Source organism: Oncorhynchus mykiss, unplaced genomic scaffold, assembly GCF_013265735.2.
Source record: "Oncorhynchus mykiss isolate Arlee unplaced genomic scaffold, USDA_OmykA_1.1 un_scaffold_130, whole genome shotgun sequence".
In the NCBI taxonomy this organism is placed as follows: domain Eukaryota; kingdom Metazoa; phylum Chordata; class Actinopteri; order Salmoniformes; family Salmonidae; genus Oncorhynchus; species Oncorhynchus mykiss.
This window is the reverse complement of record NW_023493663.1, coordinates 416,914-489,002: the sequence shown is the minus strand read 5'-3', so window position 1 is coordinate 489,002 and position 72,089 is coordinate 416,914. Positions and strand designations below refer to the sequence as shown.

Here is a 72,089-nt window from a genome sequence, read left to right as displayed (position 1 = left end):
GGTGTCTGCTTGCTTCAGCACCGGGGACAGTGTGATAAACACTATTGCTGTATTGTGGTGTCTGCTTGCTTCAGCACCGGGGACAGTGTGATAAACACTATTGCTGTATTGTGGTGTCTGCTTGCTTCAGCACCGGGGACAGTGTGATAAACACTATAGCTGTATTGTGGTGTCTGCTTGCTTCAGCACCGGGGACAGTGTGATAAACACTATTGCTGTATTGTGGTGTCTGCTTGCTTCAGCACCGGGGACAGTGTGATAAACACTATTGCTGTATTGTGGTGTCTGCTTGCTTCAGCACCGGGGACAGTGTGATAAACACTATTGCTGTATTGTGGCGTCTGCTTGCTTCAGCACCGGGGACAGTGTGATAAACACTATTGCTGTATTGTGGCGTCTGCTTGCTTCAGCACCGGGGACAGTGTGATAAACACTATTGCTGTATTGTGGCGTCTGCTTGCTTCAGCACCGGGGACAGTGTGATAAACACTATTGCTGTATTGTGGTGTCTGCTTGCTTCAGCACCGGGGACAGTGTGATAAACACTATTGCTGTATTGTGGCGTCTGCTTGCTTCAGCACCGGGGACAGTGTGATAAACACTATTGCTGTATTGTGGCGTCTGCTTGCTTCAGCACCGGGGACAGTGTGATAAACACTATTGCTGTATTGTGGCGTCTGCTTGCTTCAGCACCGGGGACAGTGTGATAAACACTATTGCTGTATTGTGGCGTCTGCTTGCTTCAGCACCGGGGACAGTGTGATAAACACTATTGCTGTATTGTGGTGTCTGCTTGCTTCAGCACCGGGGACAGTGTGATAAACACTATTGCTGTATTGTGGCGTCTGCTTGCTTCAGCACCGGGGACAGTGTGATAAACACTATTGCTGTATTGTGGTGTCTGCTTGCTTCAGCACCGGGGACAGTGTGATAAACACTATTGCTGTATTGTGGCGTCTGCTTGCTTCAGCACCGGGGACAGTGTGATAAACACTATTGCTGTATTGTGGTGTCTGCTTGCTTCAGCACCGGGGACAGTGTGATAAACACTATTGCTGTATTGTGGCGTCTGCTTGCTTCAGCACCGGGGACAGTGTGATAAACACTATTGCTGTATTGTGGCGTCTGCTTGCTTCAGCACCGGGGACAGTGTGATAAACACTATTGCTGTATTGTGGTGTCTGCTTGCTTCAGCACCGGGGACAGTGTGATAAACACTATTGCTGTATTGTGGCGTCTGCTTGCTTCAGCACCGGGGACAGTGTGATAAACACTATTGCTGTATTGTGGCGTCTGCTTGCTTCAGCACCGGGGACAGTGTGATAAACACTATTGCTGTATTGTGGCGTCTGCTTGCTTCAGCACCGGGGACAGTGTGATAAACACTATTGCTGTATTGTGGCGTCTGCTTGCTTCAGCACCGGGGACAGTGTGATAAACACTATTGCTGTATTGTGGCGTCTGCTTGCTTCAGCACCGGGGACAGTGTGATAAACACTATTGCTGTATTGTGGCGTCTGCTTGCTTCAGCACCGGGGACAGTGTGATAAACACTATTGCTGTATTGTGGCGTCTGCTTGCTTCAGCACCGGGGACAGTGTGATAAACACTATTGCTGTATTGTGGCGTCTGCTTGCTTCAGCACCGGGGACAGTGTGATAAACACTATTGCTGTATTGTGGTGTCTGCTTGCTTCAGCACCGGGGACAGTGTGATAAACACTATTGCTGTATTGTGGTGTCTGCTTGCTTCAGCACCGGGGACAGTGTGATAAACACTATTGCTGTATTGTGGTGTCTGCTTGCTTCAGCACCGGGGACAGTGTGATAAACACTATTGCTGTATTGTGGTGTCTGCTTGCTTCAGCACCGGGGACAGTGTGATAAACACTATAGCTGTATTGTGGTGTCTGCTTGCTTCAGCACCGGGGACAGTGTGATAAACACTATTGCTGTATTGTGGCGTCTGCTTGCTTCAGCACCGGGGACAGTGTGATAAACACTATTGCTGTATTGTGGCGTCTGCTTGCTTCAGCACCGGGGACAGTGTGATAAACACTATTGCTGTATTGTGGCGTCTGCTTGCTTCAGCACCGGGGACAGTGTGATAAACACTATTGCTGTATTGTGGTGTCTGCTTGCTTCAGCACCGGGGACAGTGTGATAAACACTATAGCTGTATTGTGGCGTCTGCTTGCTTCAGCACCGGGGACAGTGTGATAAACACTATTGCTGTATTGTGGTGTCTGCTTGCTTCAGCACCAGGGACAGTGTGATAAACACTATTGCTGTATTGTGGCGTCTGCTTGCTTCAGCACCGGGGACAGTGTGATAAACACTATAGCTGTATTGTGGTGTCTGCTTGCTTCAGCACCGGGGACAGTGTGATAAACACTATTGCTGTATTGTGGCGTCTGCTTGCTTCAGCACCGGGGACAGTGTGATAAACACTATTGCTGTATTGTGGTGTCTGCTTGCTTCAGCACCGGGGACAGTGTGATAAACACTATTGCTGTATTGTGGTGTCTGCTTGCTTCAGCACCGGGGACAGTGTGATAAACACTATAGCTGTATTGTGGCGTCTGCTTGCTTCAGCACCGGGGACAGTGTGATAAACACTATAGCTGTATTGTGGCGTCTGCTTGCTTCAGCACCGGGGACAGTGTGATAAACACTATTGCTGTATTGTGGCGTCTGCTTGCTTCAGCACCGGGGACAGTGTGATAAACACTATAGCTGTATTGTGGCGTCTGCTTGCTTCAGCACCGGGGACAGTGTGATAAACACTATTGCTGTATTGTGGCGTCTGCTTGCTTCAGCACCGGGGACAGTGTGATAAACACTATTGCTGTATTGTGGTGTCTGCTTGCTTCAGCACCGGGGACAGTGTGATAAACACTATTGCTGTATTGTGGTGTCTGCTTGCTTCAGCACCGGGGACAGTGTGATAAACACTATAGCTGTATTGTGGTGTCTGCTTGCTTCAGCACCGGGGACAGTGTGATAAACACTATAGCTGTATTGTGGTGTCTGCTTGCTTCAGCACCGGGGACAGTGTGATAAACACTATAGCTGTATTGTGGTGTCTGCTTGCTTCAGCACCGGGGACAGTGTGATAAACACTATTGCTGTATTGTGGCGTCTGCTTGCTTCAGCACCGGGGACAGTGTGATAAACACTATTGCTGTATTGTGTTGTCTGCTTGCTTCAGCACCGGGGACAGTGTGATAAACACTATAGCTGTATTGTGGTGTCTGCTTGCTTCAGCACCGGGGACAGTGTGATAAACACTATAGCTGTATTGTGGTGTCTGCTTGCTTCAGCACCGGGGACAGTGTGATAAACACTATAGCTGTATTGTGGTGTCTGCTTGCTTCAGCACCGGGGACAGTGTGATAAACACTATTGCTGTATTGTGGTGTCTGCTTGCTTCAGCACCGGGGACAGTGTGATAAACACTATAGCTGTATTGTGGCGTCTGCTTGCTTCAGCACCGGGGACAGTGTGATAAACACTATTGCTGTATTGTGGTGTCTGCTTCCTTCAGCACCGGGGACAGTGTGATAAACACTATTGCTGTATTGTGGTGTCTGCTTGCTTCAGCACCGGGGACAGTGTGATAAACACTATAGCTGTATTGTGGTGTCTGCTTGCTTCAGCACCGGGGACAGTGTGATAAACACTATAGCTGTATTGTGGCGTCTGCTTGCTTCAGCACCGGGGACAGTGTGATAAACACTATAGCTGTATTGTGGTGTCTGCTTGCTTCAGCACCGGGGACAGTGTGATAAACACTATAGCTGTATTGTGGTGTCTGCTTGCTTCAGCACCGGGGACAGTGTGATAAACACTATAGCTGTATTGTGGTGTCTGCTTGCTTCAGCACCGGGGACAGTGTGATAAACACTATAGCTGTATTGTGGCGTCTGCTTGCTTCAGCACCGGGGACAGTGTGATAAACACTATTGCTGTATTGTGGTGTCTGCTTCCTTCAGCACCGGGGACAGTGTGATAAACACTATTGCTGTATTGTGGTGTCTGCTTGCTTCAGCACCGGGGACAGTGTGATAAACACTATAGCTGTATTGTGGTGTCTGCTTGCTTCAGCACCGGGGACAGTGTGATAAACACTATTGCTGTATTGTGGTGTCTGCTTGCTTCAGCACCGGGGACAGTGTGATAAACACTATTGCTGTATTGTGGCGTCTGCTTGCTTCAGCACCGGGGACAGTGTGATAAACACTATTGCTGTATTGTGGTGTCTGCTTGCTTCAGCACCGGGGACAGTGTGATAAACACTATTGCTGTATTGTGGTGTCTGCTTGCTTCAGCACCGGGGACAGTGTGATAAACACTATAGCTGTATTGTGGTGTCTGCTTGCTTCAGCACCGGGGACAGTGTGATAAACACTATAGCTGTATTGTGGCGTCTGCTTGCTTCAGCACCGGGGACAGTGTGATAAACACTATTGCTGTATTGTGGTGTCTGCTTGCTTCAGCACCGGGGACAGTGTGATAAACACTATTGCTGTATTGTGGTGTCTGCTTGCTTCAGCACCGGGGACAGTGTGATAAACACTATTGCTGTATTGTGGTGTCTGCTTGCTTCAGCACCGGGGACAGTGTGATAAACACTATAGCTGTATTGTGGTGTCTGCTTGCTTCAGCACCGGGGACAGTGTGATAAACACTATAGCTGTATTGTGGTGTCTGCTTGCTTCAGCACCGGGGACAGTGTGATAAACACTATAGCTGTATTGTGGTGTCTGCTTGCTTCAGCACCGGGGACAGTGTGATAAACACTATTGCTGTATTGTGGCGTCTGCTTGCTTCAGCACCGGGGACAGTGTGATAAACACTATTGCTGTATTGTGTTGTCTGCTTGCTTCAGCACCGGGGACAGTGTGATAAACACTATAGCTGTATTGTGGTGTCTGCTTGCTTCAGCACCGGGGACAGTGTGATAAACACTATAGCTGTATTGTGGTGTCTGCTTGCTTCAGCACCGGGGACAGTGTGATAAACACTATAGCTGTATTGTGGCGTCTGCTTGCTTCAGCACCGGGGACAGTGTGATAAACACTATTGCTGTATTGTGGCGTCTGCTTGCTTCAGCACCGGGGACAGTGTGATAAACACTATTGCTGTATTGTGGTGTCTGCTTGCTTCAGCACCGGGGACAGTGTGATAAACACTATTGCTGTATTGTGGTGTCTGCTTGCTTCAGCACCGGGGACAGTGTGATAAACACTATTGCTGTATTGTGGCGTCTGCTTGCTTCAGCACCGGGGACAGTGTGATAAACACTATTGCTGTATTGTGGCGTCTGCTTGCTTCAGCACCGGGGACAGTGTGATAAACACTATTGCTGTATTGTGGTGTCTGCTTGCTTCAGCACCGGGGACAGTGTGATAAACACTATTGCTGTATTGTGGTGTCTGCTTGCTTCAGCACCGGGGACAGTGTGATAAACACTATTGCTGTATTGTGGTGTCTGCTTGCTTCAGCACCGGGGACAGTGTGATAAACACTATTGCTGTATTGTGGCGTCTGCTTGCTTCAGCACCGGGGACAGTGTGATAAACACTATTGCTGTATTGTGGCGTCTGCTTGCTTCAGCACCGGGGACAGTGTGATAAACACTATTGCTGTATTGTGGCGTCTGCTTGCTTCAGCACCGGGGACAGTGTGATAAACACTATTGCTGTATTGTGGCGTCTGCTTGCTTCAGCACCGGGGACAGTGTGATAAACACTATTGCTGTATTGTGGCGTCTGCTTGCTTCAGCACCGGGGACAGTGTGATAAACACTATTGCTGTATTGTGGCGTCTGCTTGCTTCAGCACCGGGGACAGTGTGATAAACACTATTGCTGTATTGTGGTGTCTGCTTGCTTCAGCACCGGGGACAGTGTGATAAACACTATTGCTGTATTGTGGCGTCTGCTTGCTTCAGCACCGGGGACAGTGTGATAAACACTATTGCTGTATTGTGGTGTCTGCTTGCTTCAGCACCGGGGACAGTGTGATAAACACTATTGCTGTATTGTGGTGTCTGCTTGCTTCAGCACCGGGGACAGTGTGATAAACACTATTGCTGTATTGTGGTGTCTGCTTGCTTCAGCACCGGGGACAGTGTGATAAACACTATTGCTGTATTGTGGTGTCTGCTTGCTTCAGCACCGGGGACAGTGTGATAAACACTATTGCTGTATTGTGGCGTCTGCTTGCTTCAGCACCGGGGACAGTGTGATAAACACTATTGCTGTATTGTGGCGTCTGCTTGCTTCAGCACCGGGGACAGTGTGATAAACACTATTGCTGTATTGTGGCGTCTGCTTGCTTCAGCACCGGGGACAGTGTGATAAACACTATTGCTGTATTGTGGTGTCTGCTTGCTTCAGCACCGGGGACAGTGTGATAAACACTATTGCTGTATTGTGGTGTCTGCTTGCTTCAGCACCGGGGACAGTGTGATAAACACTATTGCTGTATTGTGGTGTCTGCTTGCTTCAGCACCGGGGACAGTGTGATAAACACTATTGCTGTATTGTGGTGTCTGCTTGCTTCAGCACCGGGGACAGTGTGATAAACACTATTGCTGTATTGTGGTGTCTGCTTCCTTCGGCACCGGGGACAGTGTGATAAACACTATTGCTGTATTGTGGTGTCTGCTTGCTTCAGCACCGGGGACAGTGTGATAAACACTATTGCTGTATTGTGGTGTCTGCTTCCTTCAGCACCGGGGACAGTGTGATAAACACTATTGCTGTATTGTGGTGTCTGCTTCCTTCAGCACCGGGGACAGTGTGATAAACACTATTGCTGTATTGTGGTGTCTGCTTCCTTCAGCACCGGGGACAGTGTGATAAACACTATTGCTGTATTGTGGCGTCTGCTTGCTTCAGCACCGGGGACAGTGTGATAAACACTATTGCTGTATTGTGGTGTCTGCTTGCTTCAGCACCGGGGACAGTGTGATAAACACTATTGCTGTATTGTGGTGTCTGCTTCCTTCAGCACCGGGGACAGTGTGATAAACACTATTGCTGTATTGTGGCGTCTGCTTCCTTCAGCACCGGGGACAGTGTGATAAACACTATTGCTGTATTGTGGCGTCTGCTTGCTTCAGCACCGGGGACAGTGTGATAAACACTATTGCTGTATTGTGGTGTCTGCTTGCTTCAGCACCGGGGACAGTGTGATAAACACTATTGCTGTATTGTGGTGTCTGCTTCCTTCAGCACCGGGGACAGTGTGATAAACACTATTGCTGTATTGTGGTGTCTGCTTGCTTCAGCACCGGGGACAGTGTGATAAACACTATTGCTGTATTGTGGTGTCTGCTTGCTTCAGAACCGGGGACAGTGTGATAAACACTATTGCTGTATTGTGGTGTCTGCTTCCTTCAGCACCGGGGACAGTGTGATAAACACTATTGCTGTATTGTGGTGTCTGCTTCCTTCAGCACCGGGGACAGTGTGATAAACACTATTGCTGTATTGTGGTGTCTGCTTGCTTCAGCACCAGGGACAGTGTGATAAACACTATTGCTGTATTGTGGTGTCTGCTTGCTTCAGCACCGGGGACAGTGTGATAAACACTATTGCTGTATTGTGGTGTCTGCTTGCTTCAGCACCGGGGACAGTGTGATAAACACTATTGCTGTATTGTGGTGTCTGCTTGCTTCAGCACCGGGGACAGTGTGATAAACACTATTGCTGTATTGTGGCGTCTGCTTGCTTCAGCACCGGGGACAGTGTGATAAACACTATTGCTGTATTGTGGTGTCTGCTTGCTTCAGCACCGGGGACAGTGTGATAAACACTATTGCTGTATTGTGGTGTCTGCTTGCTTCAGCACCGGGGACAGTGTGATAAACACTATTGCTGTATTGTGGTGTCTGCTTGCTTCAGCACCGGGGACAGTGTGATAAACACTATTGCTGTATTGTGGCGTCTGCTTGCTTCAGCACCGGGGACAGTGTGATAAACACTATTGCTGTATTGTGGTGTCTGCTTGCTTCAGCACCGGGGACAGTGTGATAAACACTATTGCTGTATTGTGGTGTCTGCTTGCTTCAGCACCGGGGACAGTGTGATAAACACTATTGCTGTATTGTGGTGTCTGCTTGCTTCAGCACCGGGGACAGTGTGATAAACACTATTGCTGTATTGTGGCGTCTGCTTGCTTCAGCACCGGGGACAGTGTGATAAACACTATTGCTGTATTGTGGTGTCTGCTTGCTTCAGCACCGGGGACAGTGTGATAAACACTATTGCTGTATTGTGGTGTCTGCTTGCTTCAGCACCGGGGACAGTGTGATAAACACTATTGCTGTATTGTGGTGTCTGCTTGCTTCAGCACCGGGGACAGTGTGATAAACACTATTGCTGTATTGTGGTGTCTGCTTGCTTCAGCACCGGGGACAGTGTGATAAACACTATAGCTGTATTGTGGCGTCTGCTTGCTTCAGCACCGGGGACAGTGTGATAAACACTATTGCTGTATTGTGGCGTCTGCTTGCTTCAGCACCGGGGACAGTGTGATAAACACTATTGCTGTATTGTGGCGTCTGCTTGCTTCAGCACCGGGGACAGTGTGATAAACACTATTGCTGTATTGTGGCGTCTGCTTGCTTCAGCACCGGGGACAGTGTGATAAACACTATTGCTGTATTGTGGCGTCTGCTTGCTTCAGCAGGGAGGAGAGAGACGTCTTTTCTTTTTTTTTTACACAGCATGGCAAATGTAAACCCGTCCCAAATTTAATTGCTGACAGGCTCCCCCTTGAGTCATTTGTGTGTCTTCATTTTTTTACATCAAACAGTGCGCTTAAATCGTCAGACAAGCTCAGTGCATACAATTGATTTTATTGTGTTTATCAGGGCCTAGAATAAACGTTTTGGACCACCAGTCAATGAGGCAGATAGATTTAAAAATCTACCACCCACTCAGATCCCCCCCCCCCCCCCCCTGCTAAAATTACACCAACAAAACACACAAAAACAGATGATTTGTAATGTTTCTAAAACAATACATGTATTACTAATAAGAAGTAATGCTGGTATATTATTTAATGTGACCGGTAAAATAAAAAGTCGCTTGCCCCTTTAAGAGCGCGAGGTTACCGTGGTAACGCTGTTGGTTCCTGTGAGAGTCTGACTAGTGTCCGCGTTGCTTCTCTTCCCGAGCTAGTGGTTGAAACGCAAACATTTCAATACAAAGTTAGCTTGTGAACAAAACAATGTAAATAGCCAAGAACTTCAGTAGACTTTCGTTACAAGTCAATTATTCCACATTTTATGCCTGTTCACAAGCGCTACTAAAAACGCATCCTTTAACTCAGCTCTTGTCGTGCACAAAGACCAATCGACTGGTGGAAAGCACAGACGACTCTCGGTGTGTTGTTGTTGTCGGGAGCAGACCTAAATACTGTACGCCATAGAGTTAACCCTAGCCCTCAATTTAAGGATGGTCCCAACTCAACTGATTTCATCTCCTGATCTAATAGTAGTGATGGGAAAAAAGACAATAAAATGAGCCATTAGTTCAGTTTACCTTCCAGACAGACAGACATAAAGACTAGCCAGTGTAGGTAGGTAGTGATGGATACATGGAGCTCTGACAGACAGACATAAAGACTAGCCAGTGTAGGTAGGTAGTGATGAATATATGGAGCTCTGACAGGCAGCAAAGCCTGACCAGTGAGGGACAACAGCCATGTTGGAAAACAGGCTCTTTTTTAAACAGAGAGAGACAGGGTCAGGTTCCCTGTAAAAGCCTTTAAAAGACCTAATCACAATACAGACAACAACCTACTGTTAACACCAAGCTCCACAAACACTAACAAGAAGATATACTATTGGAAAAAGCAACAATTCTAGAAAAAATATCAACTTCATTCTTATCAAAACATAATTCGACATTGTAAATATTGTTATCCAAAATAAAATAACCGTTTGTCGCTTAAATAAAATGTGCAACCTTTTTCCAAAGTACTAAAAAGATGATTTACCATCATCTGATTGTACTATCATTTAGTTTTTAAAAATGTATTCTGAAGTAACTACACGTTTTGTAATGTTATGTGGTAAAAACTACTGCATTTAAAGGGGCGGTACACCACAATTTGAAATATACTTCCTTTTATTGACAAAAAGTGATTCATCCATTGATCCTGAGAGACAACGATAAAACACATGGCTTATTTGTTTAACTTAACGCGCCAGCCAGCATTAGCATCGCTGCTAGTGAAACAATGGATAGGGCCTATGGCAGGATGCTTCTAAAACCATGCAAAGACCCTCAGTCCCTTCAAACTAAATGTTATAGCAAATACCATAAAGGCTTCCGCATGCTTCCCATCAGAAACAGTTCGGAACAGCTTGTGCATTTATTACGACGACGTTTTGGTCTTTGGCAAGGGTTTTTCCCTCGGCTGTTCGTCAACACAACATCCTTTCTTCAGGAAAGATTCACTTCGATAGCCGAAGTCTACGTTCCTTCATGGGTCAACAGTAGGGATTATTAGATTAATCCTGACTATTTTAAGGAAGTGTATACTGGCTACGGCGTCTCAAGATGGACACTCGTTGGGTTCACCTAGCCGAGTTCAGCTAGGCGCCAGACAAACCGAAGCATGGTCATTGGTCAACAGTAGGGATTATTAACAGTGACTACATAATGTTCCTATAACAGACAAACACTGACTGCATAATGTTACTATAACAGACACTGACTGCATAATGTTACTATAACAGACAAACACTGACTGCATAATGTTACTATAACAGACACTGACTGCATAATGTTACTATAACAGACACTGACTGCATAATGTTACTATAACAGACACTGACTGCATAATGTTACTATAACAGACAAACACTGACTGCATAATGTTCCCATAACAGACAAACACTGACTGCATAATGTTACTATAACAGACACTGACTGCATAATGTTACTATAACAGACACTGACTGCATAATGTTACTATAGCAGGCACTGACTGCATAATGTTACTATAACAGACAAACACTGACTGCATAATGTTCCTATAACAGACAAACAACACTCTTTTCACACTACGCGGTTGGACTAATCCTGTGAAATGACGATAATGCCCTTTTAGTGTTAGAGCTGTTTGAAAAGACAGCCTGAAATTTCAGCCTGTTTTGGTGGGGTGTAGTTTTGGCCTGCCTGGTGACATCATTAGTTAATAGACCAATAAGAGAGTTCCAACCCTCTCTGATAATAACAGCTACTTCTCATGTGTCGCCTCCCCACTCAGACAACTCTCAGACAGTCCAAGCAAAATTCTTGCCATAGAAATTGCTATTTGCTAAGAAGCTATTTAAAAAAAATGTATGACCATTTTGATTGAAAACAATCACAAGTCGGTAGTTAATTGTTACCCAGAAATGATTTGATATTGAGATGAAATAGCAACATTGGACCTTTAATCTCTGCTTCTGACCCATTACCTCTGACACCTCACCCCCAACAACAGACAGCGGGGGTTAGTGGTAAATGTCTCATGCTTCTCACCCATTACCTCTGACACCTCACCCCCAACAACAGACAGCGGGGGTTAGTGGTAAATGTCTCATGCTTCTCACCCATTACCTCTGACACCTCACAACAGACAGCGGGGATTAGTGGTAAATGTCTCTACCACTACATCACCATAGAAGGTAAATGTCTCTACCACTACATCACCATAGAAGGTAAATGTCTTTACCACTACATCACCTTAGAAGGTAAATGTCTCTGTAATGACCAGGTTAGTCCAGCAGGAGGAGGCAGAGTGTCTGTTTGGGAGGAGTGACCCGCATGTCAACACCAACTGACAGGAATTAAACGACACACAATTAGAGCCCACTGAGCTAAATCCAAGGCCTTAGTATGGGGGAGCTAAATCCAAGGCCTTAGTATGGGGGAGCTAAATCCAAGGCCTTAGTATGGGGGAGCGAAATCCAAGGTCTTAGTATGGGGAGCGAAATCCAAGGCCTTAGTATGGGGAGCTAAATCCAAGGCCTTAGTATGGGGGAGCGAAATCCAAGGCCTTAGTATGGGGAGCTAAATCCAAGGCCTTAGTATGGGGAGATAAATCCAAGGCCTTAGTATGGGGAGCGAAATCCAAGGCCTTAGTATGGGGGAGCTAAACCCAAGGCCTTAGTATGGGGAGCTAAATCCAAGGCCTTAGCTAAATCCAAGGCCTTAGTATGGGGGAGCTAAACCCAAGGCCTTAGTATGGGGAGCTACATCCAAGGCCTTAGTATGGGGAGCTAAATCCAAGGCCTTAGTATGGGGGAGCTATATCCAAGGCCTTAGTATGGGGGAGCTAAACCCAAGGCCTTAGTATGGGGAGCTACATCCAAGGCCTTAGTATGGGGAGCTACATCCAAGGCCTTAGTATGGGGAGCTAAATCCAAGGCCTTAGTATGGGGAGCTAAATCCAAGGCCTTAGCTAAATCCAAGGCCTTAGTATGGGGAGCTAAATCCAAGGCCTTAGCTAAATCCAAGGCCTTAGCTAAATCCAAGGCCTTAGTATGGGGAGCTAAATCCAAGGCCTTAGTATGGGGAGCTAAATCCAAGGCCTTAGTATGGGGAGCTAAATCCAAGGCCTTAGTATGGGGAGCTAAATCCAAGGCCTTAGTATGGGGACATAAATCCAAAGCCTTAGTATGGGGAGCGAAATCCAAGGCCTTAGTATGGGGAGCTAAATCCAAGGCCTTAGTATGGGGAGCTAAATCCAAGGCCTTAGTATGGGGGAGATAAATCCAAGGCCTTAGTATGGGGAGCGAAATCCAAGGCCTTAGTATGGGGAGCTAAATCCAAGGCCTTAGTATGGGGAGCTAAATCCAAGGCCTTAGTATGGGGGAGATAAATCCAAGGCCTTAGCTAAATCCAAGGCCTTAATATGGGGGAGCTAAATCCAAGGCCTTAGTATGGGGGAGATAAATCCAAGGCCTTAGTATGGGGGAGCTAAATCCAAGGCCTTAGTATGGGGGAGCTAAATCCAAGGCCTTAGTATGGGGGAGCTAAACCCAAGGCCTTAGTATGGGGAGCTACATCCAAGGCCTTAGTATGGGGAGCTAAATCCAAGGCCTTAGTATGGGGAGCTAAATCCAAGGCCTTAGTATGGGGAGCTAAATCCAAGGCCTTAGCTAAATCCAAGGCCTTAGTATGGGGAGCTAAATCCAAGGCCTTAGTATGGGGAGCTAAATCCAAGGCCTTAGTATGGGGGAGCTAAATCCAAGGCCTTAGCTAAATCCAAGGCCTTAGTATGGGGAGCTAAATCCAAGGCCTTAGTATGGGGGAGCTAAATCCAAGGCCTTAGTATGGGGGAGCTAAATCCAAGGCCTTAGTATGGGGGAGCTAAATCCAAGGCCTTAGTATGGGGGAGCTAAATCCAAGGCCTTAGCTAAATCCAAGGCCTTAGTATGGGGAGCTAAATCCAAGGCCTTAGTATGGGGGAGCTAAATCCAAGGCCTTAGCATGGGGGAGCTAAATCCAAGGCCTTAGCATGGGGGAGATAAATCCCAGGCCTTAGTATGGGGGAGCTAAATCCAAAGCCTTAGTATGGGGGAAAATATAGGATTATTTAAAAAGAGTCTCACTTCTCTTGTTATCAGACAAGCTGATGGCTGCCACTTTAAAACACTACTGTAGTTAGGCTCTAAATAACCCACACACACATGCTTCCATAGATTTAACAGTGACTCAAACTGGATTTATAAATACTGCAGTCTACTACTAAATTATACACAGTTAAGTAAATCAAATATATGCTGAGTCTGAGCCAGTCTCCAGATCTCAACCCCATAGAAAATCTTTGGAGGGAGTTGAAAGTCCGTGTTGCCCAGCAACAGCCCCAAAACATCACTGCTCTAGAGGAGATCTGCATGGAGGAATGGGCCAAAATACCAGCAACAGTGTGTGAAAACCTTGTGAAGACTTACAGAAAACGTTTGACCTCTGTCATTGCCAACAAAGGGTATGTAACAAAGTATTGAGATAAACTTTTGTTATTGACCAAATACTTATTTTCCACCATCATTTGCAAATAAATTCATTAAAAATCCTACAATGTGATTTTCTGGATTTGTTTTCTTCTCATTTTGTCTGTCATAGTTGAAGTGTACCTATGATGAAACTTACAGGCCTCTCTCATCTTTTTAAGTGGGAGAACTTGCACAATTGGTGGCTGACTAAATACTTTTTTGCCCCACTGTATATAGATAGACATGGTGGTGAATAGTAGTTAATTCAACAGGTAGATCAGGTATATAGACATGGTGGTGGTGAATAGTAGTTAATTCAACAGGTAGATCAGGTATATAGACATGGTGGTGAATAGTAGTTAAATCAACAGGTAGATCAGTATTATAAGTAAACACTTTTATAGGTCAACAACAAAGTTATGTATAACTTATATAATACATACGTGTTTGTTCTTGACCTACATGTAAACATGTTGGCTATAGTGGTAGACCAGTGTGTAGTAGGTCCTATGTGCATCCAAATTCAACAGGGGCTGAACGTAAATAGTTGTTTATAACACTGCAGTCAACTAAATGACACACGCAGTCAAACATTATTCTGATCAAGTTGTGTGGAGTTTTGAAATACAACATCTTAGCTGGCTGCTAGCTACAGTAAACAGTAAACACACACACAGTAGCCATATGATCCAGCGTCAAGTGTCATGCCTACCCCATAACGCTACAACACTGCGCGCCCTGGTGCTCTCCCTTGTTCCTCCCTCTCTCTCTCTCCTATGTCACAGTCCCTCCATCTTCTCTCCTCCTCATCTCTGGTTATTCCAAAACACAATCTCTCCATCCATGCCTCTCTCCCGACCAACATGGTGGCATCTTTAAACTCTGCGGACAAACTCTTTACGCCTGTTAATATAACCACTATGACTAGTAAACTCCCTCTCTCTCTCTTCCTCTCCTCCCTCTTCGCTGTGAATGGATGTGTTTGCATTTTTTATGTCTCTATTATGCTGTTGTTGTGTTGTCTGGTGAATGGAGCAGCCGGTAACCGGTCTACCTGAGAGGCAGAAATGGAGCAGCCGGTAACCGGTCTACCTGAGAGGCAGAAATGGAGCAGCCGGTAACCGGTCTACCTGAGAGGCAGAAATGGAGCAGCCGGTAACCGGTCTAGGCAGAAATGGATCAGCCGGTAACCGGTCTACCTGAGAGGCAGAAATGGAGCAGCCGGTAACCGGTCTACCTGAGAGGCAGAAATGGAGCAGCCGGTAACCGGTCTAGGCAGAAATGGATCAGCCGGTAACCGGTCTACCTGAGAGGCAGAAATGGAGCAGCCGGTAACCGGTCTAGGCAGAAATGGATCAGCCGGTAACCGGTCTACCTGAGAGGCAGAAAGCAGAGCGATTGTTGTTAAAGGCGCCAACAGCAGCTCCGGGTCCACGAGGAGGAGGTCAAAGGTGGACCTTAACCATACTGCTCACCTTACGCCTAACCCTGAACAAATGTTTCATTGCTTCTTTTTACGGTATTTTGACTTTGTACCTGTGGTAACTATTGGAAGACATTTATTTTCATTGTTAGAGCGGCCACTAGAGTTTATGGTCAATATAATGAAGCAATAAGGCACGAGGGGGTGTGATATATGGCCCAAATATCACGGCTAAGGGTTGTTCCTAAGCACGACTCAACGCTGAGTGCTTGGATACAGCCCTTAGACGTGGTATATTGGCCATATACCACAAACCCCAAAGGTGCCTTATTGGTATTATAAACTGCTTAACAACTCAATTAGAACAGTAAGAATACCCGTGGTATACGGTCTGATATACCACGGCTTTCAGCCAAATCAGCATTCATGGCTCAAACCACTCAGTTTATAAATAGATAATATGTGTTAGAAAAACCCAGTTTGTTATAGATAATATGTGTTAGATCCACCCAGTTTGTTATAATGTGTGTTAGAACCACCCAGTTTGTTATAGATAATATGCGTTAGAACCACCCAGTTTGTTATAGATAATGTGTTAGAACCACCCAGTTTGTTATAGATAATATGTGTTAGATCCACCCAGTTTGTTATAGATAATATGTGTTAGAACCACCCAGTTTGTTATAGATAATGTGTTAGAACCACCCAGTTTGTTATGTGTGTTAGAACCACCCAGTTTGTTATAGATAATATGTGTTAGATCCACCCAGTTTGTTATAGATAATATGCGTTAGATCCACCCAGTTTGTTATAGATAATATGCTTTAGATCCACCCAGTTTGTTATAGATAATATGCGTTAGGACCACCCAGTTTGTTATAGATAATATGTGTTAGATCCACCCAGTTTGTTATAGATAATGTGTTAGAACCACCCAGTTTGTTATAGATAATATGTGTTAGATCCACCCAGTTTGTTATAGATAATGTGTTAGAACCACCCAGTTTGTTATAGATAATATACGTTAGAACCACCCAGTTTGTTATAGATAATGTGTTAGAACCACCCAGTTTGTTATAGATAATATGTGTTAGAACAACCCAGTTTGTTATAGATAATATGCGTTAGAACCACCCAGTTTGTTATAATGTGTGTTAGATCCACCCAGTTTGTTATAGATAATATGTGTTAGATCCACCCAGTTTGGTATAGATAATATGTGTTAGATCCACCCAGTTTGGTATAGATAATATGCGTTAGAACCAGCGATGTATATAAACCCTGGATTGTAGATGCTATGAATTGGCCATTGAAAGGCTTTGAAGCCACTGGTCCTGTGTATATATACACACATCGTTGTTTATTAGAACCATACTGAAGGTCTGATACATTGGAGCCATTAAGTGCTCCGGTATTTAGACTCTGAAGTCTGGGATTCAGCCTTCTGTTACAGCATATTAAACATAATGCTGAACATTACTATCTAGCTCAGAAACTGGAGACGTTGTTTAAATAAACATCTTTAAGACATATTTTATCTCTCGTGTTTTTACTTCGGGTTTGGTTTAGTCATCCTGTCTATTTGATCCCTCTCTGTGTACGTTTAGTCATCCTGTCTATTTGATCCCTCTCTGTGTACGTTTAGTCATCCTGTCTATTTTATCCCTCTCTGTGTACGTTTAGTCATCCTGTCTATTTTATCCCTCTCTGTGTATGTTTAGTCATCCTGTCTATTTTATCCCTCTCTGTGTATGTTTAGTCATCCTGTCTATTTTATCCCTCTCTGTGTATGTTTAGTCATCCTGTCTATTTTATCCCTCTCTGTGTATGTTTAGTCATCCTGTCTATTTTATCCCTCTCTGTGTATGTTTAGTCATCCTGTCTATTTTATCCCACTCTGTGTATGTTTAGTCATCCTGTCTATTTTATCCCTCTCTGTGTATGTTTAGTCATCCTGTCTATTTGATCCCTCTCTGTTTACGTTTAGTCATCCTGTCTATTTGATCCCTCTCTGTGTACGTTTAGTCATCCTGTCTATTTGATCCCTCTCTGTGTATGTTTAGTCATCCTGTCTATTTGATCCCTCTCTGTGTATGTTTGGTCATCCTGTCTATTTGATCCCTCTCTGTGTATGTTTAGTCATCCTGTCTATTTTATCCCTCTCTGTGTACGTTTAGTCATCCTGTCTATTTGATCCCTCTCTGTGTATGTTTGGTCATCCTGTCTATTTGATCCCTCTCTGTGTACGTTTAGTCATCCTGTCTATTTTATCCCTCTCTGTGTATGTTTAGTCATCCTGTCTATTTGATCCCTCTCTGTGTATGTTTGGTCATCCTGTCTATTTTATCCCTCTCTGTGTATGTTTGGTCATCCTGTCTATTTGATCCCTCTCTGTGTATGTTTGTTCATCCTGTCTATTTGATCCCTCTCTGTGTATGTTTGGTCATCCTGTCTATTTGATCCCTCTCTGTGTATGTTTGGTCATCCTGTCTATTTTATCCCTCTCTGTGTATGTTTGGTCATCCTGTCTATTTGATCCCTCTCTGTGTATATGTTATTTTAATGCATTAGTCTCTCAGGTTTACCATTACTTCATTATTGTCATTAACATTTTAATGTCCAATTTAAGAAATGGCCTGTGTTTTAATCTTTCTCACTTTGTCATTTGTGAAGCACTTTGAAAATGCCTGCCCAGTAAGGTGCTCTGTGAATAGTCTGATTCTCCAAGAGAAAAACTGTTTCATTTCTTACCTCCGGACTGAGACAAACCTCTTCAAGCGTCCAACCCTCTCGACACAACTCCTTCTGCTGCACTGTGAACCCTCCTCACCTCAAAGACCGTTTTACATTACATTTCCCGACACACACACACACACTATCTGGGAGTCTAGCTGTTAATGTTCAACTAGTCAGAGGTGAAGATCACCAGAGATAATCTAAATCTATTCCTGACGCTTGTAAAGTGATTGTAAAAAAAACATTAAAACGCGATGACACCCAGAGCTTTCTATCACAGAAGGGCTCGTCACACCTTTCAGTAATCCACTCTAGCCGTCACTCCTCTGCCGCTGGTTTTAACAGGAGTAGGGTGAAGTTGGTTCAGGATAGGGGGCAGCTGATCCCAGATCTGTACCTAACAGGGGGGTTATGAATCTTATGTATAATGGTTCAGGATAGGGGGCAGCTGATCCCAGATCTGTACCTAACAGGGGGGTTATGAATCTGATGTATAATGGTTGATAGGGGGCAGCTGATCCCAGATCTGTACCTAACAGGGGGGTTATGAATCTGATGTATAATGGTTGATAGGGGGCAGCTGATCCCAGATCTGTACCTAACAGGGGGGTTATGAATCTGATGTATAATGGTTGATAGGGGGCAGCTGATCCCAGATCTGTACCTAACAGGGGTCAATTCGAATTGAAGGCAGTCAATTCAGGAAGTGATTTTTAATTAAACATTTAAAAAAAGGAAAAGCTTATATAAAATAAATAAATAGTTTCTACTGCTCCGTTTGAGAAAATGATTTTCAAATTTTGAATTGGTTCAGGAAGTTCACTTCCTGAATTGACTGCCTTCAACACCGGCCCTAGTACCTCGGGGAAACTTCACCTTGGGACCATTTTAATGGCTGTCATTTCAATTCAACACCTCCATCTCTGCTGTCAGTCTCCTTACTTCTGTAGACTACAGGACCATTTTAATGGCTGTCATTTCAATTCAACACCTCCATCTCTGCTGTCAGTCTCCTTACTTCTGCAGACTACAGGACCATTTTAATGGCTGTCATTTCAATTCAACACCTCCATCTCTGCTGTCAGTCTCCTTACTTCTGCAGACTACAGAACCATTTTAATGGCTGTCATTTCAATTCAACACCTCCATCTCTGCTGTCAGTCTCCTTACTTCTGCAGACTACAGGACCATTTTAATGGCTGTCATTTCAATTCAACACATCCATCTCTGCTGTCAGTCTCCTTACTTCTGCAGACTACAGGACCATTTTAATGGCTGTCATTTCAATTCAACACCTCCATCTCTGCTGTCAGTCTCCTTACTTCTGCAGACTACAGAACCATTTTAATGGCTGTCATTTCAATTCAACACCTCCATCTCTGCTGTCAGTCTCCTTACTTCTGTAGACTACAGAACCATTTTAATGGCTGTCATTTCAATTCAACACCTCCATCTCTGCTGTCAGTCTCCTTACTTCTGTAGACTACAGAACCATTTTAATGGCTGTCATTTCAATTCAACACCTCCATCTCTGCTGTCAGTCTCCTTACTTCTGCAGACTACAGGACCATTTTAATGGCTGTCATTTCAATTCAACACCTCCATCTCTGCTGTCAGTCTCCTTACTTCTGCAGACTACAGAACCATTTTAATGGCTGTCATTTCAATTCAACACCTCCATCTCTGCTGTCAGTCTCCTTACTTCTGCAGACTACAGAACCATTTTAATGGCTGTCATTTCAATTCAACACCTCCATCTCTGCTGTCAGTCTCCTTACTTCTGTAGACTACAGGACCATTTTAATGGCTGTCATTTCAATTCAACACCTCCATCTCTGCTGTCAGTCTCCTTACTTCTGTAGACTACAGGACCATTTTAATGGCTGTCATTTCAATTCAACACCTCCATCTCTGCTGTCAGTCTCCTTACTTCTGTAGACTACAGGACCATTTTAATGGCTGTCATTTCAATTCAACACCTCCATCTCTGCTGTCAGTCTCCTTACTTCTGCAGACTACAGGACCATTTTAATGGCTGTCATTTCAATTCAACACCTCCATCTCTGCTGTCAGTCTCCTTACTTCTGCAGACTACAGGACCATTTTAATGGCTGTCATTTCAATTCAACACCTCCATCTCTGCTGTCAGTCTCCTTACTTCTGCAGACTACAGGACCATTTTAATGGCTGTCATTTCAATTCAACACCTCCATCTCTGCTGTCAGTCTCCTTACTTCTGCAGACTACAGAACCATTTTAATGGCTGTCATTTCAATTCAACACCTCCATCTCTGCTGTCAGTCTCCTTACTTCTGCAGACTACAGAACCATTTTAATGGCTGTCATTTCAATTCAACACCTCCATCTCTGCTGTCAGTCTCCTTACTTCTGTAGACTACAGGACCATTTTAATGGCTGTCATTTCAATTCAACACCTCCATCTCTGCTGTCAGTCTCCTTACTTCTGCAGACTACAGGACCATTTTAATGGCTGTCATTTCAATTCAACACCTCCATCTCTGCTGTCAGTCTCCTTACTTCTGCAGACTACAGGACCATTTTAATGGCTGTCAACACCTCCATCTCTGCTGTCAGTCTCCTTACTTCTGCAGACTACAGAACCTGCTGGATTAGAATTCAAAAACAAGACAAATTGCAACCAATGGAAAAACAAAACCACAGAAACAAACTGTGTCCATTTCACGTTCGTGGAATTTATTTAGTTTCCCTTGTCATTCTGGATGCGTTTCAATGTCAACAAAGTTAAAATATGTTGCTTCCTGTCCTCTTGTAACTCAGATGGCATCTGGTTCTTGATTGGTTATTTTTGTTGTTGTTCCAAATGCAAAATAAGAATCAGGACTTTAGAATCTACTGTACACTGGTTCTGGATAAATCAACTTCCTGTTTTTGTTTTTAACTCCTCCCACCCATCTTGTATTCCGTCCAATCAGAAGGCCTGTTTTAATAACTCGTCCCACCCACCCCCAGCCTGTCATCGGTCCTATCCCGAAGAGCTGTTTCACTTCTTAACAATCTGGATGACGTCCTCGTGCTCCATGATGTGTGTTAGCCCCACCCGCTGGGGGTCGAACTTGGTGCTGGTGCCCTGGAACACAACAGTCACAAAATGGAGTCATGAAAGAAAGATACAGCGTTTTAAAATGCAGAGGGCAAACCCAACGTTGCTAGCACGGGGTGCTGCTAACTTACCCAGACCAGGGCGTACTTGAACTGGCTGGCTAACGTTCTGTGGATCCGATGGCACTGCAGGGAGAGAGAGGGGGAGACCGTCGTTAAGGCTTTAGCTCAGCGGGTTAACACAGTCTGGTGCCGACCACCTGGGTTCAAAGCCAGGATTGTCAGTGTGTTCAAGCTCACCACATGTTCTACAGATGCTCCTCTCCTCATGATGATGGCGTCGCTGAAGTCAGGCCTCTCTGAAACAACAAGACCCACAATTCAACAGGAGGCACCAGGGGTTCTAACCACAGCGTGGAAGACGCCAGGGGTTCAACACACAGCGTGGGAGACGCCAGGGGTTCTACACACAGCGTGGGAGACGCCAGGGGTTCTACACACAGCGTGGGAGACGCCAGGGGTTCTACACACAGCGTGGGAGACGCCAGGGGTTCTACACACAGCGTGGGAGACGCCAGGGGTTCTACACACAGCGTGGGAGACGCCAGGGGTTCTACACACAGCGTGGGAGACGCCAGGGGTTCTACACACAGCGTGGGAGACGCCAGGGGTTCTACACACAGCGTGGGAGACGCCAGGGGTTCTACACACAGCATGGGAGACGCCAGGGGTCCTACACACAGCGTGGGAGACGCCAGGGGTCCTAAACACAGCGTGGGAGACACTAGGGGTTCTACACACAGCGTGGGAGACACCAGGGGTTCTACACAGCGTGGGAGACACCAGGGGTTCTACACAGCGTGGGAGACACCAGGGGTTCTACACAGCGTGGGAGACACCAGGGGTTCTACACACAGCGTGAGAGACACCAGGGGTTCTACACACAGCGTGAGAGACACCAGGGGTTCTACACACAGCGTGGGAGTGTGTGTTTACGATTGGATTGCTGTGTGTGTGTGCACATTTGAGTGTGTATGTGTGTGAGTGAGCCTGTGTCCATTTCTGAATTCTCCTGCATCCTAAATAGTAGGCCTTTTAAGTATGAGAAAAAGTCAAATAGAATGCGACAATTTGAAACTCATTCAGCCTATGACAACAGCTGATCAGTTAGATATGGGGAGGAGCTACCGACATCAACCAATAGCAGGCAACAACAAAATCGAACCCTACGCATTCTCTGTATACGGGGGTTGGGGGGGGGAGTGTGTGTGTGTGTGTGTACCTCCTCTCTTCTTTGTGTAAAGACAGATGAGCGCCAGGTATTCCCACAGCCTCTCTAACAGGAAGTCCAGGTTCAGCTTCATCCCACAGCTAACAGAGAGAACACAGTCAGACAGAGAGAGAGTCAGACAGAGAGGAGACAGTCAGTCGGACAGAGAGACAGTCAGACAGAGAGACAGTCAGACAGAGACAACACAGTCAGACAGAGAAGAGACAGACAGACAGAGAAGAGACAGACAGACAGACAGACAGACAGAGAGACAGTAAGACAGAGAGGAGACAGACAGACAGACAGACAGAGAGACAGACAGAGAAACAGACAGACAGAGAGACAGACAGAGAAACAGACAGACAGACAGAGAAACAGACAGGGTAGTTTCTGACCTGATGACAACGCTGTGGGGTTCGTGGGCCAGTCTGTCCACCTCCTCTATAGAGATCTGATCCACCTTGTTGTACACCTTCACACACACACACCACTACATATTCATTGTGGACTGGTACAGAACAGGTAGGTATAAACATAGAGCTAGATCATAGATCAGGTACGTATAAACATAGAGCTAGATCATAGATCAGGTAGACCTACCTACGTATTAACATAGAGCTAGATCATAGATCAGGTAGGTACGTATAAACATAGAGCTAGATCATAGATCAGGTAGGTACGTATAAACATAGAGCTAGATCATAGATCAGGTAGGTACGTATAAACATAGAGCAAGATCATAGATCAGGTACGTATAAACATAGAGCTAGATCATAGATCAGGTAGGTACGTATAAACATAGAGCTAGATCATAGATCAGGTAGGTACGTATAAACATAGAGCTAGATCATAGATCAGGTAGGTACGTATAAACAGAGCAAGATCATAGATCAGGTAGGTACGTATAAACAGAGCAAGATCATAGATCAGGTAGGTACATATAAGCATAGCGCTAGAACATAGATCAGATACGTACGTATAAACAGGGCATGTAAACTCGGTTCCCAACAATGACGTCGATGAAGTCATCAGGAGTGCTGTCTTCTCGGAACAGAACCTCCGCATTGAAGATTTCTGAGGTAGATCGTTAAGGTTCTACCTACTGTTCTGAGGTGGATCATTAGGTTCAACCTACTGTTCTGAGGTGGATCGTTAAGGTTCTACCTACTGTTCTGAGGTGGATCATTAGGTTCTACCTACTGTTCTGAGGTGGATCATTAGGTTCTACCTACTGTTCTGAGGTGGATCATTAGGTTCAACCTACTGTTCTGAGGTGGATCGTTAAGGTTCTACCTACTGTTCTGAGGTGGATCATTAGGTTCAACCTACTGTTCTGAGGTGGATCATTAAGGTTCAACCTACTGTTCTGAGGTGGATCATTAGGTTCTACCTACTGTTCTGAGGTGGATCATTAGGTTCAACCTACTGTTCTGAGGTGGATCGTTAAGGTTCAACCTACTGTTCTGAGGTGGATCGTTAAGGTTCTACCTACTGTTCTGAGGTGGATCATTAGGTTCAACCTACTGTTCTGAGGTGGATCGTTAAGGTTCTACCTACTGTTCTGAGGTGGATCGTTAAGGTTCAACCTACTGTTCTGAGGTGGATCGTTAAGGTTCAACCTACTGTTCTGAGGTGGATCGTTAAGGTTCTACCTACTGTTCTGAGGTGGATCATTAGGTTCAACCTACTGTTCTGAGGTGGATCGTTAAGGTTCAACCTACTGTTCTGAGGTGGATCATTAGGTTCAACCTACTGTTCTGAGGTGGATCGTTAAGGTTCTGTGCTGGTATTGTGTTTGTATGTCAGAAGGATACTGTGGTTAGTGGTGTCTGTAGTTAGTAGTGGTATTGTGTCTGTAGTTAGTAGTGGTATTGTGTCTGTAGTTAGTAGTGGTATTGTGTCTGTAGTTCGTGGTGGTATTGTGTCTGTAGTTGGTGATGTTGTGTCTGTGTTTAGTGGTGTCTGTAGTTAGTAGTGGTATTGTGTCTGTAGTCAGTGGTGTCTGTAGTCAGTGGTGTCTGTAGTCAGTGGTGTCTGTAGTCAGTGGTGTCTGTAGGTAGTGGTGTCTGTAGGTAGTGGTGTCTGTAGGTAGTGGTGTCTGTATCTAGTGGTGTCTGTATCTAGTGGTGTCTGTAGTTAGTGGTGATGTGGTGTCTGTAGTTAGTGGTGATGTGGTGTCTGTAGTCAGTGGTGTCTGTAGGTAGTGGTGTCTGTAGTCGGTGGTGTCTGTAGTTGGTGGTGTCTGTAGTTGGTGGTGTCTGTAGTTAGTGGTGATGTGGTGTCTGTATCTAGTGGTGTCTATCTAGTGGTGTCTGTAGTCAGTGGTGTCTGTAGTCAGTGGTGTCTGTAGGTAGTGGTGTCTGTAGGTAGTGGTGTCTGTAGGTAGTGGTGTCTGTATCTAGTGGTGTCTGTAGTTGGTGGTGTCTGTAGTTGGTGGTGTCTGTAGTTGGTGGTGTCTGTAGTTGGTGGTGTCTGTAGTTGGTGGTGTCTGTAGTTGGTGGTGTCTGTAGTTGGTGGTGTCTGTAGTTGGTGGTGTCTCTATCTAGTGTTGTCTGTATCTAGTGGTGTATGTAGGTAGTAGTGTCTGTAGGTAGTGGTGTCTGTAGGTAGTGGTGTCTGTAGGTAGTGGTGTCTGTAGGTAGTGGTGTCTGTAGGTAGTGGTGTCTGTAGGTCAGAAGGATACTGTATTCGTGGAGGATAAGCTGGACCAGTTTCTCAGAACACATCGTCAGAGGAACCATGGAGTTATAGGACAAACCCCCTCCTTTCTTGGGCTGAACACAAAAACACAGTTGTCACATTACTACAGACCAGCATCATACACATTGAAACCTACCATCATACATGTTGTTGAAACCTACCATCATACACATGTTGTTGAATACTACCATCATACACATGATGAATACTACCATCATACACATGTTGTTGAATACTACCATCATACACATGTTGTTGAAACCTACCATCATACACACGTTGTTGAATACTACCATCATAAACATGTTGAATACTACCATCATACACATGTTGTTGAATACTACCATCATACACATGTTGTTGAATACTACCATCATACACATGTTGTTGAATACTACCATCATACACATGTTGAATACTACCATCATACACATGTTGTTGAATACTACCATCATACACATGTTGAATACTACCATCATACACATGTTGTTGAAAACTACCATCATACACATGTTGTTGAATACTACCATCATACACATGTTGTTGAATACTACCATCATACACATGTTGAATACTACCATCACACACATGTTGTTGAATACTACCATCATACACATGTTGTTGAATACTACCATCATACACATGTTGTTGAATACTACCATCATACACATGTTGTTGAATACTACCATCATACACATGTTGTTGAATACTACCATCATACACATGTTGTTGAATACTACCATCATACACATGTTGAATACTACCATCACACACATGTTGTTGAATACTACCATCACACACATGTTGTTGAATACTACCATCATACACATGTTGTTGAAACCTACCATCATACACATGTTGTTGAATACTACCATCATACACATGTTGTTGAATACTACCATCAAACACATGTTGTTGAATACTACCATCATACACATGTTGTTGAATACTACCATCATACACATGTTGTTGAATACTACCATCATACACATGTTGAATACTACCATCATACACATGTTGTTGAATACTACCATCATACACATGTTGTTGAATACTACCATCATACACATGTTGTTGAATACTACCATCATACACATGTTGAATACTACCATCATACACATGTTGAATACTACCATCATACACATGTTGTTGAATACTACCATCATACACATGTTGTTGAATACTACCATCATACACATGTTGTTGAATACTACCATCATACACATGTTGTTGAATACTACCATCAAACACATGTTGAATACTACCATCATACACATGTTGAATACTACCATCATACACATGTTGAATACTACCATCATACACATGTTGTTGAATACTACCATCATACACATGTTGAATACTACCATCATACACATGTTGTTGAATACTAACATCATACACATGTTGAATACTACCATCATACACATGTTGTTGAATACTACCATCATACACATGTTGTTGAATACTACCATCAAACACATGTTGAATACTACCATCATACACATGTTGAATACTATCATCATACACATGTTGAATACTACCATCATACACATGTTGTTGAATACTACCATCATACACATGTTGTTGAATACTACCATCATACACATGATGAATACTACCATCATACACATGTTGAATACTACCATCATACACATGTTGAATACTACCATCATACACATGTTGAATACTACCATCATACACATGTTGAATACTACCATCATACACATGTTGTTGAATACTACCATCATACACATGTTGTTGAATACTACCATCATACACATGTTGTTGAATACTACCATCATACACATGTTGTTGAATACTACCATCATACACATGTTGATGAATACTACCATCATACACATGTTGAATACTACCATCATACACATGTTGTTGAATACTACCATCATACACATGTTGAATACTACCATCATACACATGTTGAATACTACCATCATACACATGTTGTTGAATACTACCATCATACACATGTTGATGAATACTACCATCATACACATGTTGATGAATACTACCATCATACACATGTTGAATACTACCATCATACACATGTTGATGAATACTACCATCATACACATGTTGAATACTACCATCATACACATGTTGTTGAATACTACCATCATACACATGTTGAATACTACCATCATACACATGTTGAATACTACCATCATACACATGTTGTTGAATACTACCATCATACACATGTTGTTGAATACTACCATCATACACATGTTGAATACTACCATCATACACATGTTGTTGAATACTACCATCATACACATGTTGTTGAATACTACCATCATACACATGTTGTTGAATACTACCATCATACACATGTTGTTGAATACTACCATCATACACATGTTGTTGAATACTACCATCATACACATGTTGTTGAATACTACCATCATACACATGTTGTTGAATACTACCATCATACACACATTGTTGAATACTACCATCATACACATGTTGTTGAATACTACCATCATACACATGTTGTTGAATACTACCATCATACACATGTTGTTGAATACTACCATCATACACATGTTGTTGAATACTACCATCATACACATGTTGTTGAATACTACCATCATACACATGTTGTTGAATACTACCATCATACACACGTTGTTGAATACTACCATCATACACATGTTGTTGAATACTACCATCATACACACGTTGAATACTACCATCATACACATGTTGTTGAATACTACCATCATACACATGTTGTTGAATACTACCATCATACACATGTTGTTGAATACTACCATCATACACATGATGAATACTACCATCATACACATGTTGTTGAATACTACCATCATACACATGTTGTTGAATACTACCATCATACACATGTTGAATACTACCATCATACACATGTTGTTGAATACTACCATCATACACATGATGTTGAATACTACCATCATACACATGTTGAATACTACCATCATACACATGTTGTTGAATACTACCATCATACACATGATGAATACTACCATCATACACATGTTGTTGAATACTACCATCATACACATGTTGTTGAATACTACCATCATACACATGTTGAATACTAACATCATACACATGTTGTTGAATACTACCATCATACACGTGTTGTTGAATACTACCATCATACACATGTTGTTGAATACTACCATCATACACATGTTGTTGAATACTACCATCATACACACGTTGAATACTACCATCATACACATGTTGTTGAATACTACCATCATACACATGTTGTTGAATACTACCATCATACACATGTTGTTGAATACTACCATCATACACATGATGTTGAATACTACCATCATACACATGTTGAATACTAACATCATACACATGTTGTTGAATACTACCATCATACACGTGTTGTTGAATACTACCATCATACACATGTTGTTGAATACTACCATCATACACATGTTGTTGAATACTACCATCATACACATGTTGTTGAATACTACCATCATACACATGTTGAATACTACCATCCTACACATGTTGTTGAATACTAACATCATACACATGTTGTTGAATACTACCATCATACACATGTTGTTGAATACTACCATCATACACATGTTGAATACTACCATCATACACATGTTGTTGAATACTACCATCATACACGTGTTGTTGAATACTACCATCAAACATGCACTACAGGACCAACAGGATGTGGACACTTGATCGTCCAACATCTCATTCCAAAATCATGGGCATTAATATGGAGTTGGTCCCTCTTTGCTGCTATAACAGCCTCCACTCTTCTGGGAAGGCATTAATATGGAGTTGGTCCCCCCCTTTGCAGCTATAACAGCCTCCACTCTTCTGTGAAGGCTTTCCACTAGATGTTGGAACATTTCTGCGGGGACTTGCTTCCATTCAGCCATGCGCATTAGTGCGGTCGGTCACTGATGTTGGGGGTGATTAGGTCTGGCTCGCAGTCTGTTCAAATTCATCCCAAAGGTGTTAGATGGGGTTGAGGTCAGGGCTCTTTGCAGGCCAGTCAAGTTCTTCCACACAGATCGACAAACCGTTTTTGTATGGACCTCGCTTTTTGCACGCTGAAACAGGAAAGGGCCTTCCCCAAACTGTCGCCACAAAGTTGACAGCACAGAATAGTCTAGAATGTCGTTGTATGCTGTAGCGTTAAGATTTCCCTACACTGGAACTAAGGGGCCCGAGCCATGAAAAACAGCCCCAGACCATTATTCCTCCTCCACCAAACTTTACAGTTGGCACTATGCATTGGGGCAGGTAGCGTTCTCCTGGCTTCTGCCAAACCCATATTTGTCCGTCGGACTGCCAGATGGTGAAGCGTGATTCATCACTCCAGAGAATGCATTTTCACTGCTCCAGAGTCCAATGGCGGCGAGCTTTACACCACTCCAGTCGACGCTGGTCATTGCGCATGATGATCTTAGGCTTGTGTGCGGCTGCTCGGCCATGGAAACCCATTTCATGAAGCTCCCGACTAACAGTTATTGTGCTGATGTTGCTTCCAGAGGCAGTTTGGAACTTGGTAGTGAGGTTTGCAACCGAGGACAGAAGATTTTTAAGCGCTTCAGCACTCGGTCCCATTCTGTGAGCTTGTGAGGCCTACCACTTCGCGGCTGAGCCGTTGTTGCTCCTTGATGTTTCCACTTCACAATAACAACACTTACAGTTGACCAGGGCAGCTCTATCAGGGCAGAAATTTGATGAACTGACTTGTTGGAAAGGTGGCATCCTATGACGGTGCCGCGTTGAAAGTCACTGAGCTCTTCAGTACGGGACATTCTACTGCCAATGTTTGTCTATGGAGATTGCATGGCTGTGTGCTGGATTGGATCCACTTATCAGCAGCGGGCTGAAATAGAACCCACTAATTAGAAGGGTGTCCACATACAGTGCCTTGCGAAAGTATTCGGCCCCCTTGAACTTTGCGACCTTTTGCCACATTTCAGGCTTCAAACATAAAGATATAAAACTTTATTTTTTTGTGAAGAATCAACAACAAGTGGGACACAATCATGAGGTGGAACGACATTTATTGGATATTTCAAACTTTTTTAACAAATCAAAAACTGAAAAATTGGGCGTGCAAAAGTATTCAGCCCCCATAAGTTAATACTTTGTAGCGCCACCTTTTGCTGCGATTACAGCTGTAAGTCGCTTGGGGTATGTCTCTATCAGTTTTGCACATCGAGAGACTGAAATTTTTTCCCATTCCTCCTTGCAAAACAGCTAGAGCTCAGTGAGGTTGGATGGAGAGCATTTGTGAACAGCAGTTTTCAGTTCTTTCCACAGATTCTCGATTTGATTCAGGTCTGGACTTTGACTTGGCCATTCTAACACCTGGATATGTTTATTTTTGAACCATTCCATTGTAGATTTTGCTTTATGTTTTGGATCATTGTCTTGTTGGAAGACAAATCTCCATCCCAGTCTCAGGTCTTTTGCAGACTCCATCAGGTTTTCTTCCAGAATGGTCCTGTATTTGGCTCCATCCATCTTCCCATCAATTTTAACCATCTTCCCTGTCCCTGCTGAAGAAAAGCAGGCCCAAACCATGATGCTGCCACCACCATGTTTGACAGTGGGGATGGTGTGTTCAGGGTGATGAGCTGTGTTGCTTTTACGCCAAACATAACGTTTTGCATTGTTGCCAAAAAGTTCAATTTTGGTTTCATCTGACCAGAGCACCTTCTTCCACATGTTTGGTGTGTCTCCCAGGTGGCTTGCGGCAAACTTTAAACAACACTTTTGATGGATATCTTTAATAAATGGCTTTCTTCTTGCCACTCTTCCATAAAGGCCAGATTTGTGCAATATACGACTGATTGTTGTCCTATGGACAGAGTCTCCTACCTCAGCTGTAGATCTCTGCAGTTCATCCAGAGTGATCATGGGCCTCTTGGCTGCATCTCTGATCAGTCTTCTCCTTGTATGAGCTGAAAGTTTAGAGGGACGGCCAGGTCTTGGTAGATTTGCAGTGGTCTGATACTCCTTCCATTTCAATATTATCGCTTGCACAGTGCTCCTTGGGATGTTTAAAGCTTGGGAAATCTTTTTGTATCCAAATCCGGCTTTAAACTTCTTCACAACAGTATCTCGGACCTGCCTGGTGTGTTCCTTGTTCTTCATGATGCTCTCTGCGCTTTTAACGGACCTCTGAGACTATCACAGTGCAGGTGCATTTATACGGAGACTTGATGACACACAGGTGGATTGTATTTATCATCATTAGTCATTTAGGTCAACATTGGATCATTCAGAGATCCTCACTGAACTTCTGGGGAGAGTTTGCTGCACTGAAAGTAAAGGGGCTGAATAATTTTGCACGCCCAATTTTTCAGTTTATGATTTGTTAAAAAAGTTTGAAATATCCAATAAATGTCGTTCCACCTCATGATTGTGTCCGACTTGTTGTTGATTCTTCACAAAAAAATACAGTTTTATATCTTTACGTTTGAAGCCTGAAATGTGGCAAAAGGTCGCAAAGTTCAAGGGGGCCGAATACTTTCGCAAGGCACTGTACATATACATATACACTCCCGAGTGGAGCAGCGGTCTGAGACACTGCATCTCAGTGCAAGAGGCGTCACTGCAGTCCTTGGTTCGAAACCAGGCTGTTTCACATCCGGCTGTGATTGGGAGTCTCATAGGGCGGTGCACAGCGTCGTCCTGGTTTGGCGGGTAGGCAGTCATTGTAATGAAGAATTTGTTCTTAAATGACTTGTTAAATAAAAGGTTAAATGTAAATTATATAAAATAATGTGATGGAGAAACTGACCTTAAAGTAGATGTTGGGTTTGGAGCGGTTGAGTCTGATGCCGACGGACTCCAACTCCTTCTCCAGGAGTTTCCTGAGGAGACAGAACACACTAACTAACCAACCAACCTGGGGAGACAGACAGAACACACTAACTAACTAACCTGGGGAGACAGACAGAACACACTAACTAACTAACCTGGGGAGACAGACAGAACACACTAACTAACTAACCTGGGGAGACAGACAGAACACACTAACTAACTAACCTGGGGAGACAGACAGAACACACTAACTAACTAACCTGGGGAGACAGACAGAACACACTAACTAACCAACCTGGGGAGACAGACAGAACACACTAACTAACCAACCTGGGGAGACAGACAGAACACACTAACTAACTAACCTGGGGAGACAGACAGAACACACTAACTAAATAACCTGTCTCCCCAGGTTGGTTGGTTAGTTAGTTAGTGTGTTCTGTCTGTTTCCCCAGGTTAACTAACCAGCTGGGACAGACGGAACACACTAACTAACTAGCTGGGACAGACGGAACACACTAACTAACCAGCTGGGACAGACGGAACACACTAACTAACCAGCTGGGACAGACAGAACACACTGACTAACTAGCTGGGACAGACAGAACACACTAACTAACTAGCTGGGACAGACGGAACACACTAACTAACTAGCTGGGACAGACAGAACACACTAACTAACCAGCTGGGACAGACAGAACACACTGACTAACCAGCTGGGACAGATGGAACACACTGACTAACCAGCTGGGACAGACGGAACACACTGACTAACCAGCTGGGACAGACGGAACACACTAACTAACCAGCTGGGACAGACAGAACACACTGACTAACTAGCTGGGACAGACGGAACACACTGACTAACCAGCTGGGACAGACGGAACACACTAACTAACTAACCAGCTGGGACAGACAGAACACACTAACTAACCAGCTGGGACAGACAGAACACACTAACTAACTAACCAGCTGGGACAGACAGAACACACTAACTAACTAACTAACTAGCTGATACAGACGGAACACACTAACTAACCAGCTGGGACAGACAGAACACACTAACTAACTAACCAGCTGGGACAGACAGAACACACTAACTAACCAGCTGGGACAGACGGAACACACTAACTAACCAGCTGGGACAGACGGAACACACTAACTAACCAGCTGGGACAGACAGAACACACTAACTAACTAGCTGGGACAGACAGAACACACTAACTAACCAGCTGGGACAGACAGAACACACTAACTAACTAACTAGCTGGGACAGACAGAACACACTAACTAACTAACTAGCTGGGACAGACAGAACACACTAACTAACTAACTAGCTGGGACAGACGGAACACACTAACTAACCAGCTGGGACAGACAGAACACACTAACTAACCAGCTGGGACAGACGGAACACACTAACTAACCAGCTGGGACAGACGGAACACACTAACTAACCAGCTGGGACAGACGGAACACACTAACTAACCAGCTGGGACAGACGGAACACACTAACTAACCAGCTGGGACAGACGGAACACACTGACTAACCAGCTGGGACAGACGGAACACACTAACTAACTAACTAGCTGGGACAGACGGAACACACTAACTAACTAACTAGCTGGGACAGACGGAACACACTAACTAACCAGCTGGGACAGACAGAACACACTAACTAACCAGCTGGGACAGACGGAACACACTAACTAACTAACTAGCTGGAACAGACGGAACACACTAACTAACCAGCTGGGACATACAGAACACACTAACTAACTAACCAGCTGGGACAGACGGAACACACTAACTAACTAACCAGCTGGGACAGACAGAACACACTAACTAACCAGCTGGGACAGACGGAACACACTAACTAACTAGCTGGGACAGACGGAACACACTAACTAACTAACCAGCTGGGACAGACGGAACACACTAACTAACTAACTAGCTGGGACAGACGGAACACACTAACTAACCAGCTGGGACAGACGGAACACACTAACTAACCAGCTGGGACAGACGGAACACACTAACTAACTAGCTGGGACAGACTGAACAGTACAGGGAAACACACACTAGACGGTTTAGCAGTAACTAACTAGCTGCTAGTACTAAGAACAGAACACACACCTCTGTACGTCTCCCTTGGTGGCGTCCAGCATCATGATGACCACGTCTGCTGTCCTGGCAACAGCAATGACCTGCCGACCTCGACCCTTACCTACGAAACACACACACAGGTCAGAGGTCACCCAATCACAACAAAGAGTTCAAATCATCATCCAATCATAAAAGGCCTCTATATTAATAGCTCAGAGAGAACACAGTGCTCTATATTAATAGCTCAGAGATAACAGTGCTCTATATTAATAGCTCAGAGATAACACAGCGCTCTATATTAATAGCTCAGAGATAACAGTGCTCTATATAAATAGCTCAGAGATAACACAGCGCTCTATATTAATAGCTCAGAGATAAAACAGTGCTCTATATTAATAGCTCAGAGATAACACAGTGCTCAATAACACAGTGCTCTATATTAATAGCTCAGAGATACAGTGCTCTATATTAATAGCTCAGAGATAACACAGTGCTCTATATAAATAGCTCAGAGATAACACAGTGCTCTATATAAATAGCTCAGAGATAACAGTGCTCTATATAAATAGCTCAGAGATAACACAGTGCTCTATATAAATAGCTCGGAGATAACGCAGCGCTCTATAACACAGTGCTCTATATTAATAGTTCAGAGATAACACAGTGCTCTGCATTAATAGCTCAGAGATAACACAGTGCTCTATAACACAGTGCTCTATATTAATAGCTCAGAGATAACACAGTGCTCTATATTACTAGCTCAGAGAGAACACAGTGCTCTATATTAATAGCTCAGAGATAACAGTGCTCTATATTAATAGCTCAGAGAGAACACAGCGCTCTATATTAATAGCTCAGAGATAACAGTGCTTTATATTAATAGCTCAGAGATAACAGTGCTCTATATTAATAGCTCAGAGATAACAGTGGTCTATACTACTAGCCCAGAGATAACACAGCGCTCTATATTAATAGCTCAGAGATAACACAGTGCTCTATATTAATAGCTCAGAGATAACACAGTGCTCTATATTAATAGCTCAGAGATAACAGTGCTCTATACTACTAGCTCAGAGATAACACAGCGCTCTATATTAATCCCACCCATATTATTGAGAGATAACACAGCGCTCTATATTAATCCCAACCACATTATTGAGAGATAACACAGCGCTCTATATTAATCCCAACCACATTATTGAGAGATAACACAGCGCTCTATATTAATCCCACCCATATTATTGAGAGATAACACAGCGCTCTATATTAATCCCAACCACATTATTGAGAGATAACACAGCGCTCTATATTAATCCCAACCACATTATTGAGAGATAACACAGCGCTCTATATTAATCCCACCCATATTATTGAGAGATAACACAGCGCTCTATATTAATCCCAACCACATTATTGAGAGATAACACAGCGCTCTATATTAATCCCAACCACATTATTGAGAGATAACACAGCGCTCTATATTAATCCCACCCATATTATTGAGAGATAACACAGCGCTCTATATTAATCCCACCCATATTATTGAGAGATAACACAGCGCTCTATATTAATCCCACCCATATTATTGAGAGATAACACAGCGCTCTATATTAATCCCAACCACATTATTGAGAGATAACACAGCGCTCTATATTAATCCCACCCATATTATTGAGAGATAACACAGCGCTCTATATTAATCCCACCCATATTATTGAGAGATAACACAGCGCTCTATATTAATCCCACCCATATTATTGAGAGATAACACAGCGCTCTATATTAATCCCACCCATATTATTGAGAGATAACACAGCGCTCTATATTAATCCCACCCACATTATTGAGAGATAACACAGCGCTCTATATTAATCCCACCCATATTATTGAGAGATAACACAGCGCTCTATATTAATCCCACCCATATTATTGAGAGATAACACAGCGCTCTATATTAATCCCACCCATATTATTGAGAGATAACACAGCGCTCTATATTAATCCCACCCACATTATTGAGATAACACAGCGCTCTATATTAATCCCAACCACATTATTGAGAGATAACACAGTGCTCTATATTAATCCCAAACACATTATTAAGAGATAACACAGCGCTCTATATTAATCCCAACCACATTATTGAGAGATAACACAGCGCTCTATATTAATCCCACCCATATTATTGAGAGATAACACAGCGCTCTATATTAATCCCACCCATATTATTGAGAGATAACACAGCGCTCTATATTAATCCCACCCATATTATTGAGAGATAACACAGCGCTCTATATTAATCCCACCCATATTATTGAGAGATAACACAGCGCTCTATATTAATCCCACCCATATTATTGAGAGATAACACAGCGCTCTATATTAATCCCACCCATATTATTGAGAGATAACACAGCGCTCTATATTAATCCCAACCACATTATTAAGAGATAACAAAAGCCTCTGAGTAGTACCACCAGGGGAGCGTTCAGCAGGACGCACTGTTTTAGAACGTTCAGATAGATAGAAATACGTTATGTAGAACAAACACGCCTCTCAGACATGTATAGCAAGGCTCAACTTCAACACCGTTTGGCTACTGAACATGGCAGCAACCCTCTCCACAGTAGACAACCATCACGGTAACCAGTTACTGTACCTTGGGAAGCTCCTTCTATGATTCCTGGCAGATCCAGCAGCTGGATGTTGGCTCCATTATACTGCAGGACAACAGGGTGGGTCATTATACACTACTGTCAGCTGGATGTTGGCTCCATTATACTGCAGGATGGGTTAATATACACTAATGTCAGCTGGATGTTGGCTCCATTATACTGCAGGATGGGTTATTATTCACTACTGTCAGCTGGATGTTGGCTCCATTATACTGCAGGACAACAGGATGGGTCATTATTCACTACTGTCAGCTGGATGTTGGCTCCATTATACTGCAGGACAACAGGATGGGTCATTATACACTACTGTCAGCTGGATGTTGGCTCCATTATACTGCAGAACAACAGGATGGGTCATTATACACTACTGTCAGCTGGATGTTGGCTCCATTATACTGCAGGACAACAGGATGGGTTATTATACACTACTGTCAGCTGGATGTTGGCTCCATTATACTGCAGAACAACAGGATGGGTCATTATACACTACTGTCAGCTGGATGTTGGCTCCATTATACTGCAGAACAACAGGATGGGTCATTATACACTACTGTCAGCTGGATGTTGGCTCCATTATACTGCAGGACAACAGGATGGGTCATTATACACTACTGTCAGCTGGATGTTGGCTCCATTATACTGCAGGACAACAGGATGGGTCATTATACACTACTGTCAGCTGGATGTTGGCTCCATTATACTGCAGGACAACAGGATGGGTCATTATACACTACTGTCAGCTGGATGTTGGCTCCATTACACTGCAGGATGGGTTAATATACACTAATGTCAGCTGGATGTTGGCTCCATTATACTGCAGGATGGGTTATTATTCACTACTGTCAGCTGGATGTTGGCTCCATTATACTGCAGGACAACAGGATGGGTCATTAATCACTACTGTCAGCTGGATGTTGGCTCCATTATACTGCAGGACAACAGGATGGGTCATTATACACTACTGTCAGCTGGATGTTGGCTCCATTATACTGCAGGACAACAGGATGGGTCATTATACACTACTGTCAGCTGGATGTTGGCTCCATTATACTGCAGGACAACAGGATGGGTTATTATACACTACTGTCAGCTGGATGTTGGCTCCATTATACTGCAGGACAACAGGATGGGTCATTATACACTACTGTCAGCTGGATGTTGGCTCCATTATACTGCAGGATGGGTCATTATACACTACTGTCAGCTGGATGTTGGCTCCATTATACTGCAGGACAACAGGATGGGTTATTATACACTACTGTCAGCTGGATGTTGGCTCCATTATACTGCAGGACAACAGGATGGGTCATTATACACTACTGTCAGCTGGATGTTGGCTCCATTATACTGCAGGACAACAAGATGGGTCATTATACACTACTGTCAGCTGGATGTTGGCTCCATTATACTGCAGGACAACAGGGTGGGTTATTATACACTACTGTCAGCTGGATGTTGGCTCCATTATACTGCAGGATGGGTCATTATACACTACTGTCAGCTGGATGTTGGCTCCATTATACTGCAGGACAACAGGATGGGTCATTATACACTACTGTCAGCTGGATGTTGGCTCCATTATACTGCAGGACAACAGGATGGGTCATTATACACTACTGTCAGCTGGATGTTGGCTCCATTATACTGCAGGACAACAGGATGGGTTATTATACACTACTGTCAGCTGGATGTTGGCTCCATTATACTGCAGGACAACAGGATGGGTTATTATACACTACTGTCAGCTGGATGTTGGCTCCATTATACTGCAGGATGGGTTAATATACACTACTGTCAGCTGGACCCCACAACCCCATGGCATGTGGGGTTGTGTATGTTATGTGGTATGGTGTGTGGTATATGGGGTGTGTGGTATGGTATGGTGTGGGGTATGTGGGGGTGTGTATGGTATGGTGTGTGGTATATGGGGTGTGTGGTGTGGTGTGGGGTATATGGGGTGTGGTATGGTATGTGGGGGGGTGTATGTCATGTGGTATGGTATGGGGTATATGGGGTGTGTGGTGTGATATGGTGTGTGGTATAGTATCGTGTGTGTGGTGTGGGGTATGTGGGGTGTGTATGTTATGTGGGGGTGTGTATGTTATGTGGTATGGGGTGTGGTGTGGTATATGGGGTGTGTGGTACGTGTGGGGTATATGGGGTGTGGTATGCTATGTGGGGGTGTGTATGTTATGTGGTATGGGGTGTGGTATATGGGGTGTGGTATGGTGTATATGGGGTGTGTGGTATGGTATGTGGTATGGAATGGTATGGGGTATATGGGGTGTGGTATGGTATGTGGGGTTGTGTATGTTATGTGGTATGGGGTGTGATATATGGGGTGTGTGGTATGGTATGGGGTATATGGGGTGTGGTATGGTGTGGGGTATATGGGGTGTGGTAAGGTATGTGGGGGTGTGTATGTTATGTGGCATGGTATGGTGTGTGGTATATGGGGTGTGTGGTATGGTATGTGGTATGGTATGTGGTATATGGGGTGTGTGGTATATGGGGTATGTGGTGTGGTATGGTGTGGGGTATATGGGTGTGGGGTATATGGGGTGTGTGGTATGGTGTGGGGTATATGGGTGTGGGGTATATGGTGTGTGTGGTATGGTGTGTGGTATGGCATGGTGTTTGGTATGTGGTATGGTGTGTGGTATGGTGTTGGGTATATGGGGTGTGTGGTATGGTGTGGGGTATATGGGTTGTGTGGTATGTTGTGTTATGGTATGTGGTATATGGGGTGTGTGGTATGGTGTGTGGTATATGGGGTGTGTGGAATGGTATATGGTATTGGGTGTGTGGTATGGTATGGGGTGTGTGGAATGGTATATGGTATGGGGTGTGGTATGGTGTGTGGTATATGGGGTGTGTGGTATAGTGTGTGTGGTATAGTGTATGGAATGGTATATGTAATTTGGGTGTGTGGTATGGTATATGGTATGGGGTGTGGTATGGTGTGTGGTATATGGGGTGTGTGGTATGGGGAGTGTGGTATGGTGTGGTATATGGTATGGGGTGTGTGGTATGGTGTATGTGGTGTGGTTGGTATGGTGTGGGGTGTGTGGTATAGTGTGTGGTATGGTGTATTGTATGGGGTGTGTGGAATGGTATATGGTATTGGGTGTGTGGTATGGTATGAGGTGTGTGGAATGGTATATGGTATTGGGTGTGTGGTATGGTGTATTGTATGGGGTGTGTGGAATGGTATATGGTATTGGGTGTGTGGTATGGTATGAGGTGTGTGGAATGGTATATGGTATTGGGTGTGTGGAATGGTATATGGTATTGGGTGTGTGGAATGGTATATGGTATTGGGTGTGTGGAATGGTATATGGTATTGGGTGTGTGGAATGGTATGAGGTGTGTGGAATGGTATATGGTATGAGGTGTGTGGAATGGTATATGGTATGAGGTGTGTGGAATGGTATATGGTATGGGGTGTGTGGAATGGTATGAGGTGTGTGGAATGGTATATGGTATTGGGTGTGTGGAATGGTATATGGTATGGGGTGTGTGGAATGGTATATGGTATGGGGTGTGTGGAATGGTATATGGTATGGGGTGTGTGGAATGGTATATGGTATGGGGTGTGGTATGGTGTGTGGTATATGGGGTGTGTGGTATGGGCTGTGTGGTATGGTGTGTGGTATGGTGTGCCTTATATGGTGTGTGGTAAAGGGTTTGGGGTATGGTGTGTGGTATGGTGTGTGTCATATGGTGTGTGTGGTATGGTGAGTGTGGTATGGGGTATATGTGGTATAGTGTGTGGTATATGGTATGGTGTATGAGGTGTGATATGGGGTATATGTGGTATAGTGTGTGGTATGGTGTGGTATATGGTATGGTGTATGAGGTGTGATATGGGGTATGGTGTATGAGGTGTGGTATGGTGTGTGTGTGGTATGGTGTGTGGGGTATGGTGTGTGTGGTATGGTGTGTGGGGTATGGTATATGGGGTGTGTGGTGTATGAGGTGTGTGGTGTATGGTGTGTGGTATGGTGTATGGGGTGTGTGGTGTATGAGGTGTGGTATGGTGTGTGTGGTATGGTGTGTGTGGTATGGTGTGTGGTATGGTGTATGGGGTGTGGTGTGTGTGGTATGGTGTGTGGGGTGTGGTATGGTGTATGGGGTGTGGTGTGTGTGTGGTATGGTGTATGGGGTGTGGTGTGTGTGTGTGGTGTGGTATATGAGGTGTGGTTTGGGGTGGATGTACCTCTATAACTCCAGGGATACAGGTCAGGGTGGTGTGGTATATGAGGTGTGGTTTGGGGTGGATGTACCTCTATAACTCCAGGGATACAGGTCAGGGTGGTGTGGTATATGAGGTGTGGTTTGGGGTGGATGTACCTCTATAACTCCAGGGATACAGGTCAGGGTGGTGTGGTATATGAGGTGTGGTATGGGGTGGATGTACCTCTATAACTCCAGGGATACAGGTCAGGGTGGTGTGGTATATGAGGTGTGGTTTGGGGTGGATGTACCTCTATAACTCCAGGGATACAGGTCAGGGTGGTGTGGTATATGAGGTGTGGTTTGGGGTGGATGTACCTCTATAACTCCAGGGATACAGGTCAGGGTGGTGTGGTATATGAGGTGTGGTTTGGGGTGGATGTACCTCTATAACTCCAGGGATACAGGTCAGGGTGGTGTGGTATATGAGGTGTGGTTTGGGGTGGATGTACCTCTATAACTCCAGGGATACAGGTCAGGGTGGTGTGGTATATGAGGTGTGGTTTGGGGTGGATGTACCTCTATAACTCCAGGGATACAGGTCAGGGTGGTGTGGTATATGAGGTGTGGTTTGGGGTGGATGTACCTCTATAACTCCAGGGATACAGGTCAGGGTGGTGTGGTATATGAGGTGTGGTTTGGGGTGGATGTACCTCTATAACTCCAGGGATACAGGTCAGGGTGGTGTGGTATATGAGGTGTGGTTTGGGGTGGATGTACCTCTATAACTCCAGGGATACAGGTCAGGGTGGTGTGGTATATGAGGTGTGGTTTGGGGTGGATGTACCTCTATAACTCCAGGGATACAGGTCAGGGTGGTGTGGTATATGAGGTGTGGTTTGGGGTGGATGTACCTCTATAACTCCAGGGATACAGGTCAGGGTGGTGTGGTATATGAGGTGTGGTTTGGGGTGGATGTACCTCTATAACTCCAGGGATACAGGTCAGGGTGGTGTGGTATATGAGGTGTGGTTTGGGGTGGATGTACCTCTATAACTCCAGGGATACAGGTCAGGGTGGTGTGGTATATGAGGTGTGGTTTGGGGTGGATGTACCTCTATAACTCCAGGGATACAGGTCAGGGTGGTGTGGTATATGAGGTGTGGTTTGGGGTGGATGTACCTCTATAACTCCAGGGATACAGGTCAGGGTGGTGTGGTATATGAGGTGTGGTTTGGGGTGGATGTACCTCTATAACTCCAGGGATACAGGTCAGGGTGGTGTGGTATATGAGGTGTTGTTTGGGGTGGATGTACCTCTATAACTCCAGGGATACAGGTCAGGGTGGTGTGGTATATGAGGTGTGGTATGGGGTGGATGTACCTCTATAACTCCAGGGATACAGGTCAGGGTGGTGTGGTATATGAGGTGTGGTTTGGGGTGGATGTACCTCTATAACTCCAGGGATACAGGTCAGGGTGGTGTGGTATATGAGGTGTGGTTTGGGGTGGATGTACCTCTATAACTCCAGGGATACAGGTCAGGGTGGTGTGGTATATGAGGTGTGGTTTGGGGTGGATGTACCTCTATAACTCCAGGGATACAGGTCAGGGTGGTGTGGTATATGAGGTGTGGTTTGGGGTGGATGTACCTCTATAACTCCAGGGATACAGGTCAGGGTGGTGTGGTATATGAGGTGTGGTTTGGGGTGGATGTACCTCTATAACTCCAGGGATACAGGTCAGGGTGGTGTGGTATATGAGGTGTGGTTTGGGGTGGATGTACCTCTATAACTCCAGGGATACAGGTCAGGGTGGTGTGGTATATGAGGTGTGGTTTGGGGTGGATGTACCTCTATAACTCCAGGGATACAGGTCAGGGTGGTGAACTCATAGGAAGCTGCTTCACTGGCTGTTGCTGTCATCAGACTGAGGAAGGTGGACTAGAGGACAGAGACATGAGTTAACACACAGGACTAGAGGACAGAGACATGGGTTAACACAAAGGACTAGAGGACAGAGACATGAGTTAACACACAGGACTAGAGGACAGAGACATGAGTTAACACACAGGACTAGAGGACAGAGACATGAGTTAACACAAAGGACTAGAGGACAGAGACATGGGTTAACACACAGGACTAGAGGACAGAGACATGGGTTAACACAAAGGACTAGAGGACAGAGACATGAGTTAACACACAGGACTAGAGGACAGAGACATGAGTTAACACACAGGACTAGAGGACAGAGACATAAGTTAACAAACAGGACTAGAGGACAGAGACATGAGTTAACACACAGGACTAGAGGACAGAGACATGAGTTAACACACAGGACTAGAGGACAGAGACATGAGTTAACACACAGGACTAGAGGACAGAGACATGAGTTAACACACAGGACTAGAGGACAGAGACATGGGTTAACACACAGGACTAGAGGACAGAGACATGGGTTAACACACAGGACTAGAGGACAGAGACATGAGTTAACACACAGGACTAGAGGACAGAGACATAAGTTAACAAACAGGACTAGAGGACAGAGACATGAGTTAACACACAGGACTAGAGGACAGAGACATGAGTTAACACACAGGACTAGAGGACAGAGACATGAGTTAACACACAGGACTAGAGGACAGAGACATGAGTTAACACACAGGACTAGAGGACAGAGACATGAGTTAACACACAGGACTAGAGGACAGAGACATGAGTTAACACACAGGACTAGAGGACAGAGACATGGGTTAACACACAGGACTAGAGGACAGAGACATGGGTTAACACACAGGACTAGAGGACAGGGACATGAGTTAACACACAGGACTAGAGGACAGAGACATGAGTTAACACACAGGACTAGAGGACAGAGACAGAGACATGAGTTAACACACAGGACTAGAGGACAGAGACATGGGTTAACACACAGGACTAGAGGACAGAGACATGAGTTAACACACAGGACTAGAGGACAGAGACATGGGTTAATACACAGGACTAGAGGACAGAGACAGAGACATGGGTTAACACACAGGACTAGAGGACAGAGACATGGGTTAACACACAGGACTAGAGGACAGAGACAGAGACATGAGTTAACACACAGGACTAGAGGACAGAGACATGAGTTAACACACAGGACTAGAGGACAGAGACATGGGTTAACACACAGGACTAGAGGACAGAGACAGAGACATGAGTTAACACACAGGACTAGAGGACAGAGACAGAGACATGAGTTAACACACAGGACTAGAGGACAGAGACAGAGACATGAGTTAACACACAGGACTAGAGGACAGAGACAGATACATGAGTTAACACACAGGACTAGAGGACAGAGACATGAGTTAACACACAGGACTAGAGGACAGAGACATGAGTTAACACACAGGACTAGAGGACAGAGACAGAGACATGAGTTAACACACAGGACTAGAGGACAGAGACATGAGTTGACACACAGGACTAGAGGACACGTTGTGAGCGTGCTCAGTCTGTTTCCTGTCTGACCTTTCCGACGGAGGGGAAGCCAATCAGTGCAACACGTGCGTCTCCAGATTTCATGACATCGAAGCCCTCTCCTTTGGCTCCTGCGGACTTGGACGGTTCCAGCAGCTGGGCGCGGTACTTCGCTAGCTTAGCCTTTAGCAGGCCCAGATGGTACTCCGTAGCTACACACACAGGGGGAAATACTGGGACTTAGCTAGCTTAGCCTTCAGCAGGCCCAGATAGTACTTCGTGGCTACACACACAGGGGGAAAATACTGGGACTTAGCCTTCAGCAGGCCCAGATGGTACCCTGTGGCTACACACACAGGGGGAAAATACTGGGACTTAGCCTTCAGCAGGCCCAGATGGTACTACGTGGCTACACACACAGGGGGAAAATACTGGGACTTAGCTAGCTTAGCCTTCAGCAGGCCCAGATGGTACTCTGTGGCTACACACACAGGGGGAAATACTGGGACTTAGCTAGCTTAGCCTTCAGCAGGCCCAGATGGTACTCCGTGGCTACACACACAGGGGGAAATACTGGGACTTAGCCTTCAGCAGGCCCAGATGGTACTCCGTGGCTACACACACAGGGGGAAATACTGGGACTTAGCTAGCTTAGCCTTCAGCAGGCCCAGATGGTACTCTGTAGCTACACACACAGGGGGAAATACTGGGACTTAGCTAGCTTAGCCTTCAGCAGGCCCAGATGGTACTCTGTAGCTACACACACAGGGGGAAATACTGGGACTTAGCCTTCAGCAGGCCCAGATGGTACTCCGTCTGGAGTACAACAATCTGCACAAGAACTCACTACTGTAATGGTCCAGGTGAAGACACACACACACACACACACACACACACACACACACACACACACACACACACACACACAGACAGACACACACACACAATAACATACACACTACCATAGACACACAATAACATACACACTACTATACATACAGACACACACACACAATAACATACACACTACTATACAGACACACACACAACATACACACTACTATACAGACACACACACAGACACACACACACTACTATACAGACACACACACACACACACACACACACAATAACATACACACTACTATACAGACACACACACACACAATAACATACACACACACACACAATAACATACTCACTACTATACACACACACACAATAACATACACACACACACAATAACATACACACATGCATTTAGTGTTGTAGATATGTGGTAGTGGAGTAGGGGCCTGAGGGCAAACACATAGTGTGTTGTGAATTCTGAAATGAATGTATTGTAATGTTTTTAAAATTGTGTAACTGCCTTCATTTTGCTGGACCCCAGGAAGAGTAGCCGAGCTAATGGGGATCCATAATAAACCCCAGGAAGAGTAGCCGAGCTAATGGGGATCCATAATAAACCCCAGGAAGAGTAGCCGAGCTAATGGGGATCCATAATAAACCCCAGGAAGAGTAGCCGAGCTAATGGGGATCCATAATAAACCCCAGGAAGAGTAGCCGAGCTAATGGGGATCCATAATAAACCCCAGGAAGAGTAGCCGAGCTAATGGGGATCCATAATAAACCCCAGGAAGAGTAGCCGAGCTAATGGGGATCCATAATAAACCCCAGGAAGAGTAGCCGAGCTAATGGGGATCCATAATAAACCCCAGGAAGAGTAGCCGAGCTAATGGGGATCCATAATAAACCCCAGGAAGAGTAGCCGAGCTAATGGGGATCCATAATAAACCCCAGGAAGAGTAGCCGAGCTAATGGGGATCCATAATAAACCCCAGGAAGAGTAGCCGAGCTAATGGGGATCCATAATAAACCCCAGGAAGAGTAGCCGAGCTAATGGGGATCCATAATAAACCCCAGGAAGAGTAGCCGAGCTAATGGGGATCCATAATAAACCCCAGGAAGAGTAGCCGAGCTAATGGGGATCCATAATAAACCCCAGGAAGAGTAGCCGAGCTAATGGGGATCCATAATAAACCCCAGGAAGAGTAGCCGAGCTAATGGGGATCCATAATAAACCCCAGGAAGAGTAGCCGAGCTAATGGGGATCCATAATAAACCCCAGGAAGAGTAGCCGAGCTAATGGGGATCCATAATAAACCCCAGGAAGAGTAGCCGAGCTAATGGGGATCCATAATAAACCCCAGGAAGAGTAGCCGAGCTAATGGGGATCCATAATAAACCCCAGGAAGAGTAGCCGAGCTAATGGGGATCCATAATAAACCCCAGGAAGAGTAGCCGAGCTAATGGGGATCCATAATAAACCCCAGGAAGAGTAGCCGAGCTAATGGGGATCCATAATAAACCCCAGGAAGAGTAGCCGAGCTAATGGGGATCCATAATAAACCCCAGGAAGAGTAGCTGAGCTAATGGGTATCCATAATAAACCCCAGGAAGAGCAGCGGAGCTAATGGGGATCCATGATAAAAACACACTAATTCGTGCTCACACTCTCACTGTGACATAAGTTGATCGAAATGTCCTGGGTAGACAGACCCCACTAGCGAGGCCTGACAGAGGAACTGGCTAGCTAAAAGTGTCCAAGTTCAACTTTACCCCCCGATGCCTTGAGATGGATGAAATCATACCTTGAAGGCAGAACTCAGTGTGTCAGAGTGATCCTAAATGGCCTGGCTCCCCCTCCACTCAGTACTTTTGTTAAACAGAAAACCCAAACATATGGCAACAGATCCACAAGGTCTGCCATGAGAGGTGACTGTACAGTTCCCTTAAGGAAAAGCACCTTTAGTAAATCTGCATTCTCTGTGAGAGCTTCCCATGTCTGGAATACACTGCCATCAGACACACATAACTGCACCACATATCACACTTTCACAAAATGCATGAAGACATGGCTAAAGGTCAATCAGATTTGTGAACATGGTCCCTAGCTGTGTGTTGCTGCTTTCCATGTTATCTGTTGTCTGTAGCTTGTGAGGTGTAGAAACACTTTGTTGCTTTTATGAATTTTGTTCTATGTTTCTCTGTCTGTATGCTACGTCTTGCTTGTTCTATGTTGCTCTGTCTGTATGCTACGTCTTGCTTGTTCTATGTTGATCTGTCTGTATGCTACGTCTTGCTTGTTCTATGTTGCTCTGTCTGTATGCTACATCTTGCTTGTTCTATGTTGCTCTGTCTGTATGCTACGTCTTGCTTGTTCTATGTTGCTCTGTCTGTATGCTACGTCTTGCTTGTTCTATGTTGCTCTGTCTGTATGCTACGTCTTGCTTGTTCTATGTTGCTCTGCCTGTATGCTACGTCTTGCTTGTTCTATGTTTCTCTGTCTGTATGCTACGTCTTGCTTGTTCTATGTTGCTCTGTCTGTATGCTGTCTTGCTTGTTCTATGTTGCTCTGTCTGTATGCTATGTCTTGCTTGTTCTATGTTGCTGTCTGTATGCTACGTCTTGCTTGTTCTATGTTGCTCTGTCTGTATGCTACGTCTTGCTTGTTCTATGTTGCTCTGTCTGTATGCTACGTCTTGCTTGTTCTATGTTGCTCTGTCTGTATGCTACGTCTTGCTTGTTCTATGTTGCTCTGTCTGTATGCTACGTCTTGCTTGTTCTATGTTGCTCTGTCTGTATGCTATGTCTTGCTTGTCCGATGTTGCTCACTGCTCAATGATTGTCTATATTGTAATAGTTTTTAATAACCTGCCCTGGGACTTCGGTTGAAAATTAGCCGGCTGGCTAAAACCGGCACTTTTACTGAAACGTTGATTAATGTGCACTGTCCCTGTAAAAATAAAATAAACTCAAACACAACCCAGCCGGCCACTCTCGGCACACCTCTACCTTACCTTTGTTTTTCTGTGTTCGAGAGATCTCTCTCTCTATCTCTCCTATCTTCTCCAGGATACCCATGTTGTCGTAGCGGGCAGGTTACACTTCTAGTCTGGTTACTGCCTGGAGAGAGAGACACACATCAGACTGGTTACTGCCTGGAGAGAGACACACATCAGACTGGTTAGTGCCTGGAGAGAGACACTACATCAGACTGGTTACTGTCTGGAGAGAGACACACATCAGACTGGTTAGTGTCTGGAGAGAGACACTACATCAGACTGGTTACTGTCTGGAGAGAGACAGACATCAGACTGGTTACTGCCTGGGGAGAGAGACACTACTTCAGACTGGTTACTGTCTGGAGAGAGACAGACATCAGACTGGTTACTGCCTGAAGAGAGACACTACATCAGACTGGTTACTGCCTGGAGAGAGACACTACATCAGACTGGTTACTGCCTGGAGAGAGACACTACATCAGACTGGAACCACTGGAGGCTGCTGGGTGGAGGACGGCTTATAATAATGGCTGGAACGGAGCGAATGGAAACAATGTGTTTGATACCATTCCACTCCAGCCATTACCACGAGTCCATCCTCCCGAATGAAGGTGCCACCAACCTTCTGTGATTGAAACGTGTCAACACTGCTACTCCCCAATAGCCTAGCAAGCTCGCTAACTAGCGGTAGCTTCCTGTGTTAGGCAACTAGTGAGAAGACCGCAACATTAATTTGTCAATCAAATAAAAACTACAGATTTAACTAAAATCCAAGAAGTTAACATACAAACACAAAACTGATCAGCCGGTAGTAATATCTATGAAAAATATACACTTTAAATGTTTTCGACTCAACTGCATGCATAGAAAAATGACATCACAAACCGGAACTACAGGGTTCCGTTCTCTTTTCATTCCGGTGGGGAACAAAACATCTAACGTTAAATACCTGGGAAAATAGTTCCTAGTCAAATATCAAGTAGTTTACAGAACACTGTTCGAGTGGACTTACTGCCCTACATGTTTAGAATAAATTCAGACATGTGTAGTTGGTGAACATGGAGGCCGGGTGTCATAAATAGAACACATGGAGGAGGAGTTATAAAGCGTTATAACGGAAGCGTCCTTCAGCCGCGGGTTCTGGTCCGATGACAGATCCTTCCCACGGTAACACAGCGGACATGGCCGCGTCCACCGGAGGATCATCCACCGCGGGCATCCAGGGGTTCCCCATCATAACCGGCAGGCCCCCGGAGGACAGCACCGGTAAGGACCCGGAGCAGACCGGAGAACCGAAGAAAAAGCCGTGCAGGGCTTGTACCGACTTCAAGTCGTGGATGAAGGTCCAGAAAACGCCACAGACCCCAGCAGCAGCGCCACAGGTGAGCATGGCTCTCGACCTTCGCCCCTCCCGAGTCCGTACGGGAGTTGCAACGATGGGACAAGACTGGAACTACTACCAATTGGATATCACTAAATTGGAGAGAAAACGGGATTTAAAATATATGTATTTCCATGGGAGAGAAACTGAATGTAATTATCTGCAGTTGACATAGCTAAGTAAATGGAAGAATACTCGTATTGCAATGTGGGTGGCTCTTAAAATAGTCTTTGGTTGTGCATAGTGTAGTCTTCGGCACAAGGTGTTGCCTGGGAACAGCACCCTCTTAGATGTAGGAGGTGACGATCTGCAACACGGATTGGCTCCCGTGCTGAGGTGAAGAGCTCAGAAGTCCCTGCCCTCTCCAGAAGTCCCTGCCCTATCCAGAATAGCCTTCTCTCTAGATCTTTGACAGCTGGATCTGCTATCCTTTCACCCTCCTCCATGACCATAAATTCATTAAACTGAAAATGAATTAAACTATTTACCCATTTAATAACCAGACCTTCATACACACTTGCTATATGCTGAATTCTTGACGCACAATCGACTGTTCTGCAATATGCTGCCAGCACACCCACAAGTGAGCCACGCATGATTTACTGCGTACTGACGCGCACGGCCAGTTTCACTACCGTGCATTCTAATTCCAGCGTCTGCACTCTCGTTCACGCGTATAAAAACACACGTTTCTTTTGATTTGGCCTTTAGAAACTGACTGTCCTCTCAGACTGAAGGTTATGAGCGTCAAACTACCGTAAAGCTACTTGTTTGAGACAAACGTCAACCTACTGTAAAGCTACTTGTTTGAGACAAACGTCAACCGACCGTAAAGCTACTTGTTTGAGACAAACGTCAACCTACCGTAAAGCTACTTGTTTGAGACAAACGTCAACCGACCGTAAAGCTACTTGTTTGAGACAAACGTCAACCGACCGTAAAGCTACTTGTTTGAGACAAACGTCAACCGACCGTAAAGCTACTTGTTTGAGACAAACGTCAACCGACCGTAAAGCTACTTGTTTGAGACAAACGTCACTGTTTATGTAGCTGATAAGATGTTTCCTCATGGACACCTCTGTAAACTGCCACTTTGTTCTGACTCTGCCAGGCCTCTACTGTTATCTAGTAGAGGATCTATTTAGATTAGTAAACCTGAATGACGTCAGTGTGGATAGCCTACTAACTCTGCATGTGTTTCATCATGTTGAGTAACGATGACTTGGTAATGCCCATCAGACAACTCAGTCAAGCAGAATGTGTGTCTGTCTGTATCCCTGTGTGTGTTTGTGTGTAGGAGGCCCCAGCTGAGCATGTGGAGCCCCAGCGGCAGCCGGAGTGTCCGCTGGACAGGGAAGAGTTAGGGCGTAACACCTGGTCCTTCCTGCACACCATGGCAGCTTACTACCCAGACCGGCCCTCCCCCAGACAGCAGACAGACATGGGACAGTTCATCAACCTCTTCTCTAAGGTCTTCCCCTGCGAGGAGTGTGCTGAGGACCTGCGGACAAGGTCAGGGGTTAGAGGTTATGTTATTGTGTGCTACGTTGGCTGGTGTTGAGAGTTGTATAATTGGTTCTAGTGAGTTAAAGGTCACAGATGACTGGCAGTAGATACAGGTCCACTTCCTGCCCAACTAGATACCCAGGAGTAGCATTGCATCAATCAATGGTTGCATGCCACGTCATCCACTATGCAGTCGGGCATCAGATTGCTATATTATATGTGGTTAGCTGATCTGTTAAATACCTGTCCAGGCATTGTAAGATCGTCTGCAATGTAGTCGAGTAGGGACTCCACCACAGTGTTGACTAAATGACATCACTTCCTGTTTCCTCAGGCTGAAGACCAATCAGCCAGACGCCAGTAGTCGCCACGCCCTCTCCCAGTGGCTGTGTGGCGTCCATAACGACGTCAACGCTCGGCTGGGGAAGCAGCCGTTTGACTGTTCCCTCGTGGATGAGAGGTGGAGGGACGGTTGGAAAGATGGCAGCTGTGACTGATTCATTACTGTTACCTGGGAACTGAGAGATACAGGACGCGTCTATTCACATCCTGTTCCCTGTATAGGAGTGTTTAGGGAACTATCTGGCATCTGACACAGAGACTGTTCTATTTTCTGATTGGCTACGGATCTACATGATGCTCACTATCAATCTGTTGTCCAGTGTCTACAGAAAGTATTCATACCCCTGGACTAATTACACATGTTGTTGTGTTACAGCCTGAATTCAACATGGATTAAATACCCCATAATGACATCACAATACCCCATAATGACATCACAATAACCCATAATGACATCACAATACCCCATAATGACATCACAATACCCCATAATGACATCACAATACCCCATAATGACATCACAATACCCCATAATGACCTCAAAATACCCCATAATGACATCACAATACCCCATAATGACATCACAATACCTCATAATGACATCACAATACCCCATAATGACATCACAATACCCCATAATGACAAAAGTGAAAACAGGTTTTTAGAAATGTTATCAAATGTATTGAAAATGAAATACAGAAATATCTCATTTTACAAGTATTCACACCCCTGAGTCAGTACATGTTAGAATCATCTTTGGCATCGATTTACAGCTGTGTCTTTCTGGGTAAGCTTTGTGGGTAATTCTCTAAGAACTTTACACACTTGGATTGTACAATATTTGTAGTATGTTTTGGAATACTCCCAGTATCTGTTGGGAAGCAGACAACCAGGTTTTCCTCTGGGATTTTGTCTGTGCTTCACTCTATTCTGTTTATTTTTATCCTAAAAAACTCCCCTAGTCCTTGCCGATGACAAGCATACCCATAACATGATGCAGCCACCTCATCTTTGAAAATATGAAGTGTGTTACTCAGTGATGTTGTGTTGGATTTGCCCCAAACATAACACTTTGTATTCAGGACATAAAGTTAATTTCTTTGCCACATTTTTGAAGTTTTACGTTAGTGCCTTATTTGTTTGGAATATTTTTATTCTGTACAGGCGTCCTTCTTTTCACTCTGTTAATTGGGTTAGTATTGTGGAGTAACTACAATGTTGTTGATCCATCCTCGTTTTTCTCATATGATCACAGCCATTAAACTCTAACTGTTTTGCAGTCGCCATTGGCCCCATGGTGAAATCCCTGAGCAGTTTCCTTCCTCTCCGTTAACCGAGTTAGAAAGGACGCCTGTATCATTGTAGTGACTGGGTGTATTGATACACCATCCGAAGTGTAATTACTAACTTCACCATGATCAAAGGTTTGATTCTGTGTTTGAAATTCACTGCTCAACCGGAGGGACCTTACAGATAATTGTATGTGTGGGGTACAGAGATGAGGTAGTCATTCAAATTCAAAAATCATGTTATTATTGCACACAGACTGAGTCCATGTGACTTGTTAAGCACATTTCTACTCCTGAACTTATTTAGACCGTAACAAAGGGGTTTGATGTGTCACATGCAGCAAAATGCTGAACACCAACTATGTTAAGAAAAATACACCTTAAGTCAAATATAAGAAAGAAAAGTAACAAATAATTAAAGAACAGCAGTACAATAGCAAGGCTATATACAGGAGGTACCGGTACAGAGTCAATGTGGAGGCTGTATACAGGAGGTACCGGTACAGAGTCAATGTGGAGGCTGTATACAGGAGGTACCGATACAGAGTCAATGTGGAGGCTATATACAGGGTGTACCAGTACAGAGTCAATGTGGAGGCTATATACAGGGTGTACCAGTACAGAGTCAATGTGGAGGCAATATACAGGGGTTACCGGTACAGAGTCAATGTGGAGGCTATATACAGGGGGTACCGATACAGAGTCCATGTGGAGGCTATATACAGGGGGTACTGGTACAGAGTCAATGTGGAGGCAATATACAGGGGTTACCGGTACAGAGTCAATGTGGAGGCTATATACAGGGTGTACCAGTACAGAGTCAATGTGGAGGCTATATACAGGGGGTACCGATACAGAGTCAATGTGGAGGCTATATACAGGGGGTACCGGTACAGAGTCAATGTGGAGACTATATACAGGGGGTACCAGTACAGAGTCAATGTGGAGACTATATACAGGGTATTACGGTACAGAGTCAATGTGGAGGCTATATACAGGGGGTACCGGTACAGAGTCAATGTGGAGACTATATACAGGGGGTTACGGTACAGAGTCAATGTGGAGGCTATATACAGGGTATTACGGTACAGAGTCAATGTGGAGGCTATATACAGGGTATTACGGTACAGAGTCAATGTGGAGACTATATACAGGGGGTACCGGTACAGAGTCAATGTGGAGGCTATATACAGGGGGTACCGGTACAGAGTCAATGTGGAGGCTGTATACAGGAGGTACCGATACAGAGTCAATGTGGAGGCTGTATACAGGAGGTACCGATACAGAGTCCATGTGGAGGCTGTATACAGGGGGTACCGGTACAGAGTCAATGTGGAGGCTGTATACAGGAGGTACCGATACAGAGTCAATGTGGAGGCTGTATACAGGAGGTACCGATACAGAGTCAATGTGGAGGCTGTATACAGGAGGTACCGATACAGAGTCCATGTGGAGGCTGTTTACAGGAGGTACCGATACAGAGTCAATGTGGAGGCTGTATACAGGAGGTACCGATACAGAGTCAATGTGGAGGCTGTATACAGGAGGTACCGATACAGAGTCAATGTGGAGGCTGTATACAGGAGGTACCGATACAGAGTCCATGTGGAGGCTGTATACAGGAGGTACCAATACAGAGTCCATGTGGAGGCTATATACAGGGGGTACCGGTACAGAGTCCATGTGGAGGCTATATACAGGGGGTACCGGTACAGAGTCAATGTGGAGGCTATATACAGGGGGTACCGATACAGAGTCCATGTGGAGGCTGTATACAGGAGGTACCGATACAGAGTCAATGTGGAGGCTGTATACAGGAGGTACCGATACAGAGTCAATGTGGAGGCTGTATACAGGAGGTACCGATACAGAGTCAATGTGGAGGCTGTATACAGGGGGTACCGGTACAGAGTCAATGTGGAGGCTATATACAGGGGGTACCGGTACAGAGTCAATGTGGAGGCTATATACAGGGGGTACCGGTACAGAGTCAATGTGGAGGCTATATACAGGGGGTACCGATACAGAGTCCATGTGGAGGCTGTATACAGGAGGTACCGATACAGAGTCCATGTGGAGGCTATATACAGGGGGTACCGGTACAGAGTCCATGTGGAGGCTATATACAGGGGGTACCGGTACAGAGTCAATGTGGAGGCTATATACAGGGGGTACCGGTACAGAGTCAATGTGGAGGCTATATACAGGGGGTACCGGTACAGAGTCAATGTGGAGGCTATATACAGGGGGTACCGGTACAGAGTCAATGTGGAGGCTATATACAGGGGGTACCGGTACAGAGTCAATGTGGAGGCTATATACAGGGGGTACCGGTACAGAGTCAGTGTGGAGGCTATATACAGGAGGTACCGATACAGAGTCCATGTGGAGACTATATACAGGGGGTACTGATACAGAGTCAATGTGGAGGCTATATACAGGAGGTACCGATACAGAGTCCATGTGGAGGCTGTATACAGGAGGTACCGATACAGAGTCCATGTGGAGGCTGTATACAGGAGGTACTGATACAGAGTCCATGTTCGGGGGCACTGGTTAGTTGAGGTAATATATATACACTACCGGTCAACAGATTTAGAACACCTCATTCAAGGGTTTTTATTTATTTTTACATTGTAGAATAAACGTGAATTGACTACAGGACTATTGACATATGGAATCAAGTAGTGACCAAAAAAAGAGTTAAACAAATCAAAATATATTTCATATTTGAGATTCTTCAAATAGCAGCCCTTTGCTTTGATGACAGCTTTGCACACTCTTGGCATTCTCTCAACCAGCTTCATGAGGTAGTCATCTGGAATGCATTTCAATTAACAGGTGTGCTGCCTTAATTTATGGAATTTATTTCCTTAATACGTTTGAGCCAATCAGTTGTGTTGTGACATGGTAGGTGTGGTATACAGAAGATAGCCCTATTTAGTAAAATACCAAGTCCATATTATGGCAAGAACAGCTCAAATAAGCAAAGAGAAACAACAGTCCATTATTACTTTAAGACACGAAGGTCAGTTAATACGGAAAATTTCAAGAACTTTTAACGTTTCTTCAAGTGCAGTCGCAAAAACCGTCAAGCGCTGTGATGAAACTGGCTCTCATGAGGAGCGTCACAGGAATGGAAGACCCAGAGTTACCTCTGCTGGAGAGGATAAGTTCATTAGAGTTAACTGTCTCTCATGAGGACCGCCACAGGAATGGAAGACCCAGAGTTACCTCTGCTGCAGAGGATAAGTTCAGTAGAGTTAACTGGCTCTCATGAGGAGCGTCACAGGACAGGAAGACCCAGAGTTACCTCTGCTGCAGAGGATAAGTTCATTAGAGTTAACTGGCTCTCATGAGGACCGCCACAGGAAAGGAAGACCCAGAGTTACCTCTGCTGGAGAGGATAAGTCCATTAGAGTTAACTGGCTCTCATGAGGACCGCCACAGGAAAGGAAGACCCAGAGTTACCTTTGCTGGAGAGGATCAGTTCATTAGAGTTAACTGGCTCTCATGAGGACCACCACAGGAAAGGAAGACCCAGAGTTACCTCTGCTGCAGAGGATAAGTTAATTATAGTTACCAGCTTCAGAAATTGCAGCCCAAATAAATGCTTCACAGAATTCAAGTAACGGACACATCTCAACATCAACTGTTCAGAGGAGACTGTGAATCAGGCCTTCATGGTCAAATTGCTGCAAAGAAACCACTACTAAAGGACACCAATACGAAGAAGAGACTTGCTTGGGCCAAGAAACACGATCAATGGACATTGGACCACTAGATATTTGTCCTTTGGTCTGGAGTCCAAATTGGAGTGTATGATCTGTATGATCTATATAGTAGATGTTAGTGTATGATCTATATAGTGTATGATCTATATAGTAGATGTTAGTGTATGATCTATATAGTAGATGTTAGTGTATGATCTATATAGTGTATGATCTATATAGTAGATGTTAGTGTATGATCTATATAGTAGATGTTAGTGTATGATCTATATAGTGTATGATCTATGTAGTAGATGTTAGTGTATGATCTATATAGTAGATGTTAGTGTATGATCTATATAGTAGATGTTAGTATGTAATCTATATAGTAGATGCTAGTGTATGATCTATATAGTAGATGTTAGTGTGTGATCTATATAGTGTATGATCTATATAGTAGATGTTAGTGTATGATCTATATAGTAGATGTTAGTGTATGATCTATATAGTGTATGATCTATATAGTAGATGTTAGTGTATGATCTATATAGTGTATGATCTATATAGTAGATGTTAGTGTATGATCTATATAGTGTATGATCTATATAGTAGATGTTAGTGTATGATCTATATAGTGTATGATCTATATAGTAGATGTTAGTGTATGATCTATATAGTAGATGTTAGTGTATGATCTATATAGTAGATGTTAGTGTATGATCTATATAGTAGATGTTAGTGTATGATCTATATAGTAGATGTTAGTGTATGATCTATATAGTGTATGATCTATATAGTAGATGTTAATGTATGATCTATATAGTGTATGATCTATATAGTAGATGTTAGTGTATGATCTATATAGTAGATGTTAGTGTGTGATCTATATAGTGTATGATCTATATAGTAGATGTTAGTGTATGATCTATATAGTAGATGTTAGTGTATGATCTATATAGTGTATGATCTATATAGTAGATGTTAGTGTATGATCTATATAGTGTATGATCTATATAGTAGATGTTAGTGTATGATCTATATAGTAGATGTTAGTGTATGATCTATATAGTGTATGATCTATATAGTAGATGTTAGTGTATGATCTATATAGTGTATGATCTATATAGTAGATGTTAGTGTATGATCTATATAGTAGATGTTAGTGTATGATCTATATAGTGTATGATCTATATAGTAGATGTTAGTGTATGATCTATATAGTAGATGTTAGTGTATGATCTATATAGTGTATGATCTATATAGTAGATGTTAGTGTATGATCTATATAGTGTATGATCTATATAGTAGATGTTAGTGTATGATCTATATAGTAGATGTTAGTGTATGATCTATATAGTGTATGATCTATATAGTAGATGTTAGTGTATGATCTATATAGTAGATGTTAGTGTATGATCTATATAGTAGATGTTAGTGTATGATCTATATAGTGTATGATCTATATAGTAGATGTTAGTGTATGATCTATATAGTGTATGATCTATATAGTAGATGTTAGTGTATGATCTATATAGTAGATGTTAGTGTATGATCTATATAGTAGATGTTAGTGTATGATCTATATAGTGTATGATCTATATAGTAGATGTTAGTGTATGATCTATATAGTAGATGTTAGTATGTAATCTATATAGTAGATGTTAGTGTATGATCTATATAGTGTATGATCTATATAGTAGATGTTAGTGTGTGATCTATATAGTGTATGATCTATAGAGTAGATGTTAGTGTATGATCTATATAGTAGATGTTAGTGTATGATCTATATAGTAGATGTTAGTGTATGATCTATATAGTAGATGTTAGTGTATGATCTATATAGTGTATGATCTATATAGTAGATGTTAGTGTATGATCTATATAGTGTATGATCTATATAGTAGATGTTAGTGTATGATCTATATAGTGTATGATCTATATAGTAGATGTTAGTGTATGATCTATATAGTGTATGATCTATATAGTAGATGTTAGTGTATGATCTATATAGTGTATGATCTATATAGTAGATGTTAATGTATGATCTATATAGTGTATGATCTATATAGTAGATGTTAGTGTATGATCTATATAGTAGATGTTAGTGTATGATCTATATAGTGTATGATCTATATAGTAGATGTTAATGTATGATCTATATAGTGTATGATCTATATAGTAGATGTTAGTGTATGATCTATATAGTAGATGTTAGTGTGTGATCTATATAGTGTATGATCTGTATGATCTATATAGTAGATGTTAGTGTATGATCTATATAGTGTATGATCTATATAGTAGATGTTAGTGTATGATCTATATAGTGTATGATATATATATTGTAGATGTTAGTGTATGATCTATATAGTAGATGTTAGTGTATGATCTATATAGTGTATAATCTATATAGTAGATGTTAGTGTATGATCTATATAGTAGATGTTAGTGTATGATCTATATAGTAGATGTTAGTGTATGATCTATATAGTAGATGTTAGTGTATGATCTATATAGTGTATGATCTATATAGTAGATGTTATTGTATGATCTATATAGTAGATGTTAGTGTATGATCTATATAGTAGATGTTAGTGTATGATCTATATAGTGTATGATCTATATAGTAGATGTTAGTGTATGATCTATATAGTGTATGATCTATATAGTAGATGTTAGTGTATGATCTATATAGTGTATGATCTATATAGTAGATGTTAGTGTATGATCTATATAGTAGATGTTAGTGTATGATCTATATAGTAGATGTTAGTGTATGATCTATATAGTGTATGATCTATATAGTAGATGTTAGTGTATGATCTATATAGTGTATGATCTATATAGTAGATGTTAGTGTATGATCTATATAGTAGATGTTAGTGTATGATCTATATAGTAGATGTTAGTGTATGATCTATATAGTAGATGTTAGTGTATGATCTATATAGTAGATGTTAGTGTATGATCTATATAGTGTATGATCTATATAGTAGATGTTAGTGTATGATCTATATAGTGTATGATCTATATAGTAGATGTTAGTATATGATCTATTTTTTTTTACTGTTATTGAACAAACATTTTGAATGCCTGACCCTGCCCTATACACGTTGATGTCTGTCGTCTGGGCAATTATACCTGTCAGTCTGAGTCTCCCATCCACTGTGCCTCAACAGATGTGTAGTCAAGACCTCCTATAACTCCTCAACAGATGTGTAGTCTATGCCTCCTATACCTCCTCAACAGATGTGTAATCTAGACCTCCTATAGCTCCTCAACAGATGTGTAGTTGAGACCTCCTACCTCCTCAACAGATGTGTAGTCTAGACCTCCTATAACTCCTCAACAGATGTGTAGTCTAGACCTATAACTCCTCAACAGATGTGTAGTCGAGACCTCCTACCTCCTCAACAGATGTGTAGTCTAGACCTCCTATAAATCCTCAACAGATGTGTAGTCTAGACCTCCTATAACTCCTCAACAGATGTGTAGTCGAGACCTCCTATAACTCCTCAACAGATGTGTAGTCTAGACCTCCTATAACTCCTCAACAGATGTGTAGTCGAGACCTCCTATAACTCCTCAACAGATGTGTAGTCTAGACCTCCTATAGCTCAACAGATGTGTAGTCGAGACCTCCTATAACTCCTCAACAGATGTGTAGTCTAGACCTCCTATAACTCCTCAACAGATGTGTAGTCGAGACCTCCTATAGCTCCTCAACAGATGTGTAGTCTAGACCTCCTTTCTCCTATAGCTCCTCAACAGATGTGTAGTCTAGACCTCCTATAGCTCCTCAACAGATGTGTAGTCTTGACCTCCTATAGCTCCTCAACAGATGTGTAGTCTAGACCTCCTTCGTCCTATACCTCCTCAACAGATGTGTAGTCTAGACCTCCTATAGCTCCTCAACAGATGTGTAGTCTAGACCTCCTATAGCTCCTCAACAGATGTGTAGTCTTGACCTCCTATAGCTCCTCAACAGATGTGTAGTCTAGACCTCCTTCGTCCTATACCTCCTCAACAGATGTGTAGTCTAGACCTCCTATAGCTCCTCAACAGATGTGTAGTCTAGACCTCCTATAGCTCCTCAACAGATGTGTAGTCTAGACCTCCTATAGCTCCTCAACAGATGTGTAGTCTAGACCTCCTATAACACCTCAACAGATGTGTAGTCTAGACCTCCTATAGCTCCTCAACAGATGTGTAATCTAGACCTCCTATAGCTCCTCAACAGATGTGTAATCTAGACATCCTATAACTCCTCAACAGATGTTTAGTCGAGACCTCCTACCTCCTATAGCTCTTCAACAGATGTGTAGTCTAGACCTCCTATAACTCATCAACAGATGTGTAGTCTAGACCTCCTATAACTCCTCAACAGATGTTTAGTCTAGACCTCCTATAACTCCTCAACAGATGTGTAGTCTAGACCTCCTATAACTCCTCAACAGATGAGTAGTCTAGACCTCCTACCTCCTCAACAGTAGATGCTACTGCTGTTTTCATGCCACAGCAGCCCTGTGCGTGTTCCCGCTCCGTCGAGCACGCCCCCGCCCAGTAGCAGCGTGCACATCGTGTGCGCGCAGGACCCTTCCCTAGACTACAAGACAGTACCAAACCCAGCCTGGAGCCTGACGCAGGGTAGCGCACCCAGAGAACAGAGAGAGAGAGAGAGAGAGAAGATGGACGGAGTGGGATCGTTCGGAGCGGGCCTGGCGGGTGCTGCCTTCGACCCGGTTTCCTTCATCAAGCAGCCGACCACCATCCTCAGGGTCTTGTCCTGGGTAAGAGACCGACAGATAACGGGGTCTGTCGCGGCGTCCTCCCTCGGCCTGCCGCTCGGTGGCGAGTGATCGCTCCGTAGAGCGCCGCAGATAAGAGCCTGGAAACGGCAGTAGGCTTATAGATGGACGGGGTCCAGGGGAGAGGAGGCTGTCGAAGAACGGTCCATCCTGTTCAGATACACGGATATGTACCATGTTTTAGAACCTCCGGTCGTTTTATAACACAGATTTGTAAAGAATGTCAAAAAATGAATGTGGCCTTAAAATGTATTGAATTTGGTAACTAGACTGTTGCGTTGAGAGAAACGTATCTGTGTGATGTCTATCACTATATCATAGTGTTATTATTATATCCCGTGTGTGTATATAGGCTGTGGGTTTGTGATATGGATCATTCCACCGCCACTCCTCGGGAGGGGGCCGTATAGTGGCGTCGCATCCTCGCTCTCTCTATTCGCCAGTGTGGATCATTCTCCATGTGTTAATACCCCGGGTGGTTTGTCGTTATAGTGACCGGATAGTTCTACTACATAGTGACGATATATACACATGTGTTAATACCCCGGGTGGTTTGTCGTTATAGTGACCGGATAGTTCTACTACAGAGGATATATACACATGTGTTAATACCCCGGGTGGTTTGTCGTTATAGTGACCGGATAGTTCTACTACAGAGGATATATACACATGTGTTAATACCCCGGGTGGTTTGTCGTTATAGTGACCGGATAGTTCTACTACAGAGTGACGATATATACACACGTGTTAATACCCCGGGTGGTTTGTCGTTATAGTGACCGGATAGTTCTACTACAGAGGATATATACACATGTGTTAATACCCCGGGTGGTTTGTCGTTATAGTGACCGGATAGTTCTACTACAGAGGATATATACACATGTGCGATCTACAGCGCCTTGGAAAAGGATTTGTCCCCTTTCTGATTTTCTCTATTTGTGAATATTTTTTAAACTGAACGTTATCAGGTGTTCAACCAAAACCTAATATTAGATAAAGGGGAACCTGCGTTTACAAATAACAAATAAATGTTATATGTATTTTATTTAATTAATACATTAAATAAGTCTGCACTTTTGGTCCACACAGGTGTACCCCCAACCCCGTCCCTCTTCTCCCTCCCCTCTCCTCTCCTCTTCAGGTATTCTCCCTGGTGGTGTTTGCCTCTATAGTGAACGAGGGCTATGTGAACCAGGGTAGTGAACGTCTCTTCTCCCCCTCCCCTCCCCTCTCCTCTCCTCTTCAGGTATTCTCCCTGGTGGTGTTTGCCTCTATAGTGAACGAGGGCTATGTGAACCTGGGTAGTGAACGTCTCTTCTCCCCCTCCCCTCTCCTCCCCTGGTATTCTCCCTGGTGGTGTTTGCCTCTATAGTGAACGAGGGCTATGTGAACCTGGGTAGTGAATGTCTCTTCTCCCCCTCTCCTCTTCAGGTATTCTCCCTGGTGGTGTTTGCCTCTATAGTGAACGAGGGGTATGTGAACCTGGGTAGTGAACGTCTCCACTGTGTGTTCAATAAGAACGCTGATGCGTGTAACTACGGAGTGTTCTGTGGTCTGGTGGGCTTGTTGCTGTGCTCCTTCTTCTTCCTGTTGGATGTGAAGTTTCAACAGATCAGCTCTATTAAGGACAGGAAGAAGGCTGTGATGCTGGAGGTCGGGGTTTCAGGTAGGCTAAAACACACAGACGGACACTCTTTATTTCAATGTGTATGCTGTGATTGGTTGGCTGTCCTCTGACTGTGTGCTGTGATTGGTGGTTTTCAGGTTTCTGGACGTTCCTGTGGTTTGTGAGTTTCTGTTTCCTGGCCAATCAGTGGTCTAGGACCGCCCCTGAGGACCTGCCACTCAACCAGGGGGCTGACGCAGCCAGGGCCTCTATCGCCTTCTCATTCTTCTCCATCCTCACCTGGGTACACACACACACACACACACACACTCACACTCACTCACTCACTCACACACACACACACACCCCCTATAGCTGCTCCAGGGGCACTGCACTGTGGCATTGTACTTCTCATTCTTCTGCTCCTCCTCTCCTTCTCCTCCTACTCCTCTTCCTTCTCCTCTTAATTATTCTGCTCCTACTCTCCTTCTCCTCCTACTCTTCCTTCTCCTCATACTCTTCCTTCTCCTCTTCATTGTTCTGCTCCTCCTCTCCTCCTCCTACTCCGCTTCCTTCTCCTCCTCCTCTTCATTCTTCTTCTCCTTCTCTTCCTTCTCCTTCTCCTCCTCCTCCCCATTCTTCTCCTCTTCCTTCTCCTCCTCATTCTTCTTCTCTCCTTGTTCTTCATCTCCCTCCAGGCTGGTCTGACTGTGCGTGCAGTCCAGAAATATCTCCTGGGAACAGACATGACCCTCTTCACCACCGACCATCTGGACGGAGTCGCCCCGGTAACACCATACCCCCCCACCACCACCGGGGGCACCATCGAGCCCAGCGACAACTACCAGAGCCCCCCGTTCACAGAGGGGCTGGAAGCCCCTGCCCCCACATACCAGGTCCCCATATACTAGTCCCTCTCTGTCCCCACATACCAGGACCCCATATACTAGTCCCTCCCTGTCCCCACATACCAGGTCCCCATATACTAGTCCCTCCCTAGTCCCCACCTCCCTGTCCCCCTAGTCCCTCCCTGTCCCCATATACCAGGTCCTATCCACTAGAGAACATAGTGCTGGAAGCGCTGAAGGGGACCTAGTTACATGTACAGTCCCTCCATGGTAATGTTTTTAAGGGGATGTTCTGTTCTTGGGTTCGGTGTTATCTGCATGTTCTGTAAGACTGACTAAGTGCCAAACTGTCTTGTGTGTCTGACAGTGACTGTAGATAGTAACTTTCACCACTATGATGTTAACGTGACCAAGTGCAATATCTCCCTCCACCCAGTAGCCACTCTGCCGACCAGTCATACACTATTCCCTATGTAGTGCATTAATGATGGCCAGCTGAGCCTTTACCACCAGTGCACTTTGTAAGGTAATAGTGGTTTCAGATGCGCCCTAAACTAATGTGTGCAAACATCACAGAAGATTCTGACTTGTTTATGTTTACATTCTAGAAGTGGTTTGTTTACGTTCTAGAAGTGGTTTGATTACATTTAGAAGCTATTTATTTACGTTCTAGAAGCTGTTTGTTTACGTTCTAGAAGTGGTTCGTTTACATTTAGAAGCTGTTTATTTATGTTCTAGAAGCTGTTTGTTTACGTTCTAGAATCTTTTTATGTTTATTTTCTAGAAACTGTTTGTTTACATTCTAGAAGCTGTTTGTTTACATTCTAGAAGCTGTTTTTACATTCTAGAATACTTTTATGTTTCTTTTCTAGAAGCTGTTTGTCATTCTGGAAGCTGCCAAACTGCCCTGCTAGTTGTCTTCCTTCACAGAGCATCAGTCAGTCAGCTACCCAGAGATAAACTAGACATACCATGATGGCTCTTTATTACTGTATATACCCTGGGTCTGGGTCTCTCTAAATCTGCTCTGTGGAATACAACCGTGCCCATTGTTACCATGGTGACAACACACCCACACACACTCACTAGTGAACCTCACTGCCCAGTGTGTGTGTCTGGTGTGTGTGTGTGTGGTATTTGTTGTTTCAGGTCTGAAGAAAAAGAAAGACAAGTAAAGCGTTCTTCTGTTGGTGGTGTTCCGGAACAGAGGTGTTCCGGAACAGAGGTGTTCCGGAACAGTCTGTCTCACCATCTTGTACAGTGTCTCTAGGTGAAGCCTAGACATTACATGTCACTGTCTGTATTGACAGTCATATTACATATTATATTACAATTCAAGAGGTTTTGTGTTTGTTGATATAACAGTCAACAGATGAATATAATGCTGAACATAACTGACCTCCAGAAAGCCTCGTCTGTGGTGCCATCTGCTCCTTGTAACACTAGCGGTGTAACAGCGCCCTCTAGCTGCCGAGGGACTCGAGCTTTTAAAGGCCCAATGCTGCAGCTATTTTTTATCTGAATATCAAATCATTTCTGACGAATTAGTACATTTCTGTGATTCCTTTTGACCATTTTAATTGAAAACAAACAAAAAAATAGCTTCTTAGCAAAGAGTAATATCTCAAGCAATAATTTTGCTAGGACTGTCGGAGTGCTGAGGTGGAAACTAGCTGTTATTGTCAGAGAGATTTCAAACTCTCTTATTGGTCTATTAACGAATTAACCGCCTGGTGACGTCACCAGGCAGGCCAAAACTCCATCCCACCAAAACAGACTGAAATTTCAGACGGTCTTTTCAAACAGCTCTTCAACTAAAACGGCGTTATGAATTTCACAGTATTATTCCAACATCATAGCGTGGAAATATATCAAACACAGGAACGTTTTTGACTGCCTTGGGCCTTTAAAATAAGTTTAAAAGTGATGAATGTAATATTGTGTGGGCAAAATGTTCTGTTGAATTCTGTGTAATTGTGAATTTTGATTTAAAGAGCCGTTTGTTTTGATTTTAAAATTCATTTGATCTGAATTGATATGGAAAAACGTTGATTTACCCCTAAAAAAAACCCTGAAAGGTTGAATAAATTGACTTACACATAGGACCTACAGTATAATGAACGGAGTTCTATGTTCAGATAAAGAGGATTTTCAGTATGTAGATCAGGGACGGGCAACTCAAGGATGGCCAATATACAGTACCAGTCAAAAGGTTGGACACACCCACTCATTCCAGGGTTTTTATTTATTTGTAATACTATTTTCTACATTGTAGAATAATAGTGAAGACATCAAAACGATTAAATACTCCCTATTAATGTAGAATGTCCTCTGGGTCTAATAGACCTATTAAGGATTAATCGTATAACTTTTCAAATGTATTCCCTTTTAAATGTGGCGTAAACACAACCAGTCATGTTTTCAGCTGATTGTCAAACAATCACTTCCCTAAAAGGTGCTCCTGTTGGCTTGCCGCGCATGTTTGTCCACTGTGCGCCGGTCGTTTGATGAATGGAAAGAGATCTGTTACAAAATAAACGAGAAGTGTAATGACATTCAGTGATTGTCGATGGTAACCATTAGGCTTGTAGTCTGAATTGATGCGTCCGCTGCTGTAAGAGCGCGTCTGTCTCTCTGCCTTGGTAGACATGTTGTCGAACGCAATTTGGAGGGAATACTGCCCGTTTTAATGTCAATTCGCTCATTTTCATGCAGCTGACATGCGGTAATGCTAATCCTTAAGAGTTTGAGTTTAGTGCGTCAATCTCTGTAACATAATACAAAAATCCCCATCTAAATGTGTCAGTTTAAAGATAGAGATGGTTATTTTTGCCTGGGCTCAATGCACCGCATCCTCCTGTCGGGATTCCGCATCAGCGGGGGAAGGTGGCCGAGCTAAAGCAGTGTTTGACAGAACATGAGACATCCCGAAAATCAGAGAACCGTTTGGGCTTCTCCGTTTAGCTCTACGAACCCCACAAGTGTCAGGACTCCTCTGAGGGTCACCAGGTACCGGTACAAAAACAATCAATACATGGAAGTATGTAGGTAGTTTTGTTAAATATGTCCAAAAAACGACAATATTTCCTGATCTTATATCTCCTAGATATACAGAACCAATCAAACGTTTGGACACACCTACTCATTCAATTATGTTTTATTTTTTTAAACTGTTTTCTACATTGTAGAATAATAGTGATGTCAACTATGAAACAACACATGGAATCAAGTAGTAACCAAGAAAGTGTTAAACAAATCAAAATATATTTTAAATTTGAGATTCTTCAAAGTAGCCACCCTTTGCCTTGATGACAGCTTTGCACACTCTTGGCATTCTCTCAACCAGCTTCACCTGGAATGCTTTTCCAACATTCTTGAAGGAGTTCCCACATACGCTGAGCACTTGTTGGCTGCTTTTCCGTCACCGATCCAACTCATCCCAAACCATCTCAATTGGGATGAGGTCAGGTGATTGCGGAGGCCAGGTCATCTGATGCAGCACTTCATCACTCTCCTTCATCAAATTGCCCTTACCCAGCCTGGAGGTGTGTTGGGTCATTGTCCTGTTGAAAAATCAATGATAGTCCCACTAAGCCCAAACCAGATGGGATGGCGTATCGCTGCAGAATGCTGTGGTAGCCATGCTGGTTAAGTGTGCCTTAAATAAATCACAGACAGTGTCACCAGCATTTCAGTTGAATACATTCAGTGGGACAACTGACCCTTTCCCAAAGCACCCCTACACCATCTCCTCCTCCATGCTTCGCGGTGGGAACCACACATGCAGAGATCATCCTTTCACCTACTCTGCATCTCACAAAGACACGGTTGGAACCAAAGATCTCAAATTTGGACTCACCAGATCAAAAGGACATATTTCCACCGGTCTAATGTCCATTGCTTATGTTTCTTGGCCCAAGCAAGTCTCTTCTTATTGGTGTCATTTAGTAGTGGTTTCTTTGCAGCAATTCAACCATGAAGGAAGGCTTGATTCACGCAGTCTCCTCTGAACAGTTGATGTTGAGATGTGTCTGTTACTTGAATTCTGTGAAGCATTTATTTGGGCTGCAATCTGAAGTGAGGTTACCTGTAATCTCTTTGCTTCTTGCCATAATGTGGACTTGGTCTTTTACCAAATAGGGCCAACTTCTGTATACCACCCCTACTGTGTCACAACACAACTGATTGGCTCAAACGCATTAAGAAGGAAAGAAACTTCACAAATGAACTTTTAACAAGGCACAACTGTTAATTGAAAAACATTCCAGGTGACTACCTCATGAAGCTGGTTGAGAGAATGCCAAGAGTGTGCAAAGCTGCCATAAAGGCAAATATATTATGATTTATTTAACACTTTTTTGGTTACTGCATGATTCCATATGTGTTATTTCATCATTTTGATGTCTTCACTATTATGCTACAATGTAGAAAATAGTAAAAATAAAGACAAGCCCTGGAATGAGTAGGTGTGTCCAAACTTTTGACCGGTACTGTAGGACAGACACTTCAAAAACCTTGTTTCGTATCATTTCTTGTTTTGCCATTGCTGAATGTGTTATTCAATGTGTTTCTATAGGTCATTAGTAGTAATAATAAATATTAAAGGCCAAATTCAATATTTGAAATGGCTCCATACGGAACACAGTTACTTACTCTACACATCACAGCAGCGTGTCTGTTCTATATCCTATAATTCTATGTTGTGTTGATGTTCTCAGTACTCTAGTCTGAGTGATAGAGGGGTCAGGAGACAGGGAGGAGGGGTCTGGAGACAGGGAGGAGGGGTCTGGAGACAGGGAGGAGGGGTCAGGAAACAGGGAGGAGGGGTCAGGAAACAGGGAGGAGGGGTCTGGAAACAGGGAGGAGGTGTCAGGAGACAGGGAGGAGGGTTCTGGAAACAGGGAGGAGGGGTCAGGAAACAGGGAGGAGGGGTCAGGAAACAGGGAGGAGGGGTCTGGAAACAGGGAGGAGGTGTCAGGAGACAGGGAGGAGGGGTCTGGAAACAGAGAGGAGGGGTCAGGAAACAGGGAGGAGGTGTCAGGAGACAGGGAGGAGGGGTCTGGAAACAGGGAGGAGGGGTCAGGAAACAGGGAGGAGGGGTCTGGAGAAAGGGAGGAGGGGTCTGGAGACAGGGAGGAGGGGTCTGGTCTGTAGAATAAGGAATCATTTCAGATCAACTCATTTCTGTCCTGTTGATCCTCCCAAACACACTCTGCCTGTGTGTGTGTGTGTGTGTGTGTGTGTGTGTGTGTGTGTGTGTCTACTCCAGTGCTGTTGGTAGTAAAGTATCTCAGTGTGTATTATAGAAGTGGTCGTAAAGCCGTCTGTAGTGCTTCAGTATTATAATAACTCTGTTGGAAATGGACCAATCACATGTGATCTGACCCTGGTTGTTGTTTTTAAAGGTGTAGCACCTCAATGTGCCCCCCATTACGTACAGAGGTCCTTCCATTGTTCTCCTCTCTGAATGTCTGACTGCTGTCAGATCACCTCACTGAAATAAAGCAGAACATTTTTCATGACTGGTCTCTGTTGTGTTACTTCTATAAAAAAGGTCCCCCCATCTTTTGTGTTACGTCTATAAAGGTCCCCCTTCTGTTGTGTTATGTCTATAAAGGTCCCCCTTCTGTTGTGTTACGTCCATAAAGGTCCCCCTTCTGTTGTGTTACGTCCATAAAGGTCCCCCCTTCTGTTGTGTTACGTCCATTAAGGTCCCCCCTTCTGTTGTGTTACGTCCATAAAGGTCCCCCTTCTGTTCTGTTACGTCCATTAAGGCCCCCCTTCTGTTGTGTTACGTCCATTAAGGCCCCCCTTCTGTTGTGTTACGTCCATTAAGGCCCCCCTTCTGTTGTGTTACGTCCATTAAGGCCCCCCTTCTGTTGTGTTACGTCCATAATGGTCCCTCCCCCCTTCTGTTGTGTTACGTCTATAAAGGTCCCCCCTTCTGTTGTGTTACGTCCATTAAGGCCCCCCTTCTGTTGTGTTACGTCCATTAAGGCCCCCCTTCTGTTGTGTTACGTCCATTAAAGAAATGTACGTAAATATTCAGACCCTTTGTTTTGAGACTCAAAATTGAGGTCAGGTGCTTCCTGTTTCCATTGATCATCCTTGAGATGTTTCTACAACTTGATTGGAGTCCACCTGTGATAAATTCAATTGATTGGACATGATTTGGAAAGGCACACACCTGTCTATATAAGGTCCCACAGAGTATGTCAGAGAAAAAACCAAGCCATGAGGTTGAAGGAATTGTCCGTAGAGCTCCGAGACAGGATAGTCTTGAGGAACAGATCTGGGGAAGGGAACCACCAAAACATTTCTGCGATATTGATGGTCCCCAAGAACACAGTGGCCTCCATCATTCTGAAATGGAAGAAGTTTGGAACCACCAAGACTCTTCCTGGAACTGGCCGCCCGGCCAACTGAGCAATCGGGGGAGAAGGACCTTGGTCAGGGAGGTGACCAAGAACCCGATGGTCACTCTGAAAGAGCTCCAGAGATTGTCTGTGGAGATGGGAGAAACTTCCAGAAGGATAACCATCCCTGCAGAACTTCACGAATCAGAAGCCTCTCCACTAGGGTAGGGGACAACAGTATGGTGTAGACAGACTAGGACCTCCTCTAACACTAGGGTAGGGGACAGACTAGGATCTCCTCTAACACTAGGGTAGGAGACAGACTAGGACCTCCTCTAACACTAGGGTAGGAGACAGACTAGGACCTCCTCTAACACTAGGGTAGGGGACAGCAGTATGGAGGAGACAGACTAGGACCTCCTCTAACACTAGGGTAGGAGACAGACTAGGACCTCCTCTAACACTAGGGTAGGGGACAGACTAGGACCTCCTCTAACACTAGGGTAGGGGACAGACTAGGACCTCCTCTAACACTAGGGTAGGGGACAGACTAGGACCTCCTCTAACACTAGGGTAGGGGACAGACTAGGACCTCCTCTAACACTAGGGTAGGGGACAGACTAGGACCTCCTAACACTAGGGTAGGGGAGACAGACTAGGACCTCCTCTAACACTAGGGTAGGGGAGACAGACTAGGACCTCCTCTAACACTAGGGTAGGAGACAGACTAGGACCTCCTCTAACACTAGGGTAGGGGACAGACTAGGACCTCCTCTAACACTAGGGTAGGGGACAGACTAGGACCTCCTCTAACACTAGGGTAGGAGACAGACTAGGACCTCCTCTAACACTAGGGTAGGGGACAGACTAGGACCTCCTCTAACACTAGGGTAGGGGACAGACTAGGACCTCCTCTAACACTAGGGTAGGGGACAGACTAGGACATCCTCTAACACTAGGGTAGGGGACAGACTAGGACCTCCTCTAACACTAGGGTAGGGGACAGACTAGGACCTCCTCTAACACTAGGGTAGGGGACAGACTAGGACCTCCTCTAACACTAGGGTAGGAGACAGACTAGGACCTCCTCTAACACTAGGGTAGGAGACAGACTAGGATCTCCTCTAACACTAGGGTAGGGGACAGACTAGGACCTCCTCTAACACTAGGGTAGGAGACAGACTAGGACCTCCTCTAACACTAGGGTAGGAGACAGACTAGGACCTCCTCTAACACTAGGGTAGGAGACAGACTAGGACCTCCTCTAACACTAGGGTAGGAGACAGACTAGGACCTCCTCTAACACTAGGGTAGGAGACAGACTAGGACCTCCTCTAACACTAGGGTAGGAGACAGACTAGGATCTCCTCTAACACTAGGGTAGGGGACAGACTAGGACCTCCTCTAACACTAGGGTAGGAGACAGACTAGGACCTCCTCTAACACTAGGGTAGGAGACAGACTAGGACCTCCTCTAACACTAGGGTAGGAGACAGACTAGGACCTCCTCTAACACTAGGGTAGGAGACAGACTAGGACCTCCTCTAACACTAGGGTAGGAGACAGACTAGGACCTCCTCTAACACTAGGGTAGGAGACAGACTAGGACCTCCTCTAACACTAGGGTAGGAGACAGACTAGGACCTCCTCTAACACTAGGGTAGGGGACAGACTAGGACCTCCTCTAACACTAGGGTAGGAGACAGACTAGGACCTCCTCTAACACTAGGGTAGGGGACAGACTAGGACCTCCTCTAACACTAAGGTAGGGGACAGCAGTATGGAGGAGACAGACTAGGACCTCCTCTAACACTAGGGTAGGGGACAGACTAGGACCTCCTCTAACACTAGGGTAGGGGACAGCAGTATGGAGGAGACAGACTAGGACCTCCTCTAACACTAGGGTACGAGACAGA

General features: G+C 44.3%; 3 protein-coding genes across 12 annotated transcripts; 2 read left to right on the top strand and 1 right to left on the bottom strand.

Annotated features, from left to right (window-relative positions):
* Window positions 1-20,860: 20,860 nt before the first annotated feature.
* LOC110514366 (developmentally-regulated GTP-binding protein 2) lies at window positions 20,861-49,334 on the bottom strand. Of its 10 annotated transcripts, none has more exons than XM_036972266.1 (15): window positions 49,216-49,334; window positions 48,346-48,451; window positions 45,071-45,099; window positions 44,537-44,668; window positions 42,869-42,958; window positions 36,825-36,885; window positions 34,196-34,286; window positions 32,037-32,109; window positions 25,203-25,293; window positions 23,496-23,593; window positions 22,915-22,991; window positions 22,532-22,620; window positions 21,550-21,608; window positions 21,382-21,435; window positions 20,861-21,277 (listed from the first exon to the last, which is right to left on the bottom strand). In XM_036972266.1, exons 2-15 carry the CDS (start codon window positions 48,407-48,409, stop codon window positions 21,191-21,193), a joined length of 1,095 nt encoding a protein of 364 aa, XP_036828161.1. In that variant the 5' UTR covers window positions 48,410-48,451; window positions 49,216-49,334; the 3' UTR covers window positions 20,861-21,190. The 10 variants fall into 10 exon arrangements, with proteins under 10 accessions (XP_036828161.1, XP_036828166.1, XP_036828162.1 ...); XM_036972271.1 differs by lacking the exon at window positions 45,071-45,099 and adding an exon at window positions 44,938-44,966; XM_036972267.1 differs by having other exon boundaries at window positions 49,187-49,251.
* LOC110515382 (FAD-linked sulfhydryl oxidase ALR-like) lies at window positions 49,301-52,031 on the top strand. Its single transcript, XM_021594300.2, has 3 exons — window positions 49,301-49,712; window positions 51,009-51,223; window positions 51,552-52,031. Exons 1-3 carry the CDS (start codon window positions 49,479-49,481, stop codon window positions 51,712-51,714), a joined length of 612 nt encoding a protein of 203 aa, XP_021449975.2. The 5' UTR covers window positions 49,301-49,478; the 3' UTR covers window positions 51,715-52,031.
* Window positions 52,032-61,057: 9,026 nt separating this feature from the next.
* On the top strand, window positions 61,058-66,810 carry LOC110510522 (synaptogyrin-3). Its single transcript, XM_036972289.1, has 4 exons — window positions 61,058-61,345; window positions 62,795-63,029; window positions 63,128-63,273; window positions 63,668-66,810. The coding sequence occupies exons 1-4, from the start codon at window positions 61,244-61,246 to the stop codon at window positions 63,878-63,880; spliced, it is 696 nt and encodes a 231-aa protein (XP_036828184.1). The 5' UTR covers window positions 61,058-61,243; the 3' UTR covers window positions 63,881-66,810.
* Window positions 66,811-72,089: the final 5,279 nt, after the last annotated feature.

What these genes read in the sequence shown, in the direction of transcription:
- LOC110514366 (XM_036972266.1), bottom strand. Translation starts at nt 48,409, where the DNA reads ATGGGTATCCTGGAGAAGATAGGAGAGATAGAGAGAGAGATCTCTCGA. An exon ending in GCTTATCCTCCACGAATACA is followed by an intron (nt 23,594 to 25,202) that starts GTATCCTTCTGA and finishes GATCTACCTCAG; the next exon opens with AAATCTTCAATGCGGAGGTT. An exon ending in CCCCACAGCGTTGTCATCAG is followed by an intron (nt 22,621 to 22,914) that starts GTCAGAAACTAC and finishes TCTCTCTGTTAG; the next exon opens with CTGTGGGATGAAGCTGAACC.
- LOC110515382 (XM_021594300.2), top strand. Translation starts at nt 49,479, where the DNA reads ATGACAGATCCTTCCCACGGTAACACAGCGGACATGGCCGCGTCCACC. An exon ending in CCCCAGCAGCAGCGCCACAG is followed by an intron (nt 49,713 to 51,008) that starts GTGAGCATGGCT and finishes GTTTGTGTGTAG; the next exon opens with GAGGCCCCAGCTGAGCATGT. An exon ending in GCTGAGGACCTGCGGACAAG is followed by an intron (nt 51,224 to 51,551) that starts GTCAGGGGTTAG and finishes CTGTTTCCTCAG; the next exon opens with GCTGAAGACCAATCAGCCAG.
- LOC110510522 (XM_036972289.1), top strand. Translation starts at nt 61,244, where the DNA reads ATGGACGGAGTGGGATCGTTCGGAGCGGGCCTGGCGGGTGCTGCCTTC. An exon ending in TCCTCAGGGTCTTGTCCTGG is followed by an intron (nt 61,346 to 62,794) that starts GTAAGAGACCGA and finishes TCTCCTCTTCAG; the next exon opens with GTATTCTCCCTGGTGGTGTT. An exon ending in TCTTCTCCATCCTCACCTGG is followed by an intron (nt 63,274 to 63,667) that starts GTACACACACAC and finishes ATCTCCCTCCAG; the next exon opens with GCTGGTCTGACTGTGCGTGC.